At 34.7% G+C, this 71,765-nt stretch overlaps 11 protein-coding genes and 2 pseudogenes across 11 annotated transcripts; all 13 read left to right on the top strand.

Moving 5' to 3' along the window:
- The first annotated feature begins 22,604 nt into the window (after window positions 1-22,604).
- LOC142643801 (subtilisin-like protease SBT3) lies at window positions 22,605-25,087 on the top strand (annotated as a pseudogene).
- A 7,149-nt stretch (window positions 25,088-32,236) lies between these two features.
- LOC142643216 (auxin-responsive protein SAUR22-like) lies at window positions 32,237-33,055 on the top strand. Its single transcript, XM_075817758.1, has one exon. The coding sequence runs from the start codon at window positions 32,320-32,322 to the stop codon at window positions 32,602-32,604; it is 285 nt and encodes a 94-aa protein (XP_075673873.1). The 5' UTR covers window positions 32,237-32,319; the 3' UTR covers window positions 32,605-33,055.
- Window positions 33,056-36,825: 3,770 nt separating this feature from the next.
- Window positions 36,826-37,672, top strand: LOC142643206 (auxin-responsive protein SAUR21-like). The gene has a single exon (XM_075817749.1). It carries the CDS (start codon window positions 36,900-36,902, stop codon window positions 37,200-37,202), a length of 303 nt encoding a protein of 100 aa, XP_075673864.1. The 5' UTR covers window positions 36,826-36,899; the 3' UTR covers window positions 37,203-37,672.
- A 1,978-nt stretch (window positions 37,673-39,650) lies between these two features.
- Window positions 39,651-40,249, top strand: LOC142643207 (auxin-responsive protein SAUR21-like). Its single transcript, XM_075817750.1, has one exon. The coding sequence runs from the start codon at window positions 39,743-39,745 to the stop codon at window positions 40,043-40,045; it is 303 nt and encodes a 100-aa protein (XP_075673865.1). The 5' UTR covers window positions 39,651-39,742; the 3' UTR covers window positions 40,046-40,249.
- Window positions 40,250-42,037: 1,788 nt separating this feature from the next.
- Window positions 42,038-42,628, top strand: LOC142643211 (auxin-responsive protein SAUR21-like). Its single transcript, XM_075817752.1, has one exon. It carries the CDS (start codon window positions 42,118-42,120, stop codon window positions 42,418-42,420), a length of 303 nt encoding a protein of 100 aa, XP_075673867.1. The 5' UTR covers window positions 42,038-42,117; the 3' UTR covers window positions 42,421-42,628.
- A 1,526-nt stretch (window positions 42,629-44,154) lies between these two features.
- On the top strand, window positions 44,155-44,672 carry LOC142643202 (auxin-induced protein 15A-like). Its single transcript, XM_075817743.1, has one exon. It carries the CDS (start codon window positions 44,223-44,225, stop codon window positions 44,538-44,540), a length of 318 nt encoding a protein of 105 aa, XP_075673858.1. The 5' UTR covers window positions 44,155-44,222; the 3' UTR covers window positions 44,541-44,672.
- Window positions 44,673-46,365: 1,693 nt separating this feature from the next.
- Window positions 46,366-46,968, top strand: LOC142643209 (auxin-responsive protein SAUR21-like). Its single transcript, XM_075817751.1, has one exon. The coding sequence runs from the start codon at window positions 46,457-46,459 to the stop codon at window positions 46,757-46,759; it is 303 nt and encodes a 100-aa protein (XP_075673866.1). The 5' UTR covers window positions 46,366-46,456; the 3' UTR covers window positions 46,760-46,968.
- Window positions 46,969-48,402: 1,434 nt separating this feature from the next.
- Window positions 48,403-49,061, top strand: LOC142643210 (auxin-induced protein 15A-like; annotated as a pseudogene).
- A 2,365-nt stretch (window positions 49,062-51,426) lies between these two features.
- On the top strand, window positions 51,427-52,028 carry LOC142643205 (auxin-induced protein 15A-like). The gene has a single exon (XM_075817748.1). The coding sequence runs from the start codon at window positions 51,524-51,526 to the stop codon at window positions 51,824-51,826; it is 303 nt and encodes a 100-aa protein (XP_075673863.1). The 5' UTR covers window positions 51,427-51,523; the 3' UTR covers window positions 51,827-52,028.
- A 2,082-nt stretch (window positions 52,029-54,110) lies between these two features.
- On the top strand, window positions 54,111-54,640 carry LOC142643213 (auxin-induced protein 15A-like). The gene has a single exon (XM_075817755.1). It carries the CDS (start codon window positions 54,179-54,181, stop codon window positions 54,479-54,481), a length of 303 nt encoding a protein of 100 aa, XP_075673870.1. The 5' UTR covers window positions 54,111-54,178; the 3' UTR covers window positions 54,482-54,640.
- A 1,403-nt stretch (window positions 54,641-56,043) lies between these two features.
- LOC142643203 (auxin-responsive protein SAUR21-like) lies at window positions 56,044-56,634 on the top strand. The gene has a single exon (XM_075817744.1). The coding sequence runs from the start codon at window positions 56,102-56,104 to the stop codon at window positions 56,411-56,413; it is 312 nt and encodes a 103-aa protein (XP_075673859.1). The 5' UTR covers window positions 56,044-56,101; the 3' UTR covers window positions 56,414-56,634.
- A 3,678-nt stretch (window positions 56,635-60,312) lies between these two features.
- LOC142643215 (auxin-responsive protein SAUR23-like) lies at window positions 60,313-60,615 on the top strand. Its single transcript, XM_075817757.1, has one exon. The coding sequence runs from the start codon at window positions 60,313-60,315 to the stop codon at window positions 60,613-60,615; it is 303 nt and encodes a 100-aa protein (XP_075673872.1).
- A 1,864-nt stretch (window positions 60,616-62,479) lies between these two features.
- LOC142643212 (auxin-responsive protein SAUR23-like) lies at window positions 62,480-63,046 on the top strand. Its single transcript, XM_075817754.1, has one exon. The coding sequence runs from the start codon at window positions 62,562-62,564 to the stop codon at window positions 62,862-62,864; it is 303 nt and encodes a 100-aa protein (XP_075673869.1). The 5' UTR covers window positions 62,480-62,561; the 3' UTR covers window positions 62,865-63,046.
- Window positions 63,047-71,765: the final 8,719 nt, after the last annotated feature.

Here is a 71,765-nt window from a genome sequence, read left to right as displayed (position 1 = left end):
TGTACTGATTTTATTTTTTTTGGTTGAATGAGTGTTATGTGAGGACATTAGTGTGATTTTGGTTGTTTATTGTGTTAGGACATATGTGTTTCACTTGTTTAGAACATATGTCATTCATTATTTATGTAATTGGCTAATCCTTTGTCAAAATGCACTTTACTTGTAATTGGGTAGAATTAGGATGACTTTTTATACTTCAAGAAACTGTGTTTCAAGATCAAGTGTTGAAGTCATCAAGTCTGTCCAAGAAACAAGCTTAGAAGTGCTCTTTATTAAAGCTTGACAGCTGCATCTATCGAGCTTTAAGAAGCTGTTTTGGCCCCGAGGCTCGACAGCTGCTTGACAGCACCTCGACACCTTTAGCTGTCAAGATTTAAGAAAAACAAATTCTAAGTTCTGTTTTGATTCCAATTCATGGATGTATCTTTGGGCCTTCTTTTCTCCTAACCTTAGACATATAAAAGGATTATTTTAAGGGCCGTCAAAGCGTGGCAAGTTGCATAAGCATTGACAAATCCTTGTTCATGCAAATTGTGACTTGAGATGAAGTTCTTGCTCTAGTTCATCTTTCTCTTGTGAAGAAGTTGCTGTGTCTTTGCACCGTAGGGTTTTGTAACCAAGCATCTTCGTGATCTTCATCGTGTGGATGAATTGAAGAACTTTGCAACTAACAATCTTCTCTAGTTGGTGATTGAAGTCGCGTACTGGGATCCGTGCAATTGGTTAGTCACGTACTTGGGAGCCGTGAATCAAAAGGAGAAACTGTCACTACAGAACAAGTCCAATTGGGTATTGGGGTAAAGGTTCAACTATAGGTTGGTAAGGTACTTGAGATTCCTTTACTTGTAACCGCTTGTTGTGATAATAGTGGAGTTTCAGGAGTGGTGACCTTAAATTCACCCGTTGGGGTTTTTGCCGTGTAGGTTTTCCTCATTCGTAAACAAATCACCGTGTCATTTATTTTTTGCTGCATACTTAGTTTAATTGGTGATTTGTTTGTGCTACCACGTGTTTGCAAGTTAATTTGATTAATTAATAAACTTGGCAAATTAATCAATTAATCCATCACAAGGGGTCAATACGTTTTTTGTCTATCATGTTGTAGAAATTTTAATCACAAGAGAATGAGAATCTTTAGCGTAGCAAGAAGTAATCAACTATATACCTTATTTTTCTTAGATTGTTATAAGATCGTTAGTGAAATGAAGGATAACACATAATTATAAGAATATGATAAGTAGCATTTATGGTCATGTTGATAACTCTAGAAGGCTCTTATTAACAAATTAGCAATGCAAAAGCAATAAAAATGGTTACTATAGACGAAATTGTATGTTGGTCTCCCTCTCTATTATTTGTTAATATGCGTCATGTATCAATTTAGAATTGTCTTAGTCATATACCATGTTATGCAACTATACATTATTTACTAACAGTTTGATGCACATTGTTAACTCAATCTTTTGATGTTATTGTAGTTAGTGTCAATGGGTGACCCTTATCACTACAGGCCACATGATGTGTTCACTGCAATGGGTCGTTGTTGGGTACTAGAAGATGAATTCAGCTATCCAATCAATCCTAACTTGCAAAATAGTGCACAGGTCCATAATACCATAAGGGCAGAGTAGGACTGGTTACTCTATGAACAAGAGATGTTTTATGATGAGATGGTCGGTTATAAGCTGCTAGTGCCTCGGCGACTCGCATCACAGATGCCAAGGGACACTATAGATGAACTTCATAGAGCATTGTGCCGCATAAGAGAAGAAAATAATTGAATGAAGATACGTCTCAATCGATATTGGACCCAGGTGAAAATTCGAGAATCTGTGAAGTGTAAGTTGTATGAGCATGCACAATACATGCAATCACTTCTTGCAGCAGACATTTATTAGTTGGACGTGGAGATGTCAGATGAAGAGTATTCGTGTTGTGGTCCACTCATAGTTTGATGTATAACTATTATCCTTAGTTATGTTTTAGATGTATGTGTGTCACTGTTGTTGTATTCGTACTATGTAGGGAACAGTGTTTATGGTTAGGGGTTTATGTAAACCTTATCATCATTTGCACAAATATGCATGTTTGATGCGTAATCTTGAATGACTACTTATAGCAAAGAGGTAGGCAAATTATTAGATTCATAACACATACATAATACCTAAATTTTCCTACACAGGATGTCATCAATATGCATGACTTGCATTTTGACCAACTAACAATACCAACATTGTTAACATATTACATGCATAACACATACAACATACATATTCTTACACAGGATACCATCAATATGCATGACCTGCATATCGACCAACTAGTATTACCAACATTGATAACATAATTCTAGAGATAGTGCGCACCCCACATAGAACCTAGCTAGACGATGTCGTACATAGATACTCATTCTAACAAGTAGTCCTCGTAGCTGAGGACATTATTACGTTCCGCTGGGGTGAGCTGCATGTTGATTGCAGTAGCTTGCTCTTCTACAAGCTACAGCAGGTGATACCTGCACCTACGAAGGAACATCAGGTTGTTTTCCTTTCGGATTTTGGCCATGGCCTGCCTATGCTCCACCAAAGGTGCCCCAAGTAGAAGGAGATCATTATGTAGAGAGTTGGGCTCGTTCATGCGGTACTCCCATTCTTGCCATAGTCCTACATAATATTCCCTCTCATCATTATCTCTCTCCTTCCTGTAGTTAACAGGAAAATGAGGAAGGAGCCAGTTGCGCATCAACATTGCAAAAGCACATACAACACCAACCAACCAACCAACATGAAGCCTCTCTTCATGAGATTATCATAAGGATCTTACCCCACACTACTGTCCATATGAAGAACAAAACCATCTGTGGAGCCTTAACACATCAAATTATCTTCCATCGAAAGGAAACATCACTAACACCATGTAAAAAACTGTAGTAAGAATGAATGTCAAATTTACGACTCCCTTTCAATCTGTCACGACCTTCACTCCTGGGAATATTGGACTATCGAAGATTGAAAAAGGAATTCACTGACTCCAACTCCCAATCATTTATATTTCAATGAAAACAAATGTCCGAGCTCCATACTACCATAGTTGGTTGCTCAACCAAAATTGAGGATACTGAGGGCTCACTAACTAAAGAGCACTTGAAAGTGACCATAACATTGCCAATTTCATAATTCATCTCTTTCCCTCTTATTTCCTCAGCAACCAACCATACCCTGACCAGTACTAAGTATCCAACCATGCTTCTAAGTTTCTAGCTGCCCAAATATGTACATTGACCATAATGCAATAATTCATTAATTCTCTACAACAATACAATATGAAAGCTATTGGATTTGGAAGATTGGAAAAGATTTTCAATTTCAATCCTTAATTATGGGTACTTGCCATTCATACACATTTTGGAAGATTGGAAAACATTTTCAATTTCAACCCTTAATTATGGGCACTTGCTATTCATCCACAAAAACATATTTAGGTTTTTTCAGTACCCACAGAAATCCAAACCACATAAATGCTAAAGATGCATCTATATAGGCCTTAGACCTCTACTTCAAGTTGTTCTTGAAGCTAAGAAAAGAGCACTGCTAATGTAATTGAAAATTTTAAAATTAAGCAAAAATCTATTAAATCAAAATCTTATCCAACCAACAAGAATGTAATGAAACCAAGCCAAAAACTTCAAACACCCAATTTCTCTTCAATCACCCTAGATGCAACCAAAGGATTCTCTGGTGGGTATCATTATAACACAAGGGGAATGCTCAAAACAGTAAGTATGAGTTCTTTGGGAGCTATTTTTCCCTTAAAAAGTCATTAATTCAATACCCATTTGAAAATTTTTCTCTCTAGGCTATAATTGAAATATAGTCAACAATTTTCATTATAATATTTTGATTCTATTTTACTTTAATAAAGTAAATAATAGAAATGAGTCTTATTGTTTTTCTTGGTGACCTAAACATATATTAGTGAATGCTTGAGAGAGATTGGATTTCCTGGATTTTTAAAAGGAGATATGATAACAAGAGGAGCTTGTTATTGGACTGGTAATTAGCCTTCCTGCAATTAATTGGTTCCATGTTAGGTCTAGGCATAAATAATTAATCTTTGTGCATTGGTCTCTTCCCTTGAGTAGATTTATTATTTGATTCATATGAATTAAAAATTCATACCTAATTGAGGTCAAACATAAAGTCGTCCTTATCCTTAACTTGTGCTTTAAGATTCAATGAAGGTCACAAGGCCATTATATAAAAATTATTACCAATGGATCACATGAACCTTGCCTCTGTAGTTTGCAAATGCATGCAGTTGTTAGTTCTATTTTTCTCTCTCTTTTTTTTTCTTTTTTTTTTTTCAAATGCTTAGCATTGCAACCATGAGTTGCTAGTTGGTTGTAGACACATCTATATATTTTAGTATCTAAGCATTGATAAGTTTGTTTTGTTTTTTAGTTTGGCATATTTTTAATTATATCAAAGAGAAAAATATAATATAATATACTATTACACATAAATAATTAATCCTAACAAACACTTAGCTTGAATAATGAGAACTCAATGAACGTACCAAATGGCAAGGGGCCCTAAGTGCATTGGTGGTAAAGGCGACCTTGCAATTGGGCATATTCGTGGGAACCTTGAATCGGCCCACAGCTACACCAACAACAATGCTCCATCAATATGTATCGCATCCTTCTTCGATGCACTACAAAGGTGCTTGTAGAGCTAGGCTAATGCTGCACTACCCCAGCTATACTGTCTTGCATTGCTGATTGGGTTGAGGAACTGTAGAGGCATAAGTGAGACCCAGTCTACCGACTTGTCCATGAACAACAGGGCCCCCATCCAAACAAGTAGGTGGTAGCGAGCATGTCACTGCACTTCTTCATCACTGATGTTTGTAGCTAGGGGAGCGGCAAACAAGTCATCAAGCCACTTGTATCTTATCCTCGCCCCAACAAGGATAGACCTGTTTGAGTTGGGTATCAAGAGCGAAGGTTCATGGCCGAACAACTCTCAGCATAGCCGACTCCAATTCATGTCTGTCTTCCTAGTGACAAGCAACCTATCCACCGGAATCCCCAACATCACCTCTATATTTGGCAATGTGATACCTATTTCTCCATGGGGTAAGTGGAACGTGTGCGTCTTCGGATGCCACCACTCCACCAAGGCTGTGATCAAGGCGTGATCGACCTCCATATCAGGAACCTTGAATGATTCGGTGAAAGCTATTGCATCGATGTATTGCATGATACGTGGATCTAGCCGACCATACAGTAGTACACATTTACGACATTAAACCTTTACGACGCCAAGCACCTCCTGCACACAGATGAGCATTGTGTTAGGTAGTACACACGAGGTAATTATAAAACGACTATGTACTAATAATACAACTACATACCTCGCCGGCGGCGTGCCTCCAAAGTGGAGTTGACCGATGATCCAACTGCCACTACAACATGGTATCATTGTCAAGTCCAGGATCCACTTTATCCAGTGCCTGCATATTTGATATGACAGCAAATAGATTGTTAGCAATTATTGAGGATTCACTCTATGACAAGATACAATTACAATAGCAAATCATGTCTTCTTTCATATATCAAACCATTTAGTTATCAAATTGTGGGTCAAAACTCAAAATTCACATATCAAATGATATCATAAAATTTTCTGAATAAATTGAAGGAAACAGTATATACCATATAAAAAAGAAATGAAACTATTGATGGATTTTTTTTAGGCTACTTGTGAACTTCTTTCCCTAAAACTCTAAATACCACTGTCCAACTTTGTAAAGTGTGGTACTTGTGGTTTTGCACATGATTTTATTATTATTTGTAGATTTGCAAATATATATTGCAATATAGGATAATTCTATGAATTTCATTAGAAATTTCTTCTTTCTAAAGTTGCATTTAGAATCAAATAGTTGTTGACTCTCTTGTATGTTCTTACCATATGCACGGAGTACCCTAAAGTTTCAGAGATGCAAAATTTCAGAGATGGAGCTGGGAGCAAATTGAGTAACAATGGCTTGATGCAAAATTTCAGAGATCATGGCATTTCGATTTTTGACACAACAATGCGGCATGCCTACTTACATGGTACAGACAGGCATCCCTACCTCATTGATGGGTAGATTATTAATTGTGCTAAAATTTTCAATTTATTTTTCGATTGGTAGATTATTGTTGTTTTGGCTAATTTTTATTGTTATTATTTGGATTATTTTTGGTTTAAGTTAGGGGGTCCCAAGATTATGTTAGGGTGACTATGTTTAATTTTCTTGAGTCTAGATTCTAAATCAGCCTTACATATGATTTTTAAGACTATCACTTTTCCAATGTAATGACTAACACACTTTGTAACCAGATTACAAGTTACAACATTGTTTCCAAAAAAACATTTGCGAAAGCTCTAACGCCAACTTCAAAACAACATTTACAAGTTCTTATGGCAAGGCTTCTAGTATTATGTAACTACTAAACAATCACAGTATATTAATAACAAGTCGTTAATCAATGCGATGCACTGTAAACATAAAGTTCAAGAAAAAAAAAAATTGTATGTGATACATATTTCAATTAACAGCTAAAATTAAACTAGAACCCCCCCCCCCCCCCCACACACACACACACACACAAAGATATATGTATATATATTAGATTAACGATGATGAGTAAATGGTATGATTTTAGAACCTTGTGAGACAATATCAAGAGAAATCAACAAATGCATGAGAAATTCCAGCAAAAAATATCTATCTCTGAATTTTATTAGAAATTTCTTCTTTCTGAAGTTGCATTTAGAATCAAATAGTTGTTGATTCTCTTGTATGTTCTTCCATATGCATGGAGTACCCTAACGAATCTAAATATTCCAATCAAAACCAAATCATTTCAAAGGTTGCACAAAACAAATGCAGCACAAAACAGTAATCAACGGCAGAGCAACGTACCTATAATCAACGATGGCGGGTACAGTGAGGGTTTAACTGAAGCACTATGGTTCCGGCAACAACGACTAATCGAAGAGGGTGAGGGAGACTGAATAGGGAGAGTGAGACTGAGGGAGAGTGGGGGAGAGTGAGGAAGAGTGATCACAGAGAGCGAGTGAGAGTGTAGAGGGAGAGTGATGGCAGAGAGTGAGGGAGAGTGTACAGGGAGAGAGTGAACAAGCCAAACTCGATTTTCTAGTTACCAAGTTATGCATGTATACACGAGCATTTTTTTATTGGAAAAAGCCACATCTGCTTTGCCAGCGTGACACAACACTCATACTAACTCGACTATAGGATAATCGAGTTTTATATGAAAAATCGACCCTCACATTATCTAGTTTCAAAACAGGGCATATCCCTAAATAGTTTAAGAAATAGGGCAAAATGTTGGAAAGTTTGGCTGAAAGGAGTAAAACCCCATTTTGGCCCAATAGTTTAGAAAAAAAGTTTAGAAAATTTTTATGGGAACAAAAAAAAAAAACAATTAAATTTTTTTATGGCTTTTTATATTTGGTCCATCCAATTAATATTTTCATTTTATATTTTTTATGAAATTGGTATCAATACTTTCCTAAAATTGTTTATTAACAATATCGTTAAAAACACTCGTTAACATAACTCTTGGTGTATGAGAAAATGATGCACTTAATGATAATGAGACTAATTCAAAGCTATAAATGTTTGAGATGGTTGTTGGGTTTTTTATTCCCAAATGTTTTACAAAAAATTGAATGTGTGGGAGTAAAACACAGAATGAGATGAAAAATAGATTTAAAAACGGAAAAATAAATTTAAAATAAAAGAAGATATTGAATTTTTTATTTTTCGACGTGTAACAATGTTTTAAGCATGAAATGTCATTTAACGAATATTACATTAACGAATTTGAACGAGAGAGCTTTTGACCAAACACTATCTAATGTTATAGATCAAAATTTTAAAACTTTAAGGGAAAAAATTAAAATCACCCCAAACTTTAAGTGTGTAATTTGCAATTTAGGCAAACAAGAACAAATGTGAAAAAACAGTTCAAACAAGTTGTAAAAAAAAAAGAGTAAAAATTATATAATTCTATCACTTTTTTTTTTGTCTTCTCTTTTTTGGAATAGCAAAAATTACTAGGGACTATTTTCCCTCAAAAATTATACACACACACACATACTAGCCTCATCACATGGGTTTCACACATGCAATGAGCCTCTCTTTTTTTTCTTTTTTAAATTTGGATTTAGTGTCATAATTCTTCATTAAAGAAAAAAAAAGGAATTTATTGAATAAAAAAAATATAATTTATAAACATACATATTCTTAACACACTTGTGGGAGAATAGATTGATAGGAAAAGCCATGAACGGATAAGTTTTAGGCCCCTCCACCAACAGCAAAATGGTATTCACCAACTATAAAAATATTGATGTTCTTGTTCAATGATGTGGAAAAAGTGAGAAAAAATCCGAAGTGTGGCAACTGGTAATTGATCGTGGATTCATGAATTTTTTTTTTTCCTGATGGAATCATGGATTCATGATTATGTGGATTGGCAATTTTTTTTTGAATGTTTGAACAAATGCTACTAATTCGAATAGTCATCTCTTAGAAGTTGTGATTGGGATACTTGGGAACTGACTTGCCGTTTAGAGAGAGAGAGAAAAAAAAAAAGAATAATGTGGCAGTGCATAAATTTAAGGAATATAAATGAGAAGTTGTAGTAATTGTTTTATAGAAGGGGTATTTTTTTTCAAATTCAAAATAAAGAAAGGAGATTTAAGAAGGGGGAAAAAAACAAGACAAAAACATGAGAGTAGGGATTAAGCTAGGAAACCAGAAATTGAAAAAAAAAAAATAAATAAATAAATAAATAATAATAATAATAATAATAAATTTTAAAAAAAAAACCCAAAAACTTGAGATTAGGGATTAAGAAAACTGAAAATTCAAAGCAAAAAAATAAATAAATAACCGGTAAGTCTTGTTGATAAAGTGGTCATATTTTGTAGGTGAAGTTTTAGATAGAGTTAAAGATTTATTTTTACTATGTTATCCCCAATTTTTGTCATGTTTAAATTTAGAGTGTATTTACAAAACACATAAAAATCTAGTTCAAGATAAAGAATTTTATGGGGAATTTTTTGACGCTATTGACCATATTCCTAAAACATTTGTAGGAGAAGCTCTTGGTTACTGGATATGGTATTTTTGACCTTCACAAAAGCCCATATCAAAGAGAGGAATTCTGTTATAAATAGTATAGATAAATAATATTTTTTTGGATAGGGAAAATAGATATCATATCAAAGAGGGGAATCCTAGAATTTTATAGGACTATGGATGTTAGTATGTTACTTCAAACTTTGCAAGACTTGACACTCATTGTATGAATTCACTCAACCCTACGCTTTAGGTACTTTTGTTTCCATTGGATCAGTGACAACAATTACATAACATGATTATGGCAGAGCCAGAAAAATATCTCGAGGGGGCCGGTGAACATTTTTGTATACTTTTTAGATTTATTACCAAATTTTAAAGAAGAATAATGGAAAATTTAAAAAGCTGGGGAAGCCATGGCCCCCCTTGGCACCCCCTAGCTCCGCCTATTTACATGAATATATGAATTTAGTTTATATATACAGCTTGCTCTATGCACGCACTATCTTTTTTATTATATATTAATGTTATATAACCTCGATGATCTTTATCTCGATAAGATAGAGATGATTCTTATTCTTTTCTTTTTTTAAATGCTGTGACTGCGAGCCAATTTTTTTCCCCTACACAGGCTGGCTAATCATACATTAACATTGGATCATTTTTATCCCATATCTGGCGCCATTGATTGAGGGATCCGGTGCGGACTAAGAAGGAAATCAAATACTAGAGGCTGTTGTTATCTTTAAAGTGTGTGAATATGGCGGAAAACAAACCGAACCGAGCATAGTATTAATTTAAAAATTCAAGTTTATTCATTTAATTTTCTTTTAACATGAGTCAAGCTCGAGTTTATCACTAAACAAGATTTTATGTTCAAGCTGAGTTTATTTTCTTGTTGAATAAGTTCGAATTTGTTTACGAGCTATTTGATTAACTTCTTTTTTTTCTTATATATTGTGAAATCATGACTAAAATGATTTACCTCATCACAATTTTACGATTTTTTTTACTACAAATAAACTCTATATATCATCAATAAGCTAAGCTCGAGCTTATCACTAAACAAGATTTTATGTTCAAGCTGAGTTTATTTTCTTATTGAATAAGTTCGAATTTGTTCACGAGCTACTTGATTAACTTATTTTTTTTTCTTATATATTGTGAAATCATGACTAAAATGATTTATCTCTTCACAATATTACAATTTTTTTACTACAAATAAACTCTATATATCATCAATAAGTTACAAATAATAATTTAATATCATATGATCCTATTGACAAACTTATACAATCTAATTTCAAGTCTATAAAAATATATTTTTAGATAAGTATACATATAAAAATATAATATTATATATAATTAAATTGAACCCTCATGATCACGAGCTTGTTAGCCTAAACTTAAGGCTAAACTTGACTTGTTTTCTGAACAAACAAACTTTTTCCTTAATTGAACTCGAGTTGTTTATAAACAGCTTCATTCATATACAGTCTTATGTGAAGATCTCTTAAGGATTATGGCCAGAGCAATAAGAAGGAACGAAAAGGTACCCCATTCAACAAGGCAGGTTTGAGTTTTTTTTTTTTTTTTGGTGAAAAGGTTTGAGTAATTAAGATAAAATAAAAATGTGTGACTTGTTTATGTGGCATTTAATGGAAAATATGAAGAAAGAGGCTATTGATGCAAATAAAATATAACTTTAAGGACTAAAATCTAAAATTTGAAATCTTGAGATATAAAATCCAAAGGCCTCCAAACTTTAAGGGCTTAGTTTGCATTTTAGTAATATATATATATATATATATATATATATATATATATATATATATATATATATATATATATATATTGATCTCCACCCTTGAACTTGTTCAAGGTAACTACATGGAACTTCAATGTGGTGAAATTGGTTCGATAGATAATCTCAAAATCGACGACTTTGATACCACTTGTTAGGAACTCGATGTATCCTAAATAGGGACGGAGTCAGGACTTGGACTTAAGAGGGGCGGTTTTATTGTTAGCTGCGTGCGGTGGTTTCAGTTTTTGGCTTTACTGCTTAGTCGACAAAGGTTTTCTTTTATTATTATTTTTTTTATGTGTGTGTAGAGCGTGTCTTTTGTTGGTAAGGACAAAATTTTTTTATCTAAAGTTTTTTAAAGGGCTAAGTTGTTTGTTTTTGGTAAAATTAGTTGATTAGTCTCAAAAAAAAATTTAGCTTTGTGATCGCCTATCAGTAATTTTTGTTGTTAGGCTAATATTTTGGGCTTTTTTATTTTTATTTTTTTTTATAAAAATTTTAGATCTATAAATTTTATTATGGACTTTAAAGGAAGAAAATACTAGATCTACAATTTTTTTTACAAATTGTTGTTGTGATTAGTGGTTATTAGTAAGTGAAAAAATGATGTAAATGGTAGTCCAAGATGTGAACAAGTAAGAATTTGCTACTTTAATAATTTATAAAAATATTGTAAAAAAGTTTGTAGTTGTAGAATTTCTTTTATAATGATTATTAAGGGGGACAAAGTGAAATTTTATTGAAAAAAATTGCTAAAATTAATACCTAAATATATACTTATATAATTATATTTTTTTTAACTACGCAAGGAATTTTTTTTTTTTTTTTTTTTTTATGAGACGCAAGGAATTTGTTTATTATTCAAGGTATATCAAATGATGGTTACAAACATTATTTATACAACTCAATCTCTCTTCCTATTGGCCATATATAGCTCAATCTTGTTGGCTTAGTAACTAATTAACCACTAATTAATCTATGTGATTAATGTGTCACATGTGGCGATAGTGCTAACTAACTTCCTAAATGGGAGGTCGCTGCTCAACTTGGATACTCACCCCGAACAAGAATTTTGCTTCTTGTACGAGCAAGTCACCAATCCTTTCCACCACACCAAATATAATAACCTCGGTCATTTCTATTCATCGAAAGAAGATGAATGGAATGAGAGCTTTGAATGTTAATTTTCTCACATTTTGAAAGAATTTGCACTATCCTAAATTCGTTTTTTTATTTTTTATTCATCATCCGTTCAATGTCCCATTTTTCCACACTGACACCGATTGTAGTAAGTCTACGAGAATGAAAGATGGGTCTGTTTAGACATAGCAAAATTGGTCAGAATTTTCTAACTTGACCCAAAAAATACCTGACCCAAATCCGATTTTTTTTTTAACCCAAAGCAAAAAACACGGGTCAGGTCACGATCGTGACCTGACCCATGTTTTTTGCTAGTCAACACAACCCAACCCGACCCAAACCATTTTTTAAATTTTTTTTGGTAAAAAAAAGAGAGTAAAATTAAGACAATATTGATTTAATTATTTATTGTGAGCTTTAAGGAAACAATTGAGATATTTATATAACTGCATGCAAATTAATTGAAAGATGAATGGTTGAGCATTTTGTAATGAGGAAAGATTTTTAAATATCAAATAGCAAAATACATGCCAAGGTAATCTAATTACAGGAGAGTTAAAAATATAGATTTCAAATTGTAGATATGTGTGAGAAACATTCACTAGTGTGAAAATAGTGAAGTCAAAGTATCAAATTAACATAAATTATAAATGTTTAAACCTATTTTTTAACGATTTATGTCCAAAATAAACGGTTTTTCAAAATAAATTATAATATTTCCTAGAGTGTGTGTTGCTTAACAATGATATGATATTCATAAAAGAGATTATGTATAAATAAATAAACAATCAAACTTTAATGTATATTTCAAATTGAAATAGAGTGTCAACCACAATTGACAATAAATTTTAAAATTAATTTTCAAGATTGTAAATTTTTTATATATTTTTTTATTCTTAGTCAATTGAATTATCTAATAAGTCATTTGTAATTTTGTTTTATATTTTACAATGTTGATATTATCTAGAAATAAAACTTGTGAATTTGTTTTACTTATCTTTGTGTTATTTTGTTTTAGATAGCAATGTTAGGATTTGTATAATTTTAAAATTTATTAAATAAGTATTAATAAGTTTAACTGAGTTCATTCTTGATATAAGTGGTGAATTCAAAGTAATGCATTTTATATCAAGTAATCATTTGCATGACCTTTTAAATGGCAAAATACATGTTGTTTTCTTTATAAAAAAAATTCATGTGAAAAATACAGGTCAACTTAACAAGACTCGACCTACAACATAATTGACCCGAACATATTTTTAACCTACTTAAAATAACCAATTTTTAACCTGCAATCTGTTTAACTCGCAATCTAATTGACCCGATCCACTCACCCATTTTGCCATGTAAAGGCCTATCCCTTCAAGTCCCCCTTTTCTTTGCCTTAATGAATTACCTAACCAAAAAAAGCAAAAAAGTATTGTTTTCTTCATCTTATAATCTGACAATTTTGTGTCAAATCAATTCGAGTGCCAAAGAAAAATTGCTTTGGACTTTTGTGATGTGTTAGCAAAAACTTCCACAAAAAAAAAAAAAAAAAAGTGGAAAACGTGAATGATGATTGATGCTAGCCTCAATTATTCATCTTTCAAGCCTTTCATAGTGAGATACAGCTAATTCATTATTGTTCCCTTAGAAAATCTACTGCAAATAGATTAGAGTATCTATATGAAATATCCCATATTCCTGAAGATAGTAAAATACCTATTACAGACTTTCCCATTGTAAATCCCTATACTGTATTTGATAAACCCCAAAAAACTTTCAAAAAATCCATAAAAAAAATTTCTTGGTCCTTCCCAACCCTCTAGTGTCAAAGAGTATGTCCAAGCTTCAAAATTTGACCAATTTAGTATTCCAGCCAGTGAGAAAGAAAATTTTATCACTCTTGCTCTTCCCAGAGAGTTTGTCATTCCATGGCAAAGACAAGGTTATACTCACCTCCATTTTGGTGCACTAAGACTTGCACTCACTTTTCATGGCAGAAAAGGACTCCCTATAGCTTCTAGAATTCCTCTCCTTGATTCTAGATTTATGGAATATCACAATGCAGTCATAGGTACAGTCCAAACTACACTAAATGCAGGAACAGTCTTTGTCACCCTTTTTCCCAATTTCAACATGTCTCTCAGAGATCCTCACATATGTGATGCTCTTAAAGTCCAAGTTCAGATTACAGGAGCCTCTCAAGTACCAGATACTTTTGCTGCCACACTTCACTATCAACTTGCTTATAGACTCCAGAACCATGCTTTTGATGTAGCCATACCAGAGTTTGCCCAATCCAATGATGCTCTTTTGATCCAAGTTGATCCAGGCATGACGCCTACGTGCACATTTGTTCCAAGACAACTGACCAAAGACCAGATGAAAAAGCTCTTTCCAGAGTCATGGATTACAAAGTATGAGATTCTCCACCAGGTATCTCAGCCAATCCAGTCCCACACTCCTTTTTTTATCAGAAACCAGAATGGTGAAGTTGAAGTCAGATTTAGGACAACCACACCAGAAAAGGAAGAAGTGACAGTCTTTCCAACAGCTATGATCCAGCCAGTTTCTTATGAAGGTCTTGATGATCTTCAGATCAAAGCATTTCAAGAAAATGGAAAACCTGTCTATGAAGGAAAATCACCCACAGGCCATATATGGTGGGATGTTTGTGATTGTGAAGAATGCAGAGAAGAAGAAATATTTGAAGAAGATAAGAAAAGAAGAAAGAAGAAGTCTTCCCAGCATATTCTCAAAGAAAGATATGAAGCAGGAGACACAGAAGTTGACCTCCTTGGAGAACCCTCAGGAAGGTTTGATAACTATGTCCTTTACCCCAGATCCAGAAAACAAAAAATTCCATCCTTTTCCCCATGCAAAGAAAATCATGTTCAAAACCAACAAAACCAGAAACCACCCTTAATCCCATATTACCAGAAAGTCCTTCCCCAAATACAAAAGTGTCAACCCAAGTCTCCCAGTCAAACCCACACACAAAAGCCTTTACCCTGTTACATGTTTGACCATGCATCACCCTCATACTCACAAAATTTCCCTCCCTTAGAAAGTTTTGACCACCCACAAACCAATGTAAAACATGTTTGGAAGATAAAAAACCCTGTTGGAACCAATCCAGATGGAAGTAAAAAATAAGTCTCATCAGCTGAAGCAACCCTTAATTGGCAGGCAGAAAATGTTGTAGCACAGAATCAAGTCCTTTCAAAAATTCTTGACAACCAACAAAAGTTAACTGAAGCGGTATCCAATACCTTTTCATCCTCAAATTCCCTCATTGAAGATTTGAAGAAGAAGATAATGTCAATTGAACAAGAATTGGAGACAATTGTTTCTACAGTAAAGGATTTGTCTATATCCTTTCCCCTCATTGGACAAAAAGAAAAAGAAAAAAAGCAGTTGTTGATGCAACTCCAGTCTTTGGAGAACTCACAGAAAGCAGCTACTCAAGCTCTTCCAATGCAAGTTTACATGCCATACCAACCTCGTCAATCACTGTATAAAGATCTGTCCATACCAGTACCCTCACCATTTTCCCCAGTTTCCCCATACCAAAACCTCCAACCATTAAACATGACACACCCAGCTCAAAACCCTTTTAAACCATGTGGACTCTTTCCCAACATACCAAACCCAACACTACTACCTCAACTAGAACCCAGACTTGAACCTCCAATCAAACCACAAAATGAACCACCTCCCATAAAAAAAGACAAAGAACCATTATACCAACCACCAGACCCAACCATTGGTGCTTCCTCCAGACCCCCAGATATGAACCTGTTAGCCATAAACACTGACCCTCCAAACCCGATATCATCATTTCTCAGAACTTTAACTCTTCAAGAACAAACAGAACCTTTTGTTCTTCCAGTCATTGATGAAGCAGATTTAGACTTGTCTGATCTTGACTTAGATGAAGTCTTTATGACTGACCCAAAAGTAGAAGAAGAAGATGATGTCCTTCGTCCTAAACAACCTCCACCTCCACCACTAATATTCCCTACACCACCTGTCATCCCTGATCACCACACAAGATTAACCTACTCATCAACCACAGATGCAAAACACCTGTTCACCCTTGATAACAGTCCTCCCTCAAAATGGCATGAAGAGATTTTCAACATGTATTCATGGTGCACAGCTGAACTTCAAGCCCCAAATAATACAGTTGCCCAGATTATTGCCAAATTTGTAGCAAGACTCACAGGTAGACTGAGACAATGGTGGATAAATCTTGGAGAATACAGGCAAAGACAAGCAGCCCAGAGTAACACACTCGAGGATTTTTTCACGATCCTCCATAATGAATTTCTTGGTTCATTAGCCCATTACACTGAAGTAGCTAGAGATGAGTTCCTAATGATGAAATGCTGTTCTTTTGAAAGAAAAGATTTGGAAAAGCACTTTGACAAAATGTCAAGCAGATACTATGCCTTTAATGGCATGGATGATGTGAATTTCAAGCACACTTTCTTGAATTCTTTCCCAGAACCACTTGGTGATGAAACTCTTCGCATGATGAATCTTCAAAAAATCACCTTGCAGCAAGCCTCTCTTGGAGAAATCTATCAGCATGTCCTTATTGCTTTGGAAAAACTTTACAATCAAAGAAAGTTTCTTTCGGAGATTGACAAGATCCATAGTAAGCTCAAAGACAATTGCAAAAGAAAAGATTTGCAGATTAAGTGTTATGATAAGAATTGTTCTTGTCCAACCAAGAGAAGAGATCATTACAAAAAGTATTCTTGGAAGAAGAAGCATTCTCATCCAAAGAAGAAGTTTTTCAGAAAAAAGAAATGGAAGTTTCTCAGAAGAAAGCAGTTCAAGGGAAAAAATTCAAAAGTCTGTTTTGTATGCAGAAAGCCCGGTCATTTTGCAAAAAATTGTCCAAAGAAAGCCAAAGCAGCAAAGCTTTTGGAACAAACCCAGATTCATGCAGATGATACCCCATTTTCAGATGTGGAATCACTCTTTTCACTTGATGATGATTATTCTCCCCAAGCCTTGGCAGTGATAGCCTATTCATCCTCAGAAGAAGAATCAGATTCAAGCATTACAGATGATTCAGACCCAGAAATCCAAACTATATACACATCTCAGCCTCTTATAGCCCCAATAATTGTCCCCACACCAATAGCCCAAGTTCATATCCTCCTTGATACCTATTCCAGACCCATCCCAGTGATAGCCTTGTTTGACACAGGAGCAGCAGCAACAATCCTTCATCCTAAGATTTTACCAGAAGATTTTTGGTTACCACATCATCAGATGTTCAGAGCAGCCAATGGAGAAACATTCTTGATCACCCAGAAAAGTAAACCCATTCACATTAGAATATTCCCAACCCTTACCATTAAACACCAAGTCCTCGGATCCCTTCTCACAGGCAGAGACCTCCTTATAGGATTTGACCTCCTCCACCAGATACCTAGCCTCAGATGGTCTTCAAAAGGCCTCTTGCATAAACAACACCTTCTCACATGGACCCAGGTACCACATTTGTTTTCATTAAACCCCTTTGATTCCTTGAAAGCCCAGATCATCAATGAATGCTGTGCAGCTACCCACTCAGAATTCCTTCTCAAAAACCCAAAACCACTATGGAAAAACCCAGCCTTTTTCATAACCCTTCCCTTCAAAAAGAATGAAGATGTTAACCCTACAAAAGCTAGTCATAGAGGTATGAACCCAGAACACTTGTCCCTAGCTAAGCAGGAGTTAGCTACTCTTCTCTCAGAAAACCTCATTGAACCCACAACTTCTCTATGGGCATGTGAAGCCTTCTATGTTAACAAGCATTCAGAACAAGTTCGAGGAAAGCTCAGATTGGTAATCAACTACCAAGATCTTAATCATTTCCTTGCTGATGACAAGTTTCCACTGCCAAACAAAAGTGCTCTTTTTCAGCATCTTTCCAATGCTAAAGTGTTTTCAAAGTTTGATCTTAAAACAGGATTTTGGCAACTTGGAATCCATCCGGAAGAAAGATACAAGACAGCTTTTTGCATTCCGGACCACCATTATCAATGGACGGTAATGCCTTTTGGTCTCAAAAATGCTCCATCCCAGTTCCAAAAAGCAATGGTAACTTTGTTTCAACCACTGTTGTCAAATGCATTGATCTATGTAGATGATGTCCTCCTATTCTCAAAAGATGCAGAATCCCATGAAAAATTGCTTACTGAATTCTACAATTTAGTAAAAGCTCAAGAGATAATGCTTTCAGAAAAGAAAATGGTCATAGGAGTATCCTCTATTGATTTCCTTGGAGTAAACATTTCAGATGGAAAGTATACTCTGCAGCCTCACATAGCAGTCTCTCTCAGTGAATTTCCAGATATACTCACCAGCACCAAGCAGATCCAACAGTTTCTTGGAATTGTTAATTACATGTCAGATTTCATTCCAAAAATTTCCAGACACAGAGATTGTTTGTCCAAGTTGTTGAAAAAATCTCCTCCAGCATGGAATTCAGCTCATACCGAAGCAGTTCAACAGTTGAAGAAATTAGCAGAAATCATCTGTAATGCTTGAATCTGATTCTTCTTCTGAGGATGAATAGGCTATCACTGCCAAGGCTTGGGGAGAATAATCATCATCAAGTGAAAAGAGTGATTCCACATCTGAAAATGGGGTATCATCTGCATGAATCTGGGCTTGTTCCAAAAGCTTTGCTGCTTTGGCTTTCTTTGGACAATTTTTTGCAAAATGACCGGGCTTTCTGCATACAAAACAGACTTTTGAATTTTTTCCCTTGAACTGCTTTCTTCTGAGAAACTTCCATTTCTTTTTTCTGAAAAACTTCTTCTTTGGATGAGAATGCTTCTTCTTCCAAGAATACTTTTTGTAATGATCTCTTCTCTTGGTTGGACAAGAACAATTCTTATCATAACACTTAATCTGCAAATTTTTCTTTTGCAAAGGGGGAAGCTTTTCTGCTAATTTCTTCAACTGTTGAACTGCTTCGGTATGAGCTGAATTCCATGCTGGAGGAGATTTTTTCAACAACTTGGACAAACAATCTCTGTGTCTGGAAATTTTTGGAATGAAATCTGACATGTAATTAACAATTCCAAGAAACTGTTGGATCTACTTGGTGCTGGTGAGTATATCTGGAAATTCACTGAGAGAGACTGCTATGTGAGGCTGCAGAGTATACTTTCCATCTGAAATGTTTACTCCAAGGAAATCAATAGAGGATACTCCTATGACCATTTTCTTTTCTGAAAGCATTATCCCTTGAGCTTTTACTAAATTGTAGAATTCAGTAAGCAATTTTTCATGGGATTCTGCATCTTTTGAGAATAGGAGGACATCATCTACATAGATCAATGCATTTGACAACAGTGGTTGAAACAAAGTTACCATTGCTTTTTGGAACTGGGATGGAGCATTTTTGAGACCAAAAGGCATTACCGTCCATTGATAATGGTGGTCCGGAATGCAAAAAGCTGTCTTGTATCTTTCTTCCGGATGGATTCCAAGTTGCCAAAATCCTGCTTTAAGATCAAACTTTGAAAACACTTTAGCATTGGAAAGATGCTGAAAAAGAGCACTTTTGTTTGGCAGTGGAAACTTGTCATCAGCAAGGAAATGATTAAGATCGAGAAGAACTAATCAAAGGGCACTGGTGAGGTATTGGTCAAAAACCCTCCGATGGTTAAGTCAATAATAGAAGTCTATCCAAGAACTCAAGAGTGCAAAAACTAGGGAGGATTCAAGTACCTCAAGAACGATAAGGTTTGTGGTTTATACAGTGGTAGAGATTTTTTAGAATAATTTTAGTTGGTAATAATAAAATATTTGTATGATTTTAATTGTAAGAATATTAGAATATTGTGGAGAAGAGATGATAGATTCATTATATTTTTAAAAATGGGAAATTGTCATAAATAATTGAAGTATTTGGTTGTGAGAGGCAAATGATTTAAAAGCTTCATGTTTGATTCGGACTGGGATGGTGTAAGTTTTGAAATAAATGGAAAGGTAATATACTTTCATGAACTGATTTATTAGATAATCGAAAATAGAGGATGTTGAAGAGTCTTTGCAATAAAAATTTGTAAATTATGGTTAAAAGTAAAATAAAATATTGTTTTTGGCTATTAAGTTATAGCACTATTGAGCAACATAAAGAGGTTCTTTTATTTTTCTAACGACATTCAGTTATAAAATTTGATACTAAAAATTACTAATGAATCAATTATTGAAAGCAGTATATGTGTGGTAATGGGTAAGATTTTGGCACAGTAGTTGGTGGTAGTATATTTAGGTTCCTCAATCAAATGAAATCCACCTAAATGAATTAGATTTAGTTTTTTTTTTTTCAAAATACAACATTGTTTGTATTTTAACACGTTTTTTATAAATAAAAAAATTAAAAGATGAGAGAAAAAAAAATTAATAGATTTGGAGGATGTGGTTTAATTTAGATGTTAAATTAAAAGATGATGTTTTGATTGTCAAATAATGAAGTGTGTAATTAAACTTAAATGAGTATATTTCATGAAATAGAAGTAGCTATAGTTGCTGGCTGGTATTGATTTTATTAGTGCTAATGCTTAATTGGATAAAAATTTGATTTTCCAAAAAGCATTTATTATTAATGAAGGAAAGTATTTGATTTGATTTCTTTGACACAATATGAAGAAATAATACAACTCTGAAATAAGCTCATTGATGGGATGGCATCATCATTGTCTTCTTGTTTTGATCCACTTGCATCATTATTTGCATTTGTTAATGGTTTTGTATCAAGAACTTGAAATGTGTGTTTTTTTTTTTTGAATGAATTTGCAAATAAATATAGCAGTAGAAAGCTTATTGTTGTGGCATCAGCATTATTTGTGGGTGGATCACTTGGATCATTATTTGTGTGTGGAGATGGTTTTGTATCAATAACTTCAAATGTTTTGTCGTCAGAATTATGTTCTGGACTTTTCTTGATTTCATCCTTTTGCTATGGTTCTTAAAATACAGTCTGTGAATTAAAACACAATGTTTGATTTTGCAAATAATGGTAAGTTTGTAATTGTTGACAGCTTACTATTGTGCTATGATCAAGTTTCATTGTCGTTTGATCATTTGAAATGTTGTCAAACAACTTTTCAATTGTAAATAATTCCCAAGAAAAGTATAAAAATAAAAAGACATAGAAAAAGTACTATGGAAACCCAATGAGGGAAAGAGAAACCATAAATACATGTGACCAAATCTAATAGTGGAGAAGTTCTTGAGTAAATGCAGCTTATTTGATTAGAGAAACGTAAAGAGTAATCATTCCATTATCACTAGCTTGGGCATGAACATTTTTACAAATGCCTCTGATTGAACAGTATGCAATAGTAGTCTAAAAATTGTCAAATTTAAAAGTTACATTAAGATATACTGTGCGTAAGTATCGCCACTTTTATCATTAATAATAATATTGGCACAAAAAAGTTAATCGCACAGGATAAAGGAATATCGTACGGGGTTCACAAAAAAGATATTCCACTTCTTTTTTTTCTTTTTTCTTTTTTTTTTTTCTTTTTACTTGGGTCCATCAGTCCATGCAAAGGACGACTTAAGCTAAAGTTTTGAAATTAACCACGTAATATTTTTCTTTAGTATGGTATTTGATGATGAATGAAAAATTACCAGTAAGTCATATGATCCTTACAAGCTTGAAATAATACTTGCACAACAAAAAAGTAAAGATCTAATAGAGAGTACCGGTGTGGTGCCGTCCAATAACCCTCCAAAGGCTAAGTTAGAACTTTTCACAACCCCTAGAGTACCAGAGTTGAGTTAATTATGCGTACATTGTACTCTGAGGGTTTGTAAGTTTTTATAATAGAGTCGTCCTCCGTTTCTTGCCCATCAAAAAGTTTCCTTCTAGGGAAGATCTTGCTTAATGAACGTATATTACAGAATCCTTTTGTAATTAAAATTCTTCTCATGTTAGGATTCTTTGAAATTAACGTGAGACGCAAGGAATCCTTGGAGCCAACACAAATCAGATGAGTGCTACGTGTCACTTATGTCTGTCCAGTGTGTGTGTCCGTCCACCTTGGATTCGTCGACTACCAACCCGCCAAACTGACATCATCACGTTCACTTAAATGGATCCGTCATCAACATTTCAATCCTCTTCAGGGTCTATTTGGATACAGCTGAAAACTGAAAACTGAAAACACTGTAGCAAAATAATTTTTAAATGTGTGAATAGTATCGCAGATCCCATTTTTAATTTTAAAAAAAAAAAAAAGCTGAAAAGTACATGAACAGTGCACCACTCTGCGGTTATTATTCACACACAGTGGTGAACAGTGCGCCATGTCTCTGTTGAAATTTGTGCGCAGGAAAAAAAAAATAAAAATAAAAAGGTATGAAACGGTAAAATCTCAAACGCAAACGCCAACCCCTCTATCCAAATCCACCCTCATTATTATATATAGATCTTTCCATTCTCATTGTTTACTAACCTTATAGCCTATCACTACTATAACCATGAAGATGAGTTTCTCCCATCTGATTTCACAGTGTTCACTACTTGGGCTGCTACTATTTCTACTTGCTATTGTCAATGCAGTGCCCAAATCCGAAGAATACAAAACATACATCATACATATGGACCATACTCACAAGCCTACGTCTTTCTTAACCCATGAGTCATGGCATCGTTCCATCCTAAAATCATTGTTGTCATCTCCTGCTAATGATGATGACAAAGAACTCTTGTTGTACTCATACAGCCATGTCATGCACGGTTTCAGTGCAAGGCTCACACCCTCTCAACTAGCTGAGATTGAGAAATCTCCAGCTCACCTTGCCGCATTCCCAGGGTCCACTGGCAAGCTAACGACAACTTACTCCCCTAAGTTTCTGGGGCTACAACAAAACTTTGGCATATGGCCTGCTGCCTCATATGGAGAAGATGTGATTGTAGGCATTATTGATTCAGGAATTTGGCCAGAGAGAGAGGGTTTTAATGACGAGGGTATGTCACCAGTGCCACAAAGATGGAAGGGAGAGTGTGAGAATGGCACAGCATTTTCCCCTTCATATTGCAACAGGAAGCTCATTGGGGCTCGATCTTTTAGCAAAGGAATACGGGCTAAAGGTCATGACATATCCAAGGAAGAGGAATTTGATTCTGCGAGAGACTTTGTGGGTCATGGTTCACACACTGCATCCACAGCAGTAGGTAATTATGTGCCCGGTGTAAGTCATTTTGGATATGCAAGAGGCACAGCCGTAGGGGTGGCTCCGCGTGCACATCTTGCCGTCTACAAAGTTGCTTGGCTAAAAGGACAGGTTGAATTACCTGATGTTATTGCTGGCATGGAACAAGCAATTCTTGATGGGTTGATATCATGTCTCTGTCTCTTAACTTTCATGGTCAGATACCTTATTTCGCTGATGCCATTGCCAAAGGTTCTCTTTCTGCAGTTGAGAAAGGGATTTTTGTTGTTTGTTCTGCCGGCAATGACTATGATTTCGGAACAGTAACCAATGCAGCACCTTGGATAGCAACTGTTGGGGCTGGCACACTTGATCGAAGTTTCCATGCAACAATGACTCTAGGAAATGGGGTTCCCATTGAAGGTACATCGTACTTTCCAGAGAGTGTTTTCATTACTGATATACCTTTGTACTATGCCAAAGGGAACCTGAGCAAAACAATTTGCAATGACAAAGCATTGGATATAAAGGACGTTTCTGGGAAGGTAGTCCTCTGTGATTATAGCACCAACATTACTACTTCTCAACAGATTTTGGAGGTCCAAAGGGCAGGTGCTTTTGCGGCTATCTTCTTGACAGATGCATCATTCTCTTTATATGCAGAAAAATACTACATTCCCAGCCTTATTCTGCCAACTGCTTCAGGGACTTTGGTTAAAGAGTATGCAACAAAGGTGAGAAACCCAAAGGTGAAAGACATGAGATTTGTGTTAACAAGGTATGGGACAAAGCCTGCACCTCAAGTGGCCAATTACTCTTCTAGAGGACCCAGCCCAGTCAGTCCAGGAGTTTTAAAGCCAGATATTCTCGCTCCAGGAGATGATGTGGTAGCCGCCGTTGCCCCTACCATACCATATATCCAAGTCGGCAAATATAATTTGTCTTCAGATTATCAACTTATGTCAGGCACATCAATGGCTACACCACATGTTGCTGGTGTTGGAGCTTTGCTGAAATCAATCCACCCCAAATGGAGCCCAGCAGCTATCCGATCAGCTATAATGACCACGGCCTATGCTGAAGACAATACAGGCACAGTTTTTAAAAGTCAACTATTAGATCTTGAATCTGCCTCACCTCTAGAGTTTGGGGCTGGCCACATTAACCCAAATAAAGCCATGGATCCTGGCCTCATCTATGACATGGGTTTGCAAGATTATATTGAGTTTTTGTGTGGCTTAGGGTACACTAAAAAGCAAATGAGTGTTATCCTTAGGCAAACTCAATGGAGTTGTAGCAACAAATCTATTCATGATCTAAACTATCCCTCTTTCATGGCTGTACTCCAAACCAAAACGAGATATCCAGTGACAATGAAATTTAGCAGGGTTGTGACAAATGTTGGAAACAATAAAGCTGCAGTTTACCGAGCACATTTGGAGAACATTCCCACAGGATTGAGAATAAGTGTCAAACCAAGGACCCTTACATTCACCCGCAAATATCAGACTCGAAGTTTTGTTGTCAGCGTTGAGCTCGATAAGGAATTTCCCTCCGTAATTTATGGTTTTCTCAAATGGGTTGATCAAGATAGTCACATAGTGTCAAGCCCCATAGTGGCTATCAGTTTATAATTGATAATATTAGCATATTCACTTGCTCAACAGTCAACACTACCAATTGTTGAGAGTGTCTTAGCTATTTGTCTTCCCAATTTAAGTATATGTTGGCTTTGTGATATGAGACTGAAGTTGGTATGTATGTTTTAATATTTATCAATAATAGAAAGTCGTTATTTATTAGAAGCAGTGAAATTACAACAACGAAGGTTAAAAAAAAGTGAAATAATTTAGCTTCTCATTCTAAAAGGTATATTCAATTCTAATATAATTTTTTTTGTTAACTTCCAAAATATTTTTTTGCTTTTAAATAGTAATCACCTAACTTTGCTAATATTTTGTTCATCCATAAGATTAGAACCCTAAGTCTTTAAAATATATTTCATTCAGTGTTGCAAACTCATGTGATAGAAGATATAAAATTAAGGAGGTGTTTGGTAGTGGTGTTTAAACAATAGTTTTTAATGTTTAAATATTACAACATATATTTTCATAACACTTTTTAACTTACACATATTTTCACAATACTTAAACAACAGTACCAAAAATCTCTAACCAAACGGGCCTTAATTTTAAAAAACATGTTGGTATGTCCCAAATTGGTTGTTTTAAACAAGGACGAAACAGGGCAGCTTTAGGAATTGCTACACGATAGTTCATTATGAGTATTTATTGCCAATATTGGTAGTTATGATTATTTTATTTTGTTAAGTTTGTCTAAATTTTTATTTTTATGCAGTTAACATTATATATTTGTCATTGTGTTTATAAAAATATTTTCAACTAAATGACTAAACTCAACTCATTGGCTCTATATTAATTATTGACGCACACAACCACACTCTTTCATACATAAAATAATTCACTAAGTGTTTACTTAACCAATCAAATGCTTGAATAATCACTAACTTTGCAATTTTTTTCTTGAATTTTTCTAACTTTATGACAAAAAGTTATTATAGCATGATAACTATACACACTCATGTTACAAATCCTCTCTATTTCCTAATTATTAAATTATATAAAATTATATTATATTATATTTATATTGTACACACAAACATCCACATACACGTCATTATTCACACAAACGACATTATAAAAAAAATAATGCACACAATCAATATTAGACACACTCATACATACATATAATAAAAATTTATAATAAAGAATGACACTAACAATTCACAAACACTTGCTCTTACTTTAGAGTAAAAAATACTTATAATAAAAGTATATAAGATTTAAGTCAGGTTGTGCAAAAATATTTTTTTAAAAAAAATTAATGTATTAAACTAACAAAAAAAATATTATATATATATATATATATATATATATATATATATATACATATATATTTTTTGAAGTCAGGGGGTTCATTTGAACCCCTGAACAAAGAGTAGGGCCGCCCCTAGGACAAAACCCTCTTATACTTTTACCTTAGTATTTAACAAGAAAAAAAGAAAAGAAAAGAAAATGAGGCATATGATTGAGAAGCTACCTAATGCAACCTAGGTAATTTCTTAAACCCCTAATTTTAATTACGGCTTAATCAATGAAGGCTAATTTATCAATTAATGCCAAATATACATAATTAACCAATATTAATATAAGCATAGTTACCAACAATTGCATGGATAAGCACAACAAGCATGTCAAATGACCAATTCATAGGAAATAAGATAAGAAAACCAAAGATAACACCAGTTGTGTTATCAAAGAAAACAAAAACCCCGAGAATCGAATGAAAAAATCTCTTCATGACTAGCCACCAAAATGATCCACTAAGTATAGATATAGTTGTAGTACAAATTGACAAACACAACCCTGCAATTTTGAACTCGAGCCCTCTATGCTCCCACTTGCAACCAATTTCGCCAAGTCTTTTCTCTAACTTAGTCTTCAGATCCACAACCAATCATTGGTTGCATCTTCAGGCCACCATGACTGAAATTGGGAAGCTCCAATGATTCTCAAGGCTCCAAACATCACTCACAAAATTCAGGAGATATTGGGTGTGAAGTATTTCATCTCGTTTTGACGATTTGGCTATGGTAAGAGGGAGAAGGTAGAGAGAGGCGAGGCGTTTGGCTCTCACAATTTGGTAGTTTCTCTCAACTTTCAAATGTGAATTAAGGTTTAATGTCATAGGAATCGAAATTAGACTCCTATAGGTTGGGAAAAGGCTGAAATGGTAGAGAAGATCGTGACTAAATTCTCTGCTATTCAAACATTTTCGATTCCACAAGAGTCAAGAGAAACTATGGCGAAACCATCTTAACTGATTTTCAAATGCAAGCCATGTGTCTAGGTCGTGAGACCGAAATATAATTTTGGTCGACCGAAATATAATTTTGGTCAACCAAAATTCCTCTTCCAGCAAACCAAATTTTCAACACTAGAACAATGAACCCCAAATACAAGATAGCCCACTCAAAACAAATTACAATGTATAAGAAAAGAAAATAACAACCAAATTTTGATACAAAATTAGCCAACAAAAACTCAAAACTTAACAATGATCATACACAAGAAAAGAATAATAGTTAAGAATACGTGTTCTATATGTGTGTGTGTGCGCGCGGACATGTTTTGCACCCTGAACTATAACTCTTGTTATACTTTACACCCTAACACTAAGTTTTTTATTAACTTTGGATGGAAACCCAAAGTTTATGGTGCAAAGTTTAATCAATAGTATAGTTTATAGTAATAAAGTGTAATTTTTTTCTTTATTTTTAGAGAATTGAGAAGTGGGGCAATTGGGTATTTTCACGTAATGTTATACTTTTCCATTCAATTTAACAGCAAACTAAAAGTTGAAATACAAAATGTAACAATAATCATAATTTAGAGGGCAAAATGTGCATTCGAAAAGTTTATAATGCAAAGTGTAATCTGAATAATAGTTTAAAGTGATAAAGAGTAATTCTTCCAAAAATCTATTCATACAATAATTGTTGGGAGTTATACGAGAGCAAGATTTAACAAACAAATGCAGCTGAATTGTTCTCGGAATTGTAGTCACGTACGACATTGACAAGTGTGACTAAGGCATGAGGTTCAACCTAGCTCATCCTCATACCGAAGAGCCAGTTTCTTTAGCTTATCCTAATGCAAGGATACGTACAATTCATCATCCACTTACGTTAAGTGGTCCTGATCTTTTGAACCACACTAAATGCGCTTGCGTGATGATTGAAAAATGACTATGTTAAGAAGCCACCAACTTTGCTACCTAAATGGGAATACAATTCAACTGTTACTAGGAGAATCTAGGACATGTTTGCAGCCATTGTTTTTTTGGCAGTTTCTTTTTGAAGAAAGTGGGCAAAAATTAATGGCCAGTATATTCTTCTAAGTAGTTGGCTTGTAATGATGGGAGGCACAGAATCTTCTTTACGCTTCTACTCATCAATTTATGGTGGCGGTTTTGGCGAAAGCAATCAATCAAATGCCTTGAAAATAAATGTGTTTTATAAGTCAATGATGGTCAGGCAGACTATGAGAAAAGTTCATATCCAGGTGCTTGTCCTGATTGCTCTCTCTTACTTTAAACCAGTTTAAAAGAATCGATCTCTTCCAATTTATTACATTGTTAGTTTGTAACTTATAACTATCGCAGATTCTTGGTATAATGGTCACTCTACAAGTATAAGTACTTATAAGGGAGTTTCATAAACATATACACTTAAACTAAACAATAATAAAATTTCTACCTTTGTATAAAATAAAATAAAAAGTTTGTAACTCATAAAACTATTCATGTTTATAATTTAAACAAGTCACTTAACTGACTTAATCAATCATGTAAAAAAAGATACATGTGAATAATTTTTTCAATTGCCACATAATGTTTGGAGGAATTGGATTGAAGGAATTTTCTACCAAACTAGTTTGGAAGTAAACTTTTTCCTTACAAAAATATTTTTTTTCATGTGATTTCGAGAACAAGAATAACAAACTGAATAAAACATGTTTAATGCATAAATAATTACAAACAATTAAATATACTCATGGACTGGATGGATGCATAATGATAAATGCAAATAGACACTAATCATGCCACCACACACAAACAAAATATTTTCAGGTTGTTGTATTTAATTACTCAAATTTAGAGTAGTAAATATGGATGACAATTAGGTAAAATAGATTGTTGGAAGTTGAATATTCTTAATTTCAGTCTTGGGGTTTATAATTTTATAATGGGCTAGGAAGACTCTTATTATCTTTTTCCTCATAAGAACTAAGGTTTTTGGTTGTTGGATTTTAGGGGGGAAAAAAGGCAATCTTGAGTTTTGTCCTTAGTTGGATAATAGGATTAGCTGCTTTAATGATAGTTTTGGGTAATTCTTTGATCAATCTCATGTTTCTAGGTCTTACCTTAAGGAAATACTCTCCAAGGAGCTTGCAAAATTTGTGAGATTTGGTCAGAATGCTCTAAAAGTAGCCAGCCTACTTATTTTAGCTTAAGGTGCTTATTTTGGGTTTTATGGAAATTTGAAATCTTGAAGCAAATACGACATGCCAATATTTATCTTTGTGTTCATGGCTAGCACATAGACTTACTCGTAATTAACCTTTAGCTTTTACAAGTGTTCTCAGCTTACTTTATATATGCCAACTTTTAATTCATGAATAAACCCAAATAGACCCACTCTTAACTCTCTAAACCACACTCCTTCAATCTCCCAAATTTATATATCTATATAATATCTAAAAGTTGAGATGTAATATTTATTGTTACTATATTTTTATTAAGTCACATCAGTGTAGTAAAACTAAAATGCATTATGTTTCTTTAAAAAAAAAATTCCTTATAACAAATATAGAATCTAATACACTGTATAAATTATATCTTGTTAGAAAATAATCAATATTATTTTAAGAAGAGTTTGAGACTAACACTTATAAGTCTCATTTATTATTTAAGAAATAAGAGTGAATAAAAAATGACCTATCAAAAAACAGGGGTGAAAAAAAAAATGCTCGCATTCAATTAAGTCGACTACAAGCACTATTGAAGTGGTAGTGCAACTGTGACATGAAGGCCCATTTCACAAAGCCCAAGCTGCCATGAGGCCCATGACAATTGACAATACCAAGACGCAAGACCATTACATGTAGCAATTCGTTCTAAGGCCTCCGAACTTAAAAGCTTTTTATTATCGCAGAAGGCAAAATCCCAACAAACCTAACATTGAAAGAAGCCCAGTCAGATGAAGAAACGTTGAAAGAAGGCCATTAGGAACACGTTTGGACCAATAATTTGGCAAATTAAAGTCAAAACACTAAATGCAAAATAACTGATAAATAGTTCAACCAATAAAAAATCCTTTGGGTGAATAAGAGATTTAGGTTTGATCCCTACTTGATCAGATAATAAAAATAATTATTAAGAGCGGATATTATAAGTTGAAAATCTTTTTGAAAATAAATAATAATTTAATTGCCAATTAATATAGATTTTGAATTTGAATTATAAATTAATATTTCAAATCTCATAATTAATTCATATCAATCAATACTTTTTCACGCATTGCGCGAGTCTGCAACTGGTAAAATACACTGCTTGAGCCATCAACAATCTCACTTCTTGCTTCAATAGATCGTAGAAAGCTGCACTCATTCAAATCAGTAGAGACAATTTTGGAGATGCACATACATCTGCCTATTTATTTTCCTTTCTCGCAGAAGACGTGGGGGCTGGATTAATTGTCTATTGTTGCAAAGCGTTACTGACAGAATGTTATACAGTTTTCTATCAAGTGTAAAGTGAAGAACACCATTTTATTTTCTTTATATTCTATAATAAATCTAGTCCTCATTGTTTTTCATTTAATAGGACATGATGTTTAATGTACTGGGTAGCACTTTCCTAATTTGGAGGCATCTTTAAGTAATTTACTTAAGGATATAGTGTGTATGTACCCACTGTTCCACACCGACTGAAATCGTGTTTGTTAAAAATGTGAGATTTTACTATTTCACCATTTCACAATTTTAACTGAAATTGTGTTTTCAAATCATGAAAACACTATTTCAATGGTGATGAATACGGCAGTGTGTGATAAGCTGTGTACAACAAGATTTATCGTATGCTTAACTACCTTTTTTTCGTTGTTATTTTTAATTTTCTTCAGACAGTCAGAAGGTAGAGCTAAGTTGAGCTAACCAAAACTAAATCAAGAGCACCAAACTCGACTAAACTATTATCTACTAGATTTCTTTTTTCCTGGTTGTACATTGAAAGGTTTTCCAAGTTCACTTTATTGCATGGGATAATGCAGAGGATGAACATTAGACTCGAGAATTGTTATTGGGTTATTGATGAATTGTAAGTGAATAATATGGATTAGATATAGCACAGCCTACAGGCATTGTGGTGCCTGCAGCCAACATTGCTGACATGGTTGCTAGGATCATGGGAAAAATGAGTCGCTAAGAGAGCTCTCAAGTTGGATTCTAAGAATGTTTGGATATATATGTGCTATGTTATCAAACGTATATGCCAGATGTGGTATGTGAAATGAGATTGAGCAGTTGAGGGAATAAGTTGACTGTAGGATGCAACATTTGATTCTGAGAGAGAAAAAAATACAGGATAACCATGGCTTATCATTTAAGAGACGAGACAATATAAACAAACCTTAAACTATCATAAATTGTTTTATATCTTAAACCCTTTTGAGTCACAGGTAATTGATATTGCCCAACTTCAAGTTTGAGACGCATGCCAATAATTGTCTTGCCATTGTGCAATAATGTCATCAGTAACAGACAAATTTGATTATGTATTTTGAATGGTTTGGGTTTCAATGAGGACCATGCATAAGACACACTCCTTATGCCCTTCACAAGGGTTTTTTGTAGTACCAAAGCTACAAGTGCATGCTCTTCACAAGGGTATGTCGTGCAACCAATGTACAAAAGCAATAAATGATGGTGATTTTGGCTTTGAATATGTTGTTTAATTCAATTGTCTTCAGCCTCAATTTTTCTGTCTGGAAATAAATAGACTTATATGTCCTCCTATGGACCAATCACCCAAAGTTGTCCACAAGAGGTTTCTTTTGTTCATATCTCTTACATATCAAGCGGCTCTCTTGTGGTTTGTTCGCCAAGAAATATAGTCTCAATCAATAACAATTTCTCAATGATGATTTGTAGACAGGACCATGTGATCCTGCAAGTGCTTGTGTCTTGGGCTTATCTCCACCTGATTGACTCCACACCACTCATCCACATACCAAAGATTCTTTAGACAACCTTTCATCTATATATACTAAACCAAAGTAAACAAATTCCACAGCCAAATCATATCCTCACAATCTCTTCTAGCAAGTATTTTTCTTTCTTCTCCCAAATCAATTGTGAACTAAATCCTCTTCTAAATTCATAACATAGACAGAAATGGCTCTTCTATTGCCTGGTATTCTGCATGCTAAGCAGATTATCTGCAGGTCTGTTTCTGGTCTTGCTAAAAATGTTCCAAAAGGCTACATTGCAGTCTATGTTGGAGAGGAACAGAAGAAGCGGTTTGTGGTACCCATATCATACCTGAATCAGCCTTCATTTCAAGAATTGCTAAGTAAGGCAGAGGATGAATTTGGGTTTCATCATCCCATGGGTGGCCTTACAATTCCCTGCAGAGAAGACATCTTCATCAATATCACTTCTCGCTTAAATGAATTTTAGTACATGGCACTAAAATTGATCAGAGCAGATAAAATTGTGCATTTCTTCTCTTTGTCAGAATGCATAGAGCAAGAAATGTCTACCCAAGTGATGAAAAATCACTGCAGTTTCTCAAGGAAATAAGTCTACTTAAGGTCACTTGGGTAGACATTTTCCTAGGATCATTCAGACTAAGCATATTCTCCAATGGGTGCAGACGACTCAAGGTCACCATATGTATCAGAAGGCCTTACTTCAATGCCTGCCATGATCTCACTGGTTTCTTGAATCACTCACAAGAAAGATGAAAGACATGAAAACCACTAGCCCATTAAACATGAACTGTCAGACAAATTAAAGAAAAAGCCATTCCTCTTGAGTTTTGAATTAAGAGAATTGATTTATTCGTTCATTTCATTGTAAAATTTTGTTGTCTATGATGAAATTAAGGATTCTGAACTTTCCAAGAAAATACATCAAATAGAAGATCTTTCTTTCTTCTCATATAATTTTCTCTTTGATGGAAATGTCATTACAAGCTTTCACCATGAATTTGCAGACTCAATTCATCTTCTTTTCCTCACTTTTGCCCTTTCATTTGCGACCAATTAAACAAGATGGAATAACAGGCCTATTATTTTTATTTTAGTCAGTACTTGAGTATCAATCCTTTTTTAATATTTTGTGGTTTCCCCTTTTAATACTTTGTTTTAATTAGCAGGACTGGGAAACATGGGGACTATTTGGGTTACATCCAACATGTGCACATAGAAGATATTAGTTTAAATTATTTGTAGGACTCATGAGGCTTATTTGGGTAACATGCAACATATGCAGATAGACCATAGTAGTATACTTTCGATGTGCCTTAAGTTTTTTCGCCACGCATTTGCCAAGATTATTCTCATTCAGCCTAACCATATTCCCCAATGTGTGCAGATGCCTCAAGAGGCTACAATATATTAAAAGACCACCTTTCTGTTTATATTGGAGAAACCAAAATGAGGAGTTTTTTTTGTCCAAAGTCCATACTTAGATTCCTTCATTTCATTGTAAATTTTACATGTTCTATATGAAATTCAGAAGTCAGAACTTCCCATGCAAATATATCAAATAGATTTTTTTTTTTTCTTGCTTTCCATAATTATTTTTTTCTCTTTCAACAAGGCTCACTTCAATAATCATAAAAAGTTGATTACTGAGTTCTTCAATAACCATATGTAGTTTGTGTCCTAGCCATCCCAGGTTTGGTTTGTCGAATGAGAAACAGGACTTTAAGGTAGAATTGAAAAAACATATGGAAGTGAGGAAGTCATTCTGACTGATATGATCAACTGAAACTGATATATATATATATATATATATATATAATTTGGTAAAGCTGTTCAGCACTTCAGCATAACCATTGCTTTCTTGATCTTGCCCCTAAAAGCTTCACTTGTTTTCCTTTTTTATCTTTTACCTTCATAATGTAACTATGCTTTTCAATTTCATCTTACCTGTTGCTAGTGGTAGAGCCAGGAATTTGTATTTGAGGGGCCAAATACAACATGATATGATTAAATTTTGTGTGTATGTATTGTATTCATAATATGCATGATACTCTAAAATAATATAAAAATTATCATGTTCAATTGATTCCTCCAAATCCCTTCCATTTTTTGTTGGACGTGTGACATGTTCCATTTATTTGATTTTTGAATGTTGCACATCTTATATCTAAATAAAAATTAGAGGGAATGAAATGATTCAATAGGAGAGCCCAAATAGGACAATTAAAGTACAAATATTTAAATAAATAAGTAAAAACTAACAAATTGAAGATTGCTAAAAACTAGAAAAATAATCATGGAATGCAAATGAGAAATATATTTATATAATATCTAAAAACTAAATCGTAGCATTTATCATTGCTACACTCCTATTAAGTTAGTATCGCATTTCGAACTATTTGATCCATTCGGTCTACTTCAGTCAATTCTGGTCCATTTAGGTCCATTTTGTCCACTTTGATTCACTTCGGTCCATTTGGTCCACTCAGTCCACTTCGTCTACTTCGGTCAATTCCAGTTTTTTTAGTCCATTTCGGTTTATTCAGTCTATTTCGGACTACTTTGGCCCATTTCAGTCCTTTTCGTCCATATGGTCTTTTTTGATCCATTTTGGTCCACTTTCGTCCAACTCTTGGCCATCTCAGCCTGTGACCACCATTGAACTGCCAGTCAGATACTCCCTCTCAGCCTCACCATGGGTCTTGGCTCTACTAAAGCTAATCCTAATTTTCTTAATTTCAAATTTTGAGACTTTTATATTGTTAACTGAAATGGGAGGGTGAAGAAGGTAAAGATGTATAGCTAGTCTTAACAGTTAATTTGATGGCATGTTTCATGAAGTATATAATTAGAACAAAACAAAAGCTATATAATCTCCATATGTTCTTATAGACAATCTAAAATATGATGAGCCAAATATTTTTAATGATGACCAATTTGAAATGTCCATCAAATTATCACTGCTTGGGACTTGAGGAGGCTGATTTCACAGATTAAATTATTGTTAAGTACAGATAGAAATGATGGTCATGTACATTGTCCAGCCATGAATACCAAGTATAATCAGGATGGTCACAACCATAGATAGATGCTCTGTACCGAATTTAGACTTCTCTATTCAAGAATATATATATCAAAACAATATTGCTGCTTCCTTTCTTTCTTTCCTCATTATATAATAAAACAAAATATGAGCATTATTTTTCCAGAAGTTTCTTAATACTTTTCTCTGCCGCTTTGGAACATTCCCATTTTATTGGATCTAGTGGGTTTATTAGAACCTGTTTTGGAGGAACAGAATTGAATGACCCACAATGGATAATTGGCCTTTACATGCGGTGTAGAACTTTGTTAGTTATATGAGCCATGGTTTTGATTGGTGAGTTGTACCTTAGAAATTATGATGAAATAAGTCTATTATCACTTAGCATTTAATCAGATCATTACAATTCTACATCCTAGACAACCAACACTAAGCATAATAGAGATGGTCAATAATTGATCATTATGGCTAGCTGGGAATGGTCGAGCTGATAGAAATTTGTTTTGCCCAAACAGAATAAAAAATTTTCTTTATCAGAGACATGGCTTGCTGAATTTGGTGGTTCTGGTCAAGTTTGGTTGAGATGTTAGCAGCATAGAACATCATCACATGCTAGGTGGTTTGGTGCTCCCACTTCAATTTATCTCCCTTTCAGATTAAGGTCCTGGTCATATAATCATAATACTTCCCCTCTATGCATTAAGCAACATCATCACATGAAGTGACAATCTGTTTGTGATGAAAATATAAGTGGACAATGTGGGCCTCTGTTGCTTGCTCAGTATTTGTGAGGTTAATATTGATGAATCACAGCAAATAGGTCAGAGCATGAAATTAACAAGACCTTGAGGGAGGCAAAATCATACGACCCCTCTTGAAAAATGTCCTTTAATGGTCCCCCCAGTGGTACATTTCCCCTTAACACTGTTTCCAATTGACATTGATGGCCACATAATAGATGCATTTCACATTAATGTACTTAAAGACCGACAAATTCTAGTGGTTTTAATTTGGAAATCTTATTAAATGCAGTTCTCTTTCTTGCATATTGTGAAAACTCTTGCAGGTAGCTGCTGCTTTTCAAGTTTTTACAGTTTGGTGTCTTATTTTCATTTTAATGTTTCACTGAATTTTTTCCCCCAATGTTCCAATTGTGGTTATTCAAGCTAACTCAGAAGGTATTTGATCTTTGAGGAAACGATCACACAATAGTTTTTTAAATTATCCAGTGCATGAAATGATGACTTTACATCTCCTATTCTAAAGAAATGAAACCCTAAGTAAGTTAAGGTTTCATAATCTAAAAAGTAACAAGAGGTTGGCCAATTAACTCAACAGAAGGTTTCTCTTATCCACATCTCTTATATCCAAGAGGGGGGTGGGGGGGCTTGTAGGTTGTGCTCCCTGTTGAAATGGTTAGGCATAAGTCTTCTATAAAGTACAATTTGAATCAGGACAAGTTCTTGATTATCAGTTGGAAGACAAAACCATGTGATCCTTCATATGACTGTCTCTCACTAATATACACCCAAATTCCTCACAACTGACACCACTCAAATTAATTTTAGAGATTTTCCCACACCCATTTTTCATCTATAAATACACAGGTTATTCCATAGCCAAATCAGGTCCTCTTATTCCCCACTAGCAAATATTTACCTGCATTTTTTCCTCCCAACTCATTTGTGAGCTTCAACCTTTTCCAAAGTGTTAATATATAAATGGCTATCCGAGTTCCTGCCATCATGCAAGTTAAGCAGATTCTCCGCAGGTCTGTTCTGAGTAGTAAAGAAGCAGCTTTTACTGCCAAGAAAGTTCCAAAAGGTTACTTTGCAGTCTATGTTGGAGAGGAACAGAAGAAGCGATTTATTCTACCTATATCATACCTGAATGAGCCTTCATTCCAGAAGTTGCTTAGTAAAGTTGAGGACGAATTTGGATTTGATCATCCAATGGGTGGTCTAACAATTCCCTATGGAGAAGATGTCTTCATGGATCTCACTTCTCGCTTAAATGGATCATGATTCATAACACTGAGATCAATCAGCAGGGACAGATTTATGGATTCACGCACATTTATGCCTCCTTTCAGAGAAGAATTAGATGGCATGCATGTTTACACCCACTTGAGAACAGCACTGCTGTATCTTAAAAACATATCAATTTGTCATGGACTATTCAGCCAAGCAGAAGCAGCTGTGGATGGCTCAACTTGGAAACACACAAAGGAGGTGCTTCATGATTCCAACTTCATCCAATGGAAGGTTCTCACAGAACCTCATGCAGAGAATCCTTAAGTGATCGACTTGTGTTTTGGATACCTCAGGAGAGAAATGAAAGACTTGATACTGAGTATTGAAAACATGAACTTTTCAACATTCTTAACCCAAAAATCTATCTGTTCAATTTTGAAGTAAGAGTTTAGATTATTTCATAACTCATTGTAAAATTCTTTTTTTTTAATGGTTATGAAAGTTGGGAATCATATCAAAAATTTCTGTGCAAATATTTCATACAAAATTATTTTTTCTTTCTGCAAAATCTGCTTCCATTTGATGGCAATGCAGTACAAGTAATCATGAAAAAATATGCAGATTCAATATCAGCTGCAAGCAAATGTGAATAATATTTATCATATATTTATGGATGTGTATTAGCTCCTTTACTTCAGATTCTGTGAAACAATCATTTACATTTAAAAGTTCAGGTCAAGTCTACCAAAGGCTAACAATTCTAGCAAGACTTAGTTTTCAATAGCCATATGGACCTATACATAGGTGGAGCTAGGGGGGGGCTGGCCCCCCTAGCTTTTGAAATTTTCCATTAATAATCTTTTACATTTGATAATAAATCTAAAAATTACACAAAAATGTATTTACCGGCCCCTCCTGAGAAAATTTCTTGGCTTCGCCACTAGACACCTATACATTTCTCTTTTATGCAATGGCCATATACATTTAAATATACTGATCACATTGTATTTTTCTCCTTTCTATATATGATCACCTATTTCGCCTGTTCACTAAGACTTGTTGACCAAGAGGAACGTGAATGTCTTTAAGTCCAACCTTTTATTATATCCTCTTCCTTTCTAATTAGTACATTGACTTCAGAAGTATGATGTATATCTGGGTAATATTTAACAGATGCAAACAAAACATTCAGTATAAATCTAGATGCAGTTTTGCTAAAAAAAGGGACCCTTAGAATATGGACAACCACATGAACTTAATTTTCATGAGGCTAAGCTTGTTAGTCTTTCTTTCTAAATAAATAGATCATACCAAAGGTCAAGGGAGAAAAATGGGGTAAAAAAAGATTAAATTTGTTTTGCCTGTAGTCAGCACCCAAAATGACATTTCTACTGATGATTCTTGTGTAGGCCACTTACAAGGCCAGATATCGACCTAGATATAAAATGGTTGCAGTTGAACTACTTGTAGGACACACTTCATGTGATCTTCATGGGGGTTTGTCTTCGAAGTCATTGTAATAAGGCACCAAAAAGTCAGTGAGTTAGATTGAGGACATCTTATTTAGTACTTTTTTCTTCCTCAACTTAAGCCATGATGATCCAAGTACAAATCTTCAGATATTCCCATGTTTCTTACTATTGGAAATACCACTTTCATTTTTAAACATAAATGAATGTCTAATACTCTATTGGCAAAAATCAGGGTCTTTACTGATACAAATATCTTTTCTTTCGGATATTTTGATTGCAGTGAGGTTAATGGTTAACTCATCAAAATTTGTTCTGAGAAGAATATACTATGTCAGGGAAGCTTTATCAAAAGTTTTATTTGCCTCAAATACACGAGGCTAAACCTAGTGTTTTTTGCATCAATCTTTAGCTTTTATGTACAGTTTTCTAAAACCTCACATTTTGAAAGTACAAGTATACATTAGCACACGTTTAACAAAAAGCTAAACAAAATGATGCCAGACACACATTTATGGAAAAGTTATGAGTAAGATTTGCATGATGTTACTGCAGTTCCCTACCAAAAAGGATTAATATGGAAGAGATCATAATTATAGCTAATTGCTTGTCTAAAAGATCCATCATACAAGAGATTAATCTGGTTCCAATTAAATGTTGTTATCTAGACATAATTGACATATATGTCTAAACTTGTCCTTCTTTTGCAGAAGGACAGCCAGTGATTCAGTGTTTTCTCCAATCCATGTGCCTTTCAAATCAATGGGGTCCCCTTGCAGCTGGTTGTTGTCCTGGAAATGCTAGGGCATATTGTATTCCAACAAATATAGGGTCTCAATCACTACCAATTTCTTGATGATTTGTTGGAAGACAGGTCCATGTGATCCTTCAAATTCTTATCCTCTAGCCAAACCCCAGCCAATTCTCCTCTACACCACTCATTCCACAAAAGATAAATTTTCACACACACACACACACCTTCATCTATATATACAGGCAAACATATCATCCAAATCCAAAACAAGTCATCACATCCTTTGATATCAAAATCATTACTTTCTTCTCCCTTTTCTTTTGTGTACTAGACCATTTTTCTTGGCAATATTATATATCCAGAAATCCATGGCCATTCGTTTGCTCGGTGTTATGCATGCTAAGCACATTCTACGACGATCAAACTCATTCGGAAAGCAAGTAGCTTCAACATCTATAGATGTTCCAAAAGGCTACATTGCAATATATGTTGGAGAGAGTGAAAGGAGGCGCTTTGTAATTCCTATTTCATTTTTGAACCAGCCTTCATTTCAAGAATTGCTAAGAAGAGCTGAGGAAGAATTTGGATTTGATCATCCAATGGGTGGCCTTACAATTCCCTGCAGCGAAGACCTCTTCATCAATGTCACTTCTCAATTATATGACTTGTGATATGGTGCCACTAAGATAAAGCAATAGAAAAAATTTTGTAAATCTTTGTTATTTATTTATTTTAGGCAGAAGAAGAGATGGAAATTTTCTATCCACTTAGAATTTTTCAAATATAATTATTACAGTTCCTCCAACATTTTTAAGAAAAATGGTAAACTGTGAACACATTTTGGTTGAAATTTATCTTCTTTTGTTTTTATGATATTTCTAGTCCCTTTTGTATTTTTTTTTTTTTTTTTGCATCGTTTTCCATGAAAAGTTAATACTTCCAGTCAATTCTACCAGAGGCTAACAATTGAAGGAAGGCTTAGTTTCCAATTACCACAAGCTGCAAACCCATGCAATGCATAAAAAAAAATTGACAATTTATTTTTTTGTTAAATGATTAATGAAAATAGTAGATAAGGCTTATAAGTATTACTCTCAAACCCTTCTTAAAATGATGTAATTATTTTCTAACAAAGTATAGTTGATACAATATATAAGATTTTCTAAACTAAGCTATATGTTGAGAATGAGACATGTCAATGAAGCAGCTCCTCTTACTGCACAAACCTTTCCTTCCATAGTATCACCAAAGTGGACTGAAATGGACCAAAGTGGACTTAATGGACCAAGTGGACAGAACTAGACTGAAATGCTATGCTTTAGATTTTAAATATTATATAGATGTGCTCATATACAACATTCTAATATTAATCACATGGCCATTTTCGCCTCTTTTATAGTTGATTTCGCAAGTTCATCTAGACTAAGTAAGAGGAACCAAATGTATTTAACCATTTATTATTTCTGTTTCTGTTTCATTTCCAATTTTTATTTTGGCTAGAAGATTGACTTCGAGAAGAATGATATCAATCTAGGAAATATTAAATAATGCGTCAGATTATATTTAGATATGCAATTTTGAAAAAGAAGGGATCCTAGTAATTTTAAGTCTTACAGTGTATGATCAGTTGATCACATGTACCCAAATCTCATAAGGCTAAGGTTGTTACACTCTTTTATTTTGAATCTTTGATAATGCGACCAGAACAAAGGTCAAGGAAACAAGGGAGAAAAAGGCCGAAATCTGTTTTGCCAGTTGATAGCACCTAAAATAACTTGTCTACTGATGATTATTGTACCAGTTGCATGCAATAATCTCATCTTTTATAATGCCCATGTATAGTCCTTCATATGGGGTGGGTTGCAGTTGAACTACTTGTAGGACATGCTTCATCTGCTCTTCATGGGGGTTTGTCCTGGAAGTCAGTGTACTTAGGCACCAAAAAAGTTTGTGAGTAATGTTGAGGACATGTTAGTATGCTTCTGTTCCTCATCTTAAGCCATGATGATCCATGTACGTATCTGTGGATTCTCATGTTTCTTACTGTTGAAAATTTCACTCTCAATTTTATAACATAAATGAATGCCTTATATTCCGTTGGAGAAAACTAGTTTCTTAACTAATGCAGATAAATTTTATTGCTTTCCTTTTCTTTTCTATAATTTAGATTGCAATAAGGTTTAATATTAAGTCATCAAAATTTCTTCTAAAGATATCTTAACAATAGCTAAATTTTTTTCCAGAGGCCCCATCATACAAGAGAATTATTTTTGTTCCAATTATTGTCAAGAAAAAATCAACATATATGTCTAAACCTGTCCCCCATCAAAAGAGGTCAGCTGGTAGTTCAGAGTTTTATTCAATCCATATATCTTTCATCTTGATGAGGTCCCCTTGCTGCTGCTTGTTGTCCTTTAAATGCTTGGGCATATAATTTATTCATAAAATAAAAGGTCTCAATCACAACCAACTTCTTGATAATGAGTAAGAAGACAGGTTCATGTGATCCTTCAAATGCTTATCTCTCTCACATAACCCCAGCCAATATTTCCTCTACACCACTTATTCTACAATCCACATAACAGAAATTGGCACTCACCATTCATCTATATATACATGAAAGCATAACATCAAAAACCAAGACAAGTGCTCACATCCTCTGATATCAAATCCTTACATTCTTCTCCCTTTTCTATTGTGAACTCTATCATTTTTCTCAGCAGTAGTCTATAGCCAGATATCAATGGCCATTCGTTTGCTCGGTATTATGCATGCTAAGCACATTTTCCGACGATCAAACTCATTTGGAAAGCAAGTAGCTTCAACATCTATAGATGTTCCAAAAGGCTATATTGCAATATATGTTGGAGAGAGTGAAAGGAGGCGCTTTGTAATTCCTATATCATTTTTGAACCAGCCTTCATTTCAAGAATTGCTAAGTAAAGCTGAGGAAGAATTTGGATTTGATCATCCAATGGGTGGTCTCACAATTCCCTGCAACGAAGATATCTTCATCAATCTCACTTCTAGATTATATGAATTGTGAGATGGTTCTACTTAGCTAAAACAGCAGAAACAATTTTGTTAATCAATGTAAATTATTTATTTCTTTTAGGCAGAAGGAGAGATGGGGATTGTCCATCCACCAAAAATATTACTAATAGAATTATTGCAGCTCCTCCAACATTCTTCAGAATATTGTAAAACTGTGAACACATTTGGTTGAAATTAATCCACTTTAGGTTTCATCATAATTCTAGTGCCTTTTGTTTATTTATTTTATTTTTTTAATCATTTTCTACCCCCAGTGTATACTGCCGGTCTAGTCTACCAAAGGCTAACAATTCGAGCAAGCTTAGTTTTCAATAATCATATGATCATATACAATTTTTTAATATCAATCACATGGTCCTTTTTCCCCTTTTTATTGTAGATTTTCCATTTTGCCTATTCATCAAGACTAATTAGGAGGAACCAAAATGATTTTTACCCTTTATTGTATCTATTTCTATTTTGTTACCAATGTTTCAGCTTGGTTAGCAGATTGACTTTGGGAAGTATGGTATCTATCTGGGTAATATTTAACACATTTGGACAAAAAAAAAAGGTATAAAATTATATGTGCAGTTTTGCTAAAGTAAATGACCACATGCATGAAGGTTATTACACTGTCACTTTGAATTTCCATAATAAATGTCAAGGAAATGCAGAAAATAAAAGAGAAGAAATTTGTTTGCAGGTAGTCAGCAACCAAAATGACATATCTACTGATTTTTTTGTGCCAGTCTCTTGCAATAATTTCATTTCTTATTGTGCAATACATAGTCCTTGATATGGTATTGGCTGCAGTTGAACTACTTGTAGGACATACTTCTGGTGCTCTTCATGTGGTTTTGTCCCAGAAATCATTGTATTGAGGCACCAAAAAGTCAGTGAGTTATTTTGAGGACATGTTATTTTGTACGTTTCTCTTCCTCACCTTAAGCCATGATGGTCCATGTAAAAATCTTTAGATATTCCCATGTTTCCTACTGTTGGAAATTCCACTTTCATTTTTAAACATAAATGAATGTCTTATACTCTGTTGGAGAAAATCAGGGTCTTTACTGATACAGATATCTTTTCATTCTTAAATTTTGATTGCATTGAGGTTAATGGTTAACTCATCAAAAATTTTTCTCGGAAAAAATATTCCATGCCAGGGAGACTTTATCAATATTTGTATTTGGCTCAAGTACAAGACGCTATACTTATTGTAAAATTCTGAGTAAGGTTTGCATGATGTTACAGATGTTTCCTACCAAAAAGGATTTGGAAAAGATCTTAAACATAGCTAATTTCTCGTCTAAAATCCCTATCATACAAGAGACTAATCCAGTTCCAACTATATGTTATTTTCTAGACATAATCAGCATATATGTCTAAGCTTGTCCTTCGATTGCAAGAGGTCAGCTGGTAATTCAGAGTTCTCTCCAATTCATTATCTTTCATATCAATGGGGTCCCATTGAAGCAGGTTGTTGTCTTGGAAATGCTAGGGCATATTATATTCCGAAAATATAGGGTCTCAATCACTACCAATTTCTTGATGATTTGTTGGAAGACAGGTCCATGTGATCCTTTAAATGCTTATGACTCTGACAGATCCCCAGACAATTTTCCCTCTACACCACTCATTCCACATAAGAGAAATATTCACACACACCATTCGTCTATATATACACGCAAACATATCATCCATATCCAAAACAAGCCCTCACATCCTTTGATATCAAATTCTTACTTTCTTCTCTCTTTCCTTTTGTATACTTCATCAATTTTCTCAGCAATATTATATATCCAGATATCCATGGCCACTCGTTTGCTCAGTATTATGCATGCTAAGCACATTTTGCGACGATCAAACTCATTTGGAAAGCAAGTAGCTTCAACATGCATAGATGTTCCAAAAGGCTACATTGCAATATATGTTGGAGAGAGTGAAAGGAGGCGCTTTGTAATTCCTATATCATTTTTGAACCAGCCTTCATTTCAAGAATTGTTGAGTAAATCTGAGGAAGAATTTGGATTTGATCATCCAATGGGTGGTCTAACAATTCCCTGCAGCGAAGACATCTTCATCAATCTCACTTCTTGCTTATATGAATTGCGAGATGGTTCTACTTAGCTAAAACAGCAAAAACAATTTTGTTAATCAATGTAAATTCTTTCTTTCTTTGAGGCCGAAGAAGAGATGGCGATTATCCATCCACCAAAAATATTACTATTAGAATTATTGCAATTCTTCCAACATTCTTCAGAAAAATATAAAACTGTGTACACATTTTGGTTGAAATTTATCCTCTTAAGATTTCATAATATTTCTAGTCACTTTTGTTTAATTTATTTCTGCATCGTTTCTACAAAAACTAAATACTTCTAGTCAAACCTACCAAAGGCTGCCAAGAGTCTTATAACTCAATTGGTTAGCACCTCCTGGTGTTTCCAAAAAAACATCCAAGGTTCAAATCCCCCCACTCTCAACTATCGAATTATCAGAGGCTAACAATTCAAGCAAGGCTTAGTTTTCAAAAACCATGAGGTCATATACAACTTTCCAATTTGCCCATTCACTGAGAATAATTTGGTCAGAGGAACCAAAATGTCTTTAACCATTTATCATTTCTTTTACTGTTTCATTTCCAATGTTTAGCTTGGTTAGAAGATTGATTTTAAGAAGTATGATTTCGATCTAACTAATATTTAACAATGCAGACAAAATATTAGTTTCAATTTAGATGGGCAATTTTTCAATAGAAGGGACCCTGTAAGGCTTACAAAGTGTATGACCACATGTACCAAATCCCAAATCTCATGAGAGTAAGGTTGTTACACTTTGTTACTTTATATCTTTAATAATGAGACCATAAAAAAGGTCATGGAAATAATGGAGAGAAAGAGAAGAAATGTGTTTTGCCAGTTGTGAGCATCCAAAATGACTTCTCTACTGATTATTTTCGTGCCAACTGCTAGCAATAATTTCATCTCTTAGACTGCCATATATAGTCCTTGAAATGGTGTGGGTTGCAGTTGAACTACTTGTAGGACATACTTCATGTGCTCTTCATGGGGCTTTGTCCTGGAAGTCATTGTACTGAGGCACCAAAAAAGTCAGTGAGTAAGGTTAAGGACATGTAGTACAATTTATGTTCCTCACCCTAAGCCATGATGATCCATGTGCATATCTGCAGATTCTTATGTTGCTTCTTTTGGAAATTTCACTCTCAATTTTATAACATGAATAAATGTATTATCCTCCAATAGAGAAAATAAGTGTCTTATCTGACATGTAAATTTTATTGCTTTCCTTTTCTTTTTTAGGATTTAGATTGCATTAAGGTTAACAGTTAGGTCATCAAAATTTCTTCTGAGAAGAAAATGCCTAGTATTCCTATTTGGTGCAAATCGATAAGGCTAACCTTGTTGTAAAGATATGAGTAAGGTTAGCATGATGTTGTAGATGTTCTCTACCCCCCCCCCCCCCCCCAAAAAAAAAAATGAAAAAAAGATGAAGATATCTTAATTATAGTTAATTTTTTGTCCAAAATCCCCATCATACAAGAGGATGATTTACTTCCAAATATTTGCAAGAAATATTCGACATATATGTCTAATCCTGTCCTCCTATTGAAAGAGGTCTGCCAGTAGTTCAAAGCTTTATCCAATCCATGTATCTTTCATCTTGACAGGGTCCCCTTGCTGCTGCTTTTTGTCCAAGAAATGCTTGGATTTATAACTCATTCAAAAAATAAAAGGTCTCAATCACTACCAACTCCTTGATAATGAGTTGGAGGACAGGTCCATGTGATCCTTCAAATGTATATCTCTCTCGCAAAACCCCAGCCAATTTGCCTCTACACCACTTATTTCACAATTCACATAACATAAATTTTCACACGCCATTCATCTATATATAGATGAAAGCCTGTCATCAAAAACCAAGCCAAGTCCTCACATCCTCTGAGATCAAGTCCTTAAATTCTTCTTCATTTTCTTTTGTGAACTTCATCATTTTTCTCGGCAGTACTCTATAGCCAGATATCAATGGCCATTCATTTGCTCGGTATTATGCATGCTAAGCACATTCTCCGACGATCAAACTCATTTGGAAAGCCAGTAGCTTCAACATCTATAAATGTTCCAAAAGGCTATATTGCAATATATGTTGGAGAGAGTGAAAGGAGGCGCTTTGTAATTCCTATATCTTTTTTGAACCAGCCTTCATTTCAAGAATTGCTAAGTAAAGCTGAGGAAGAATTTGGATTTGATCATCCAATGGGTGGTCTCACAATTCCCTGCAGTGAAGACATCTTCATCAATCTCACCTCTCGTTTATATGAATTGTGAGACAGTTCCTTGTAGCTAAAACAGCAGAAACAATTTTGTTAATCCATGTAAATTCTTAATTTCTTTTAGGCAGAAGAAGAGGTGGGGATTGTCCATCCACCAAAAATATCACTAATCGAATTATTCCTCAGTTCCTCCAACGTGCTTTAGAAAATGTAAAACTGTGAACACATTTTGGTTGAAATTAGTCCTTTTTTGGTTTTATGATATTTCTAGTCCCTTCTGTTTAATTTATTTTTCATCATTTTCTGCCAATGGTGCAAACTGCCAGTCAAGTCTACCAAAGGCTAACAATTTGAGCAAGGCCTAGTTTTCAATAACCATATGGTCATATTCAACTTTTTAATATTAATCAGATGGTCTTTTTGCTTTTCAATAGTTGATTTTCCATTTTCCCCATTCACCAAGACTAGTTAAGAGGAACCAAAATGTTTTTAACCCTTTATCGTATCTGTTTCTGTTTTGTTACCAATGTTTCAGCTTGGTTAACAGATTGACTTTGGGAAGTATGGTATCTATCAGGGTAAAATACATTTGGAACAAACAATAAGTAAAAAATTGTATGTGCAGTTTTGCTGAAGTAGAGACCCGTATAACACTAATAAAGTGGATGACCATGTGCATCCAAATCTCATAAACTAAAGTTTTTACACTTTGAATCTCCATAACAAAGGTGAAGGAAATACCAGAAAAAGAGAACAATTTTTTTTTTTTTGGGTAGGTAGTGAGCACCCAAATGACATGACTACTGATTTTTTTGTGCCAGCCTCTTGTAATAATTTCATTTCTATGGGATGGTTTGCAGTTGAACAACTTGTAGGACATACTTCATGTGCTCTTCATGAGAGTTTGTCCCAGAAGTCATTGTATTGAGGCACCAAAAAAGGGTGAGTTTGGTTGAGGACATCTCATTGATTACGTTGCTCCTCAACTCAAGCCACAAATATGCATGTGCATATCTGCAGATTCTAATGCTTCGTACAGTTGTAAGTTTCATTCTGAAGTACGTAACTTACATATACTAGTTGAGAAAATCAGTCTTTATTGCTGCAGATAACTCCCCTTTCTTTTTTATTTTCCATGATTTAAATTTCATTGAGGTTAACGGTTAAATGTTAACTGTTAACACATCAAAATTTGTTCTGTAGAGCACATGAAGTATGTCCTAACATCAAAATTGCAAGGAGTCTTTATTAACATTCTTACTCAGCAATTGAAAAGATGAGGCTAAACTCGTAAAGTGTATGTTATAATGTAACAAATAGTCTCTACCCCCTCCCCCTAACCCAAAAAAAAACTCCTCTATATAAGTAATATTTTATCCAAAACTCCTATCATACCAGAGACTACTAATTCAGTTCCAATTATTTGTTGTCACCTAAAAATAATTGGCATATATGTCTAAACCTGTCCTCTATTATTAGAGGTCAGCCAATTGGTCAGAATTTTCTCCAATCCACGTATCTTTCATATGAACTGGGTCCCTTCTTGTATCAAAAATGTAGAGTCTCAATCACTGTCAAGTTCTTGATGATTAAGTTGGAAGACAGATCATGTGACCCTTCAAGTGCTTATGTCTCTCACACAACCCTAGCCAGTTTTCTCTATGTCATTCATTGCACATTTCAGAGATTTTTGCGTATACTAGTCACTTATATATGTGCACACTCATATCATCCAAAGCCGAAACAAGTCCACTCATCCTCTGATATCAACTCCTTACTTTCCTCTCTCTTTCTTTTTTGATCTTCATCACCTTTCTCAGAAACCTTTCATACTAGTTAGATAGCCATGGCTATTCGATTGCCCAGTATTATGCATGCTAAGAACATTCTCCGAAGATCAAACTCATTTGGAAAATAAGTAGCTTCAACATCAATAGATGTTCCAAAAGGCTATATTGCAATATATGTTGGAGAGTGTGAAAGGAGGCGCTTTGTAATTCCCATATCATTTTTGAACCAGCCTTCATTTCAAGAATTGCTAAGTAAAGCTGAGGAAGAATTTGGATTTGATCATCTAATGGGTGGTCTCACAATTCCCTGCAGCAAAGACATCTTCAATGATATTGCTTCTCGCTTACATGAATTGTAATATGGTGCCACTAAGATAAAACAGCTGTGACAATTTTGTATATCTATGAAAAATTATTTCTTTCGTTGGGCAAAAGAAGAGATGGGGAATGTCCATCCACTAAAGATGTTACAAGTAGAAATACCATAGTCCCTCTCACATTCTCCTGAGAAATGTAAAATTGAGTTATCTTTTTGTTGAAAGTAATCCTCTTTAGTTTTTATGATAATTATTGTCTTTTTTTATTTGGTTTAACATGCCAGAACTTTATATGGGCAATAGTTATCTGTGCAAATTTTCCAATCCCAAGGTCATCTTCAATGATTTATTGGAACAATTTTCCCTTTAGGTACTCAAGAATGATCTTCCATTGTTCAAGGAGATCAATTGAACCATTTGATGAAATTCTCTAGTTGAGCTGGTCTTGACCATGAACTCAAATCACATGAGGCTCATTTTACTCTTTCTTGCTTTGATAATGAGATTGTTGGAGCATTTTAAAATCAAAATATTATTTTGACAAAATTAATTAATAATACCAATGGTTAATTAAAAAGATGGGCTAAAAAAGTGATGATGTCTTTTCCTTTTTTGCTGCTAGTCAGCACCCAAAATGACATGTCTACTGATGATTCTTCTGTTAGTCAATTGAAATAATATCATTTTTTATCAATTTAATAATCTTTTTTTTTTTTCATTTTTCTTTTTCTATGTACATATCTTGCTGGTTTAGCCTTCATATTTGTTGAGGCTGAAATTCACACTTGGTTGAGAATTTGCGTCCACTTCTTGTTGTGGCTGAAATTCATTCTTGGTTGAGAGTGAGACTTTGCGCTCACCAAGAAGTGGATAGTTTTTCCCAATCAAGGACTATTTTATTCCAACAAAAAATATATATAAAGGCTAAACCAGCAAGATATGTATATTGAATCCAGGAGACAAATCATCAAACAATAGAAGGCATACATAATGCGCACAAGATTTACGTGTTTCCATTCAACACTAAGCCTAAATTCACGAGTCAAGCTTGGAACAATCCACTATAATCAACAAGTTACAGTGGTCTTCTACTCATAGTTTATCACACAACATGAGCTCACAAAACAAAGTTTGAAGAAATACAACTTTACCTCAATGAGTTTTACAAAACCCAACTTCACCAAAATGAAATCTTCCAAACAACTTGTTGAAAGAAACTTCAAACACCTTTGAGACACTTGCTTCAATAGGTTTCCATAGCCATGGTACATTGAGGAAGAATAGCTCACAACCAAGCCCTTATCTCTCACCCTTGTGTAGATGCATAATTTTTTATTGGTGTTTAGTTTTTTTTTTTTTAAACCAAATGCAAGTTTAACAAGTCTAATGAGAATGCTAGCTCCCCACATTTGTAATTTAGTTACTTTTCTATTTTAGTTATGATAAATTATCGATTGTCTAAAAAGGCTAAAAGTTAAGTTTAATCATAAAATGAGAGGTAAGTTGTAGGTGGGAATTAAATCCTAAAATCTCTTATTTGAAGATGGTTAAGCTAACTGAAACCCACAAGTAGGTCTTTTTTTTTTTTTTTTTGGCAGAAAAATTTTGGTTAAAACTTAAGCCAATAGGAAATTACGAATTTAATCATTTAAATTAATATATATATATATTTAATATAAAGTATCATTAAAAAAAATTTTAAAACAAACAAGTAAATAAACCCTAATGAGCTTGGGCTAAACAAGGCTCAATACTTGATGATCATAAAAAAAATAAATAAATAATTTTTTTTTTTTAAAAAGGCTCATTACTTGATACGGGGTTGAACAGTTGAACTACTTGTAGGGCATACTTCACGTTCTCTTCATGAGAGTTTGTCCCTGAAGTCATTGTACTGAGGCACCAAAAAGTCGATGAGTTAGGTTGAGGACATGTTATTCAGTACGTTTCTCTTCCTCACCTCAAGCCACAATGATTGATCTACATATCTGCACATTCTAATGTTTCTTACTGTTGGAAATTTCATTATCATCTACATATTTTATACTCTGTTCCAAAAATCAGGGTTTTATTGCTATAGATAACTTTTCTTTCTTTTTCTTTCCATAATTTAGATTTATTAAGGAAATTTGTTTTGAAGGGTACCTGAAAATATGTCCATAAACACATCAAAATTGTAAAGTGCCTTTATTAACAATTTTCATGGCTACGCTAGTTGTAAATTTGCAAGTTATGATGTTACAAATTGTTTATCCAAGGGGCCCATACAAGAGACTAATCCAGTTCCAATCATATGTTGTTTCATATAAATAATAGACATATATGTCTAAACCTGTCCTATATTATAAAAAGTCAGCCAATAGGTAAAAACTTTCCAATACATATATCTTTCATTTGAATTGGGTCCCTTCATGTACCAACAAATATAGAGTCTCATTCACAGCCAAGTTCTAAATGATGAGTTGGAAGACATATCCATATGACACTTTAAGTGCCTATGTCTATCACACAACACCAACCAAATGCTTCTACACCGTTCATTCCACACTTCAGAGATTTTCACACTCACTATTAATCTATATATATGCACACGCATATTATCCATAACCAAACCAAATCCTCACATCCCTTGATATCAAATTCCTAATTTCTTCACCCTTTGCTTTGTGATCTTCATTATCTTTCTCAGCAATATAAAACTGATAGATTGCAATGGCTATTCGTTTGCCCGGTATTATGCATGCTAAGCACATTCTTCGACGCTCCAACTCATTCAGAAAGCAATTAGCTTCAACATCTATAGATGTTCCAAAAGGCTACATTGCAGTTTATGTTGGAGAGAGCGAAATGAGGCGCTTTGTAATTCCTATATCATTCTTGAACCAGCCTTCATTTCTAGAATTGCTAAGTAAGGCTGAGGAAGAATTTGGGTATGATCATCCAATGGGTGGTCTCACAATTCCTTGCAGTGAAGACATCTTCATTGATCTCACTTCTCGCTTACATGAATTGTGATACGGTGCCTCTAAGATGAAATAGCAGTGACAATTTTGTATATCTATGTAAATTCTTTCTTTCTTTGGGCAGAAGAAGAGATGGGGATTGTCCATCCACTAAAGATGTTACAATTAGAAATACTGTAGCCCTTCTCACATTCTCCAGAGAAATGTAAAATTGAGTCAACTTTTTGTTGAAAGGGATTCTCTTTGGTTTTATGATATTTCTTGTCCTTTTAATATGATTTAACATGCCAAGGATTTCTATGGGTAATAGTGATCTGTGCAATTATTCTCTTTAGACTATGATATTTCTACTCTCTTTAATTTAATTTAACTTGGCATGATGTTTCTATGGATAATAGTGATCTATGCAACTTTTCTCATCTCAAAGTCATCCTCAATGATTTATTGGAACAATTTTTTTTTTTACAAACTCAAGAATGTTCTTCCATTGTTCAAAGATTTCAATTGAAACCAAATAATGAAATCATCTAGCTGAGCTGGTTTTTGGTTTGTACAGCATGTGAAACCAAAAATTGACATCTCTTAACCATTAACTCGAATCTCTTGAGGTTTTGCTTGTTCCTTTTCTTACTTTGATAATGAGATTGTTAGAATAATGCTTAAAGGATTAAATTTATCATTTCCTAATAGCTTGAGCATCTAGGACAACCGGTAATTGATCATGCAATCAAAGTAAATGGTCCTGAATTTGAACATTGTCTCAACACTACCTCCCATTTAAAAAAGTTAAAAATCCCATGTGTTGGGTTAAATGATTGAATTCACCTAACATCTGTAATTTAAAAGAGATCGTAGCAAAGTTCAAGGAAATATAAGGTAAAAAAGAGATGAAATTTGTTTTCTAGTCATTACCGAAAATGACGTGTCTACTGATGATTCTTGTGTTGCTTGCTTGCAATAATTTTGTCTCTTACAATGCAATAGTCCTTGATACAGGGTAGGTTGCAGTTGATCTACTTGTAGGACATGCTTCATGTGCTCTTCATGGGGGTTTGTCTTAAGTGTCATTGTACTGAGGCAGCAAAAAGTCGGCGAGTTAGGTTGAGGACATATTATTGAGTACGTTTTCCTTCCTCACCTTAAGCCATGATGATCAATGTACATATCTGCAGTCCGCAGATTCTCATGTTTCTTACTGTTAGAAATTTCACTTTCATTTGTATACATAAATGGATGCCATATACTCTGTTGGAGAAAATCTTGGTCCATAGTGATACAGACAATTTTTTTTCTTTTTTCTTTTATAGGATTTAAGTTAAATTGAGATAATGGTTAACTCTTAAAATCTGTTTTGAGAAATATATGTCAAGGAGGATTTATCAATATTCCTATTTGGCGCAAATAGATGAGGCTATACTATTTGTAAAGTTATATGATTTGCATGATGTTACAGATGTTCTCTACCAAAAAAACAAAAATGAAGAAGAAGATAAGTATATCTTAATTATAACTAGATGTTAGTCCAGAAGCCCCATCATACAAGAGACTAATCCAGTCCCAATTGTGTTGTAGTCAAAAAATATTCGACACATATGTCTAATCTTGTCGTCCTACTGCAATAGGTCAGCTGGTAGTTCAGAGTTTCTCCACTCCATATATCTTTCATATCAATGGGGCCCCCTTGTAGCTGGTTGCATTGGAAATGCTAGGGCATAATGTGAAATATTAGGTCTCAATCACTACCAAGTTCTTGATGATGAGTTTGAAGACAGGTCCATGTGATCGTTCAAATGCTTATATTTCTGACAGAATCCAGCAAGTTTTGCCTCTACACCACTCATTTCACACAACAGAAATGTTCATACACACCATTTAATGAAGAAGAAGATAAATATATCTTAATTATTACTAGATGTCAAGAAGCCCCATGATACAAGTGACTAATCCAGTTCCAATTATGTTAGTCAAAAAATATTTGTCATATATGTCTAATCTTGTCCTCCTGCAATAGGTCAGACGGTAGTTCAGAGTTTTCTCCAATCCATATATCTTTCATTTCAATGGGGCCCCCTTGCAGCTGGTTGTATTGAAAATGCTAGGGCATAATGTGTTTCTACAAATATAAGGTCTCAATCACTACCAAATTCTTGATGATAAAATGGAAGACAGGTCCATGTGATCGTTCAAAAGCTTATGTTTCTGACAGAATCGCAGCCAATCTTGCCTCTACACCACTCATTCCACAACAAAAATGTTCACGCACACCATTTATCTATATATACATGCAAACATATCATCCAAAGCCAAAACAAGTCCTCACATCATCTGATATCAAATCCTTACTTTCTTCTCCCTTTTCTTTTGCGAACCTTGTCTTTTTTCTAAGAAATACTACCAGATATCCATGGCCATTCGTTTGCCAGGTATTATGCATGCTAAGCAAATTCTCCGACGATCAAATTCATTTGGAAAGAAAGTGTCTTCACCATCTATAGATGTTCCAAAAGGCTACATTGCTATATATGTTGGAGAGAGTGAAAGGAGGCGCTTCATAATTCCTATATCATTTTTGAACCAGCCTTCATTTCAAGAATTGCTACGTAAAGCTGAGGAAGAATTTGGATTTGATCATCCAATGGGTGGTCTCACAATCCCCTGCAGCGAAGAGATCTTCTTTGATCTCACTTCTCACTTATATAAATTGTGATATGGAGCCACTAAGATAAAATAGAAGAAACAATTTTGTAAATCCATGTAAATTCTTTATTTCTTTTAGGCAGAAGAAGAGTTGAGGAATGTCCTTTTACTAAAAAAATTACTAATAGAATTATTGCAGTTCCCCTTACATTCTTTAAAAAATTGTGAAATTGTGAACACATTTTGATTGAAATTTGTCCAATATAGGTTTAATGATATTTCTAGTCCTTTTTGTTTAATTTATTTTTGCATCATTTCCTACGAATTGCGTGTATACTGCAGTCAAGTCTACCAAAGACTAACAACGCAAGCAAGGCTTAGTTTTCAATTATCATATGGTCATATATATTTTTATAATATTTGTCACATATTCACATGGTCATTTTCTCCATTTATTTATTTTTGATTTTCCATTTTGTTGGTCCACTGAGACTAATTAAGTGAGAGGAATGGGGTTATTTGTGGAGCCTACTTAGCTTATTTACTTATGTAAAACTATATAAAGCCTCACTTTTTATTGGTAAAGCCGTACTTTTGCCCATTTTATGAAAATCAAAACCAACACAAGTAAGGGAAACCAAAATGTCTGTACCCTAGATTATATCTATTTCTGTTTTGTTTTCAATATTTTAGCTTGGTTAGAAGATCAAATTTGGAAATGCAATGTATTTCTGGTTACTATTCAACACATGCAGAAAAATAATTTAGTATAAATTTCTAGATGTGCAGTTTTTCGAAAGAAGGGACCCTTGTCAGGCTTACAAAATGGATGACTAATGTACCCAAGTGTCATGAGGCTAAGGTGGTTACATTCACTTTGAATCTTTTGTAATGGGACCATAATAATGGTAAAGGAAAAAAGGTAGAAAATGTGAAGAATTTTGTTTTGCCGGTAGTCAGCACCCAAATTGACATATCTGCATATTCTCATGTTTCAAACGGTTGGAAATTTCATTCTCAAGTACATAACTTATATTATGTAGACTGTTGAGAAAATCAGGGTCTTCACGTCTTTTGCTTTTCCATAATTTAGATTTCATTGATGTCAATGACTAACGCATCAAAATTTGTTTTGAAGAGCACATTAAGTGTGTCCTATAACTCATCAAAATTCCAAGGAGCCATTATTAACATTCGTAATGGATAAAGCAATAGTTAGGTTTGCACAATGTAATCATAAATGTAGGTAATAGTTTATCCAAAAGGCTCATCATACAAGAGGCTAATCCAGTTCCTTTTCTATGTTGTTTCCTATAAGTAATAGACATATCTGTCTAAACCTGTCCTCTATTATAAGAGATCAGCCAATAGGTTGGAATTTCTCTAATCCACATGTCTTTCACTTGAACTGGGTCCCTTCTTGTACCATCAAATATACTGTCTCAATCACCACCAAGTTCTTGATGATGAATTGGAAGACAGGTCCATGTGACCCTTCAAATGCTTATGTCTATCACACAACCCCAGCCAACTTCCCCTATGCCAGTTTTTCACATATTCTATTCATCTATATATATGCACACACATATTATCAAAATCCAAAACCAAGTCTTCACATCCTCTGATATCAAATCCTTACTTTCTTCTCCCTTTTGTTTGTGATCTTAATCATCTTTCTCAGCAATACTTCATGAATGCTATGGCCATTCATTTGCCTCGAATCATAAATGCTAAGAACATTCTCTGGCGATCAAACTCATCTGCAAAGCAAGTTGCTTCAACATCTATAGATGTTCCAAAAGGCAATGTTGCAGTATATGTTGGAGAGAGCGAAAAGAGGCGCTTCATAATTCCTATATCATTCTTGAACCAGCCTTCTTTTTTAGAATTGCTAAGTAAGGCTGAGGAAGAATTTGGGTATGATCATCCAATGGGTGGTCTCACAATTCCTTGCAATGAAGACATCTTCATTGATTTTACTTCTCGCTTACATGAATTGTGATATGGCGCCACTAAGATAAAACAGTAGAATCAATTTTGTAAATCCATGTAAATTCTTTATTTCTTATAGGCTGAAGAGATGGGGATTGCCTATCCATTAAAGATATTACAAATAGAATTACTGCAGTCCCTTTCACATTCTCCCAAGAAATGTAAAATTGAGACACCTATTAGTTGAAATTGATCCTCTTTTGATTCTATGATATTTCTAGTCCCTTTTAGATGATTTAACTAGGCATGATGTTTCTTTGGATAATAGTGATCTGTGCAACTTTTCTCATCTCTGAGTCATCCTCAATGATTTATTGGAACACTTTTCTTTTAGGTACTCAAGAATGTATTCCATTTTTCAAAGAGTTCAATTGAACCCAAATGATGAAATCATCAAAATGAGCCAGTTTTGGGTTTGCACTGTGCACTACAAGTCAAACCATGAACATATTTGAAATGCATTGGAATTTTATGCTTTCTATTTCTACTTACTCAAGATGTGGCTCTTGGGATCCTCCGATCCCCCTTTTGTAAGCCACACTTATAGAGGGAACTACTTTTGCCACAATATTGCTAAATGGTCCAGTTTGTGTAACAGTGAATGAAATCAACTCCATCCTGGATTCTTGCCTTAGGTTATAGAAGGGAGATGGTACTAGTTCCATGCATATCTTTTTTTTTTTGTTTTTCTTCTTTTAATATGTATAAAGTATTATTCCAAAAAAAAAAATAATAATAATAAAAAGCTTTACAAAAGTTTTGAGAACTTGGGACAAAAACTAAGGTAATAAACCTTAATGAGCTTGGACCAAACAAGGCTCAACACTTGATACAGGGTGGGTTGCACTTGAACAGTGGAACTACTTGTAGGACATACTTCATGTGCTCTTGATGGGGGTTTGTCCCGGAAGTCATTGTACTAAGGCACCAAAAATTCAATGAGTTAGGTTGAGGACACGTTATTCAGTATGTTTCTCTTCCTCACCTCAAGCCACAATGATTCATGTACATATCTGCACATTCTAATGTTTCTTACAGTTGTAAATTTCATTCTCATGGCTCATGTGCATATCTTATACTCAGTTCCCAAAATCAGGGTTTTACTGCTACAGACACTTTTCTTTCTTTTTTTCCTATCCATAATTTAGATTTATTGAGGTTAAAAGTTAACACACAAAATTTGTTCTGAAAGGTACATGAAAATATGTCCTAAACACATCAAAATTCTAAAGAGCCTTTTCTAACAATCTTCATGGCTACAGTTGTTGTAGATTTCATGTTACGATGTTAAAAACTTAAAATTGTTTAACCAAAGGGCTCATCATACAAGAGACTAATCCAGTTCCAATTATATGTTTTTTCATATAAATAATATATATATATATATATATATATATATATATATATGTCTAAACCTGTCCTCTATTATAAGATGCCCGCCAATAGATAAAAATTTTCCAATATATATATCTTTGATTTGAATTGGGTCCCTTCATGTATCAACAAATATAGAGTCTCAATCACATCCAAGTTCTAAATTATAAGTTGGAAGACATGTCCATGTGACACTTCAAGTGCTTATGTCTATCACACAACACGAGCCAATTGCCTCTACACCATTCATTCCACACTTCAGAGATTTTCACACATACTAATCTATATATATATGCTCATGCATGTCATCCAAATACGAACCAAATCCTCACATCCTCTAATATCAAATCCTTAATATCTTCACCCTTTTGCTTTGTGATCTTCATCATCTTTCTCAGCAATATACTATAGATAGATTATTATTATCATTTGTTTGCCCGGTACTATGCATGCTAAGCACATTCTCCGACGCTCAAACTCATTTGGAAAGAAAGTAGCTTCAACATCTATAGATGTTCCAAAAGGAAAGTAGCTTCAACATCTATAGATGTTCCAAAAGGCTACATTGCAGTTTATGTTGGAGAGAGCGAAAAGAGGTGCTTTGTAATTCCTTTATCATTCTTGAACCAGCCTTCATTTCTAGAATTGCTAAGTAAGGCTGAGGAAGAATTTGGATATGATCATCCAATGGGTGGTCTAACAATTCCCTGCAGTGAAGACATCTTCATTGATCTCACTTCTTGCTTACATGAATTGTAATATGGTGCCACTAAGATAAAACAGTAGCAACAATTTTGTATATCTATGTAAATTCTTTCTTTCTTTAGGCATAAGTAGAGATGGTGATTGTTCTTCCAGTAAAGATGTTATGAGTAGAAATACTGTAGTCCTTTTCACATTCTCCTGAGAAATATAAAAATCGAGTCAACTTTTTGTTGAAAGGGATTCTCTTTAGTTTTTGTGATATTTCTTGTCCTTTTTGTTTGATTTAACACGCCAAGGTTTTTTATGGATCATAGTGATCTGTGCAACTTTTCTTATCCCAGGGTCATTTTCAATGATTTATTGGAAGAATTGTTCTTTTACATACTCAAGATTGTTCTTTCATTTTTTTTAAAGAATTCAATTGAACCCAAATTATGAAATCATCTAGTTGAGCTGGTTTGGTTTTTCACTGCATGCTAAACTGAAAAACATGTCTTAACCAGGAACTCAAATCTCGTGTGGTTAAGCTTATTACTCTTTCTCACTTTGATAATGAAATTGTTAGAATAATGGTTTAAGGATTGAATTCACCCTTTCCTAATAGCTTAAACTTTTGAGAGATCTAGTAATTTATCATAGTTTCAAAGCAGGTGGTCCTAAGTTTGAAGTTTGAACATTGTCTCAACTCAACAACCCATTTAAAAGTTCAAAATCTCATGTATTGGGTAAAATAATTAATTCACCTTACTGTGGTATTTTATAAGAGATCATACCAAAGGTCAAGGAAAAAACGAGGTAAAAAGAGAGATTGAAATTTGTTTTGAAAGTCATCACCCAAAATGACATGTCTACTGATGATTCTTGTAGGACATACTTCATGTGCTCTTCATGGGGGTTTGTCTTACATATCATTGTACTAAGGCAGCAAAAAGTTGGCGAGTTAGGTTGAGGACATATTATTGAGTATGTTTTCCTTCCTCACCTTAAGCCATGATGATCAATGTACATATCTGCAGTCTGCAGATTCTCATGTTTCTTACTGTTGGAAATTTTACTTTCATTTGTAAACATAAATGAATGCCTTATACTCAGTTGGAGCAAATCTTGGTCTATACTGATTCAGACAACTTTTTTTTTCTTTTCTAGGATTTAGATTAAATTGAGGTTGATGGCTAACTCTTAAAATCTGTTATGAGAAGAATATGCCAGGGAGGCTTTATTAATGGTCCTATTTGATGCAAATAGATGAGACTATACTTGTTGTTAAGTTATAAAATTTGCATTATATTACAAATGTTGTCTACCAAAAAATAAAAAGATAAGGATATCTTAATTATAGCTAATTGTTTGTCCATAAACCCTATCATACAAGAGGCTGATCCAGTTTCAAATATGTTGTTGTCAAAGGCTATTCGACATATATGTCTAAACCTGTCCTCCTACTGCAATAGATCAGCTAGTAGTTCAGACTTCAGAGTTTTCTCCAATCCAAGTATCTTCCATATCAATGGGGTCCCCTTGGAGCTGGTTGTTGTCTTGGACATGCTACTGCATAATGTATTGCCAATATAAGGTCTTAATCACTTCCAAGTTCTTGATTGATGAGTTGGAAGACAGGTCCATGTGATCCTTCAAATGCTTATATCTCTAACGGAACCCCAGCCAATTTTGCCTCTGCACCACACACTCCACACAACAGAAATTTTCACACACACCATTCATCTATATATACACACAAACATAACATCCAAGCCAAAACAAGTCCTCACACCATCTGATATCAAACCCTTACTTTCAGTTTTCTAAGAAATACTGTACAGCCAGATATCCATGGCTATTCGTTTGCCCAGTATTATGCATGCTAAGCACATTCTCCGACAATCAAACTCATTTGGAAAGAAAGTATCTTCGCCATCCATAGATGTTCCAAAAGGCTACATTACAATATATGTAGGAGAGAGTGAAAGGAGGCGCTTCATAATGCCTTTAACATTTTTGAACCAGCCTTCATTTCAAGAATTGCTAAGTAAAGCTGAGGAAGAATTTGGATTCGATCATCCAATGGGTGGTCTCACAATCCCCTGCAGTGAAGAGATCTTCATTGATCTCACTTCTCACTTATATGAATTGTGATATGGCGCCACTAAGATAAAACCGCAGAAACAGTTTTGTAAATCCATGTAAATTCTTTATTTCTTTTAGGCAGAAGAAGAGATGAGGAATGTCCATTTACTAAAAAAATTACTAAAAGAATTATTGCAGTTCCTCTCACATTCTTCAGAAAAAATGTGAAACGGTGAACACATTTGATTAAAAAATTTTCCTCTTTTGCTTTGATGATATTTCTAGTCCTTTTTGTTTAATTTATTTTTGCATCATTTTCTATGAAACACGCATACTGCAGTCAAGTCCAGCAAAGACTAATAATGCATGCAAGGCTTAGTTTTCAATAGTCATATGATCATATACATTTTCTTTTAATACATATCACATGGTGGTTTTCTCCTTCATTTCTTTATTGTTGATTTTCCATTTTATTTGTCCACTGAGACTAATTAAGTAAAAGGGACAGGGTTATTTGTGGAGCCTACTTAGCTTATTTACTTATGTATAATTTTTTAAATCCTCACTTTTTATAGGTAAAAAACTGTAGTTTTGCCCTTTTTATGCAAATCAAAACCAACACAATAAAAGGAATCAAATTGTCTTTAACCCTTGACCATATCTGTTTCAGTTTTGTTTTCAATGTTTCAGCTTGGTTAGCAGATCAAATTTGGGTAGTAACTAGTAAGTATGATGTCTTTCTGGATAATATTTAATAATGCAGACAAATAAATTAGTATAAATTTTTTGATGTGCCGTTTTTCTAAATATTGGACCCTTGTAAGTTGTAAGGCTTACAAAGTGGATGTCCAATGTACCCAAATCTCATGAGGCTAAGGTTGTTACTCTCACTTTGAATCTTTTGTAATTTGACCATAACAACAGTCAAGGAAACAAAGGGGAAAAGGTGAAGAATTTTGTTTTGCCGGTAGTCAACTCCCAAATTGACTTGTATACTGATGATTTTTGTGCCAGTTGCTAGCAAAAAATTCATATCTTATAATGTCATATATTGTCCTTCACATGGTGTGGGTTGCAGTTGAACTACTTGTAGGACATGCTTCATGTGCTTGTCATAGTGGTTTGTCCTGGAAGTTACTGTACTGAGATATCAAAAATTCGGTGACATGTTATTGAGTACGTTTCTCCTCCTCACCTCAAGCCACAATGATTTATGTACATATCTGCAGAATCTCATGTTTCATAAAGTTGGAAATTCACTCTCAAGAACATTACTTATATTTAGAATGTTGAGTAAATTAGGGTCTATGTATTATGTATATTGTATACTCTGTTGAGAAAATTAGGATCTTTACTGCTATAGATAATTTTTCATTATTTTGCTTTTCCATAAAGTTAATGATTAACACATCCAAATTTATTCCACAGAGAACATGAGGTACTATAACACATCAAATTTCCAAGGAGCCTTTATTAACATTAGTATTGGGTAAACTTGTAAGTTAGGTTTGCATGATGTTACAAATGTTCTCTACCCAAAAAAATAAAAGAACACACACACACATAAATGCAGGTCATAGTTTATCCAAAAGGTCCATCATACACAAGACTAATCCAGTTCCAATTATATATTGTTTCCTATAAATAATAGACATATATGTCTAAACCTGTCCTCTATTATAAGAGGTCAGCCAATAGGTCAGAATTTTTTCTAATCCACATATCTTTCATTTGAACTGGGCCCCTTCTTGTACCAATAAATATAGTGTATCAATCACTGCCAGATTCTTGATGATGAATTGGAAGACAAGTCCATGTGACCCTTCAAGTGCTTATACCCATCACACAACCCCGGCCAATTTCCTCTATGCCAGATTTTCACACATTCTATTCTTCTATATATATGCACACGCATATCATCAAAATCCAAAACCAAGACTTTACACCCTCTGATATCAAATCCTTACTTCTTCTCCCTTTGCTTTGTGATCTTCATCATCTTTCTCAGCAATATCATGGCCATTCGTTTGCCCAGTATTATGAATGCTAAGCATATTCTTCGACGATCAAACTCATTTGGAAAGCAAGCAGCTTCAACACCTATAGATGTTCCAAAAGGCTACATTGCAGTATATGTTGGAGAGAGCGAAAAGAGGCGCTTTGTAATTCCTATATCATTCTTGAACCAGCCTTCTTTTTTAACATTGCTAAGTAAGGCTGAGGAAGAATTTGGGTACAATCATCCAATGGGTGGTCTCACAATACCCTGCAGCGAAAATATCTTCATTGATCTTACTTCACGCTTACATGAATTGTGAAACGGTGCCACTAAAAGAAAACTGCAGAAACATTTTTGTAAATTCTTTTTTTCTTGAGGCAGGAGAGAGATGGGGATTGTTTATCTACTATAGATTTTGCAAATAGAATTACTGCAGTCCCTCTCAAATTCTCCAGTGAAATGTAAAATTGAGACGCCTTCTAGTTGAAATTGATTCTCTTTAGATTCTATGATATTTCTACTCCCTTTAAATTAAATTTAACTTGGCATGATGTTTCTATGGATAAGTGATCTATGCAACTTTTCTCATCTCAGAGTCATCCTAAATGATTTACTGGAACAATTTTCTTTTAGGTACTCAAAAATGTTCTTTCATTGTTCAAAGAGTTCAATTGAACCCAAATGATAAAATCATCAAACTGAACCAGTTTTTGGATTGCACTTTGCACTACAAGTCAAACCACAAACATAATTGAAATGAATGGATTTTTTTTATTTCTATTTCTATCTACTCTTATCTTCTTGAAAAGAGTGAGCAACTTATGACAATGTATCTTGTAAAGCTGCATAAAACAAAAGCGTTTCAAATGAACAACCAAACACAAGGCTAATACCTTTCAAATTTTTTCCTCTAATTCCTCCATGGACCCTTTATATTTTGTTTTCAGAATTGTAGATTATAAAATTTCATCCAAAATAAAGGAATTTACTACCATCTAAACCCTTTAAGTTCAAGGTTACTTCTCAATTTGTCCCTTAACTATGAAACTTGTAATTTTCATATATTGCAATAGTATCAATATGCCCCTTCCATCAACATTCATTTAGAATCTTGCTGTTAACCTATGCAAAACACACAATCTTTTGGATAGAAAAATGACATTGATTGTAGTCAGGTTAATACTGAAAGCTCGGATTTGTGTTAAAAACACAAGAGTTGTTTAGACCCCAAATTAAAAAATTACGGCTCGATTGATTTTACTCTAACTTAAACTAAATGCGGAATAAAGTAAATGTGAGCGAACAACCAATACAACTACTCTACGCCATATTCAACACAACAAAGCAGTAAAATGAAAGCTAAAAGAGTAGGGAAGAGAGATGCAAACACAAGATAACACGCCGATGTGTTATCGAAGAGGAAATCAAAGAACTCGACGAAAAACCTCTCTACCGCCCTTCAAGCGGTAAATCAATCCACTAGACAATAAGTTGGGATACACAAATAGAAAAAAATCATCCAAGCCTAATCTACCCAGTGCACCTAAGCCCTCCAAGCTCCTACTCCAACAAGGCTTCTCGGAACCGTGTCTTTTCTAGTTTTCCGGATCCCGCAATGCGCCTAATTGCATCTGCTAAAGCTTGGCTTCTTCCAATGCTTCCCAGCAGCACCAAAACCTCACTAGACACTCAATATGGGTGTGGTAAGTATTTGGGCTATCAACCTCTCAAAGATTTGGATATGGAGAGGTAAAAGTAGAGGAAAACCATAATGGATGGTGTAGAGAATTGTGGGTATGACAATCTCTCACTCTTAAGGGTTTGTGGCTAGGGTTTTCTCTCTGGAAAGCTCTCTACTCAGTATGTGGGTAATAATGGTATATATAGTGTGTATGAAGATGTAGTGGAGCAGATATGACAAAATAGCAAAATAGACTGTTTCGCGGGTATCTCGTGGGAAGGCCTTACCCGTGAGACACTTGCGAAAACCAGCTGTCACCATCTGTCATGACTCTTTGCATTCCAGTCATGTGCTAAGCACATGTTTCGCTTCGCAGGAAGGCTACTCGCGAGCTACCCGCGAAAACTTCTTTTGTCTTCAATAGTTGCCTTGAATCTTCACACTCTCTCTCACACACACAACCCTTACAAATAAATCCCACATGAAATATAGGGTACAAAAGATTGAACAAAATTACAATCAAATTTGACGCGGAATCTCCCCCTTTGGTTATTCCATGACAAAACACCCTATAACAGACTCTAGATTTAAACATGAGTTTGGGAACAATGGCAAAACTCACTCACATCTAATTTAGAAGCTGTGAAGCACTTGCACGAATACACTTGTATCCTGAAACACTTGCACACAAACAAAACTTTCATTAAGCTCATGACAAGTTGAATACAAGGTACGTATAGGAGCAAGTATAAGGCGATCAAGGTAAATAGCAAGATATAAACTATGAAGGATAACTTGATCATACAAGAATAGTCATTAAAGAATGACTACAATAATCATTTAACTAGTAAACGATCATCCAGACACGCAATGCAATTAAGTGCAAAGCAAAAATCAATTGCATATCCAAACACACAACCAATGCAAAACACCAAAGTATTTTCATTAAGGATATAAGATCCAACAAGGGCACAAGTGTGTAGTACTCAAGATAAACTAAAAGTACTAAAAAAAAATGCTACAAAGCAATGAGATAAACACAAAGTACTAAATATTAAGCTAAAATTAAACCAAAGTACTTAAAACTTTAAAAGAAAGCAATGTAAATAAAAACGTTCTAGAGACTATGGCAAAAGAAAGTAAACAACTAAACCACTAAAGATTAACCAATATGTCTATGAAGTGCATGTGCTACGTTATGCTCCCCCTCAAAATGTGCAACTCTCCCTTAAAACTTTCTCCCCCTTTTTGACCGGAATGGCCAAAGGAGTTAGTCTTCATCGTCCTCTAACTTCCTTTGAATTTGATCTAATTGAGTTTGGAGAGAAGTGAACTTCGTGTCAAAGCGAATGTGTTGAGAGTGCATGATAGATGCAAGTCCGGACAACTTAGTGCTAATGTCTTGAATGGACGACATAATGATGTCTAACTTCTCATCATGGGCATGAGAGCTAGAGCTTGAACTAGCATGAGAAGCATCACTCTTTTGCTTGGTTGCCTTCCGGGTGTGACTAATGCTGGCACTGAGAGTACGGGCGTTGATTGGATTAGGTCGAGGGTATGGTCTCCCATTTTCCAACGGGTGGACACCTTTAAGCTTCAGAATTTTTGAAATAAGGCAACTGAAAGGAAGGCAATTTCTTGAGGCGGTCCTCTCGGCCGTTTTGCTCAAGATGTGGAAGATATGAGAGCAAATATCAATCTCTTCATCATTGACTAGGTCATGGAGAAATAAGGCCCGGCCGAGATTCATGTAACCGATGCTTGAGAGAGGATATAAGTTGTGGAACATGATTGATGTGAGCAGCTTCAACTCGAGTGATAGTGATGCAACACTCACCGCTTTTCCATTGAAAGAGAATTCTAAGTTCTTTCCTAGAGTTTCCCGAAGAAAATCCTGCTCGGGATCTAATTCATCATACACTAAAGGCTTCAGAAACATAGACCGGTTGATACGCAGAATGTCAACAAGATAAGGGGGTGTTATTGTGAAGTTCTTTCCTCTAACCCAACATTTCAGCTCATCTCCCTCAGCAATGGCATTTGCATAGAATTTCTTCACCATATTCTCGTATGGTTCATCAAAGCTTGATAGAAGGAAATTCCAATCCTTGGTAGCAAACCATTTTGGAATGCTCGTATCGAGGAGAGAGACTTGGTCAACTACCCTTTCAACCAACAAGGGGGCATCTTTGAAATATTTCTCATACTCTTGAGATGTGGCATATGACTTGAACTTGTCAACATCATAAAGCTCTGTTGATGACCTAGTCCTCTTTGACTCCGGGGTAAAACTGTCAAGATCTATCACAGGTTCTTTTCCTTTGCTACTACCCCCTTTTACAGCTGATTTCTTGAAGGGAGACATCTGGACAAACAGACATAAAGCACAAAAAACAAGTGCAAAAACACAAAGACAAGAACACAAACTTGATTAGCGTCAAGTTAGTTCATAAAAATAAGCACAAAATCCTAAAAAGAACAAACAATGTAATACAGTCATGTTGAAAAGTGCTAAACATGTAATAACAAATATCTAGCAAGAATAATATGCAAAACATGACAAGTGAACAAGTGCATGCATCAAGTGTGCATGTGGTGTGCATATGTGATGCATGTGTAAGGCATGACTAATCACATTTGGGTCAAAGTGTACAAAACACATTTCCAATTATCAAAACATGATAAACAAGTCCAATCATGGTAATCCCCAAAATTTGGTACTCAATGGAGTCCAAAACAACACCAAAATGTCACTTGGCCATTTTATCAGACACTTGATATGCACTTATAAAACTAACACGAAGGCAATGCATGAACATGAGTGAATCTTGCCTAAATACATGTTAAAATTGCCACAAGGGGCCAACACAAACACCAACAAATCAAGTGGGACAAAGCCCAATCGAGAAATTGAAAGAATTTTTACATAAATTAAAGTTCTCAACCCTTTTCCAAAAACGAACCCAACTAAGGAAAACCTAGAATTTTCTGTATAATCTAAGTAAATAGAGAGAGATGATTGTATAGACATACCTTTGATATGATTTGAAAAAGTTTTCTCTTGAGTTTTGGTTGGGTTTTTGAGTGAAAATCAGTTTTTGATTGAGAAAGGCACGAGGGAGGCAAAGGGAGTGAAATAGGATATGTTTGAAAAACCATCTATATCAGCCCTTTAAAACTGAAAATACGCATTTTTCGCGGGTTAACATCTCGCAAAGTACTCGTGAAAAATGTATCTAAAGCACAAAGATTTTCGCGGGTAAGCATTACTTGCGAAATAGTCGCGAGACAATCACGAAAATCTCTGTCTGAATTTTGTGTTTCCATGTTTTTGCCTTAACCCATTTTCGCGGGAAGAGCTTAGTCGTGAGCTTTTCGCGAAAATGTCTCTGAACAAATTTTTGTTAAAAACAAGAAAAATGCACTTTGAACAAAAACTCAAAACATGAAAGTATAAAAACACTTTCAAAAACAAATAAAATAGTCAAAAATATTTTCGGGTTTGATCGGCAAGAAATTGAGTATACACATCACATTTAAACACGTACAATTACACAAATGAAATAAACATTCATTGAACAAAGTCTTGTGTGTTGTGAGTGAGTATTAAAAGTGGAATAGTCTTTAGTCTAGAGAGAAGCTTCAATGATCAATTCAATCAAGTCATACACAACTAGTACTAAGTCAAGTGGACTATCTCAATTATAGAAATGAACATATATGATCTCCCACAAGAAAATGGTTACATCTTTTTGAAGCTTTTCATTTGGCTTCTTTACAAATCATAACATTTGATCATTTTTGAACAATACATCTCATTTTGAGATCAATGTCAGAAATTTTAGATATTTCAATTTTGTGAGTAAGCCTTTGGCTTTTTAAGGCACAATATATTTCAATACAAGTCGCTTTCCCTTTTTCCTAGTCAAATACTAGTATGCGCAACGGCTTTTGTAGCTCAATATCTCTTTTCGAGATTTGACATTTAATGAGCTATAAACAAAAACATAAAAACGTGGGAAAAGATATAAGCACAAGTCTATGCATGTATCAAGACCAACAAGATTATTGACTAATCATTGATGATAAGCTTGAAGATCGATTTACAACAATCACACATAAATTTCAAGATTTTTCCACAAAGATAGATGTGCATACAAAAACAAGCTAAACTCGTAAATGCACTACGCCATTAGTACAAAGATACTAGGCCAAACTCACATGTGATATACACAAAACAAGCAATCAAACTTTTTGGAGATTTTCAATTTTTATGAGTTTCTGAATTTTTCAACACACTCAAAAACATAATAAGAAAAGTAAGATCAACAAAAACAAGTACAAAACCCAACTTGCATAAGATACATGTAATCGTACATGTGAGACCTATAAAGCATGCATGCAACAATGAACAACATAAGGTCACACAAAGGATGGAAATCAAGGGATGATACCGACACCGATGGTCTTACGAAGAGACTCAAATCGTGGACCATCAAGGGGTTTGGTGAAGATGTCCGCCTTTTGGTTGTCGGTGTTGATAAATTCCAATCACACAACCTTGTTCTCCACTAGATCTCGAATAAAATGGTACCGAATCTCGATATGTTTTGATTTTGAGTGTTGAACTGGATTTTTTGATAGGTTTATGGTGCTTGTGTTATCATAGAACACACACATAGTGTCTTGAGTGATTCCATAATCATGTAAGAGCTTCTTCATCCACAATAGTTGCGCATAACAACTTCCTGTTGTGGTGTATTCAGCCTCAGCTGTTGATAGAGAGACTAAATTTTGCTTTTTGCTCATCCATGACACCAAGTTATTCCCAAGATAAAAACAACCATCAGAGGTGTTTTTCCTATCATCAATACACCCGGTCCAGTCAGCATCTGAATATCCAGCTAAGCACTCATTGGAGTCTTTTGAATACCAAATTCCATAATCAAAAGTGTCATTGATATAGCGGATGATTCGTTTTACCGCAGACAAATGTGATTCTTTGGGTGCTGCCTGAAATCGAGCACATACCCCTACACTAAAGGCGATGTCCGGCCTACTTGCCGTGAGGTAGAGAAGACTATCGATCATGCTCCAATAGAGTGTTGGATCTACTTCCACACCGGCTGGATCAAGACTTAGTTTTGCCAATGAACTCATGAAGGTGGATGCATGCTTTTTGGAGTCTAAGCCGAATCTCTTTACTAGATTTTTGGCATACTTCTCTTGAGAGATAAATATCCCATCTTTCCATTGTTTCACCTAAAGCCCTAAGAAGTAGTTTAACTCCCCCACCATGCTCATTTCAAACTCATTTTTCATTTCTTCTGAAAATTCTTGAGCAAGGTGATCAATTGTGAATCCAAAAACAATGTCATCCACGTATACTTGAGTGACAAGGAGGGGTTTCTCATCTCTTTTAACAAACAGTATTCTATCGGCTTGACCTCTCTTGAAACCATGATCTACAAGATATGCAGTGAGGCGATCATACTATGCTCTTGATGCTTGCTTCAACCCATATAAAGCCTTTTTTAATCTTAGCACATGATCCGGAAAGTAAGGGTCTTGAAACCCTTTTGGTTGCTCAACAAACACTTCTTCGTTCAAAAATCCGTTCAAGAAGGCACTCTTCACATCCATTTGATATAGCTTAAAGTTCATAACACACGCCATGAAAAGAAGAATTCGAATTGACTCTAATCTTGCTACTGGAGCAAATGACTCATCGAAGTCTACGCCTTCAACTTGAGTATATCCTTGAGCCACCTATCTAGACTTGTTTCAAACGACCTCACCATCTTCATTGGTCTTGTTCTTAAATATCCACTTGGTGCCGATTACATGTGCATCCTTGGGCCTTGGTACCAACTCTCATACATCATTTCTAACGAATTGATGTAACTCTTGATGCTAGATTCCACCCAATTCTCATCTTTTAAGGCTTCTTCCACTTTCTTGGGTTCAAATTGAGCAAGATAGCAATTGTATGTCACATGATTCAAGCTATAGCTCGGTCCTCTTCTCAAACGAAGTCCCTTATCTAAGTCACCAATGATGTTGCTTATGGGATGATTGAGACTTATTTTTGATGATGGTTTCTTGGAAGTAGAGGGTTCCTCATCCCGTGAAATTTGAGGTTGAACTTCCGGAGAGGTAAGTGGACTTGAAGGCCTTTGCATTGATCTAGTCTCCTTTCTTGATGTAGGAGGTGTGGACTCCTTTTCCGGTGATTCTTTCTCACCCTCATCAATTTGAGACATGATATCATCACCCTCATTCTTCTTAAGGGTTGGTGCTTCACCATCCTCACCAACATCCTTTTCGGAGATGGTGTCATCTATGACCACATTTATTGACTCCATCACCGTCTTAGTACGCTTGTTGTACACTCTATATGCCCGGCTATTTGTGGAGTATCTTAGGAAGATCCCTTCATCACTCTTAGCATCAAACTTCCCAAGATTCTCCTTATAATTGAGAATGTAGCATTTGCTTCCAAATACTCGGAAGTACTTTACTTTCGGCTTCTTTTCCCTCCAAATCTCATACGATGTCTTCTTTGTTCCAGCCCGAAAGAAAATCCTATTCCCAATGTGACATGATGCGTTCACTGCTTCAGCCCAAAATTTCTGTGGAATTTTTTTATTGAGAAGCATTACTCTTGCCATCTCTTGGATTACTGAGTTCTTTCTTTCTACCACCCCATTCTGTTGTGGTGTCTTTGGAGCGGAGAACTCCTTTTTAATACCATGCTCATTGCAAAATGCTTCAAATTTTGCATTTTCAAACTCTTTCCCATGATTATTCCTTATTTTGACTATGGGAACTGCCTTTTCATTTTGGAGCTTCTTGCATAACCTTTCCATCTTGTCGCACACCTTCGACTTCTCTCTAAGGAACACTGCTCAAGAATATCTTGAGAAATCATCAACCACCACCATGATATATCGTTTTCCACCCAAGCTTTCTGTTCTCATTGGACCCATTAGATCCACATGGAGTAACTCCAAAAGACAAGAGGTAGCCACTACATTAACTTTGGGATGGGTTGATTTTGTTTTTTTTTCCCAATTTACATGGACCCAAACATTGTTTTCAATCTTTCCAATCTTTGGCAAGCCAATCACAGCTTCAAGCTTTGAGATCTTTGCTACTTGCTTGTAATTTGCATGCCCAAACCGTTGATGCCACAACTCCAAAAGATTTACTCGAGCACTCCGACATGATATGCTTGGCTTGGGAACAACACCATAGCAACTGTCAGTGGTTCTAAGTCCCTTCAAGACTTGAACACCTTCTTCATTGAGAATTAGACACCCCTTCTTTAAGAATTGAACTATGAAGTCTTCATCGCACATTTGGGTGATACTCAGCAAGTTCACCTTCAATCCTTTGATGTAAAGAACACTAGTCAACAGGGGAAGTCCCGGAATATCAACAGTTCCCTTTCCAAGAACTTGTGAATGGCTACCATCTCCAAAAGTCACAAAGCCATCTTCCTTCTCCTCAAGAGTTTTGAACAGTGTTTTATCT

This window comes from Castanea sativa, chromosome 7 (assembly GCF_040712315.1).
Source record: "Castanea sativa cultivar Marrone di Chiusa Pesio chromosome 7, ASM4071231v1".
Taxonomy (NCBI): Eukaryota; Viridiplantae; Streptophyta; class Magnoliopsida; order Fagales; family Fagaceae; genus Castanea; species Castanea sativa.
The sequence above is the reverse complement of the archived record's forward strand: the minus strand, read 5'-3'. Positions and strand labels throughout refer to the sequence as shown.

What these genes read in the sequence shown, in the direction of transcription:
- LOC142643216 (XM_075817758.1), top strand. Translation starts at nt 32,320, where the DNA reads ATGGCTCTTCTATTGCCTGGTATTCTGCATGCTAAGCAGATTATCTGC.
- LOC142643206 (XM_075817749.1), top strand. Translation starts at nt 36,900, where the DNA reads ATGGCTATCCGAGTTCCTGCCATCATGCAAGTTAAGCAGATTCTCCGC.
- LOC142643207 (XM_075817750.1), top strand. Translation starts at nt 39,743, where the DNA reads ATGGCCATTCGTTTGCTCGGTGTTATGCATGCTAAGCACATTCTACGA.
- LOC142643211 (XM_075817752.1), top strand. Translation starts at nt 42,118, where the DNA reads ATGGCCATTCGTTTGCTCGGTATTATGCATGCTAAGCACATTTTCCGA.
- LOC142643202 (XM_075817743.1), top strand. Translation starts at nt 44,223, where the DNA reads ATGGCCACTCGTTTGCTCAGTATTATGCATGCTAAGCACATTTTGCGA.
- LOC142643209 (XM_075817751.1), top strand. Translation starts at nt 46,457, where the DNA reads ATGGCCATTCATTTGCTCGGTATTATGCATGCTAAGCACATTCTCCGA.
- LOC142643205 (XM_075817748.1), top strand. Translation starts at nt 51,524, where the DNA reads ATGGCTATTCGTTTGCCCGGTATTATGCATGCTAAGCACATTCTTCGA.
- LOC142643213 (XM_075817755.1), top strand. Translation starts at nt 54,179, where the DNA reads ATGGCCATTCGTTTGCCAGGTATTATGCATGCTAAGCAAATTCTCCGA.
- LOC142643203 (XM_075817744.1), top strand. Translation starts at nt 56,102, where the DNA reads ATGAATGCTATGGCCATTCATTTGCCTCGAATCATAAATGCTAAGAAC.
- LOC142643215 (XM_075817757.1), top strand. Translation starts at nt 60,313, where the DNA reads ATGGCTATTCGTTTGCCCAGTATTATGCATGCTAAGCACATTCTCCGA.
- LOC142643212 (XM_075817754.1), top strand. Translation starts at nt 62,562, where the DNA reads ATGGCCATTCGTTTGCCCAGTATTATGAATGCTAAGCATATTCTTCGA.